The 72,089-nt window shown below is 39.8% G+C and overlaps 1 protein-coding gene across 1 annotated transcript; it reads right to left on the bottom strand.

Annotated features, from left to right (window-relative positions):
- Positions 1-31,576: 31,576 nt before the first annotated feature.
- Positions 31,577-65,852, bottom strand: PNLIPRP3 (pancreatic lipase related protein 3). Its single transcript, XM_040254443.1, has 12 exons — positions 65,797-65,852; positions 60,025-60,268; positions 54,857-54,976; positions 54,075-54,206; positions 52,416-52,524; positions 47,173-47,292; positions 46,967-47,089; positions 43,486-43,604; positions 40,298-40,430; positions 36,389-36,500; positions 32,810-32,977; positions 31,577-32,520 (listed from the first exon to the last, which is right to left on the bottom strand). Exons 1-12 carry the CDS (start codon positions 65,850-65,852, stop codon positions 32,457-32,459), a joined length of 1,500 nt encoding a protein of 499 aa, XP_040110377.1. The 3' UTR covers positions 31,577-32,456.
- Positions 65,853-72,089: the final 6,237 nt, after the last annotated feature.

Genomic DNA, 72,089 nt, shown 5'->3' with positions numbered 1-72,089 from the left:
CTAACATTCGCTTTGTTTTCTTTGATCTAAAAATGGCTTCATTTCACTTCACTCTTGTTTTTAAAACACATTCTTTTCTTTTACAACTGCTTTCCCATATGATTTTCTCTCACAGTAACCTTATCCCCATTTCATGACAAATTATTGAGAACAGGTATTAAGTGACTTATTCAAGACAATATAGATTGTATGTAGAGTAAGTCAGCACTTAAATCCAGATCCTCTGATGTGAAATTCCACAATCTTTCTACTAAGCTAGTTATTTATGAGCAAGAATATGCGTTCATGCTTATGCAGGTGTGCTGAGTCACTTCAGTTGTTTCTGACTCTTTTGTGACCCTATGGACTGTAGCCTGCCAGACTCCTCTGTCCATGGGATTCTCCAGGCATGAATACTGGCGTGGGTTGCCATTTCTTCCTCCAGGAAATCTTCCCCACCCGGGGGCTGAACCCTTGTCTCTTATGTCTCCTGCATTGGCAGGCAGGGTTTTGTTTTCTTTTAACCACTAGTGCTATCTGAGAACCAATGAAATTGCAGTAACTCAGAAAAGTAACTAGTGCATGGTTTTGCATTGACAAGAAAAGGAAGAAAAACCTCTTAACAAGAGAGACTTCAGATTACTGAGGAAAGTGCTCTGGATACAAACACAAATGACCTCTAGGTTAAAAGAAATTCAATATAAAGATACTGTTCTTGCCTAAAATCATGGGACACAATAAGATTCAGGCCACAAAAGAAAGGTTGTTGAGTGCAGAGGACTTTTGCATTGTAAAGAGCTTGACCAGGAAATTTCCATTTCTGACAGCACTCAAGTTAACTCAAATTGAGAAACAGCAATTAGGAACAGAAATAGAATGAGGAATAGAAGTATAGTTATTAAGCCCTAGTCAAGACAGACAAGACAGAAGGCTTATATTTTAAGAATTGGTATTATGTCTTTGAAAAAGGAGAAACTTTTCTGCAAGCAGAATGCCAGCAGGAATCATCTCAAGCCAGACCTACCTGGCTTAAATTTTAGAGCCCCTTTCAGGTACATGGGTCTTTTCAAGGTTCTATGCCTAATTTTACATTCATAATTTTGCATTACTCTTCTTAGAGAAGGCTCCCTAATTCTTTGAACTGTTTTTAAAACCTCTTTTTAAAAACCAAGGGATAGTTGACATGTTGTTCAATCGCTAAGTCATGTCTGATTCTTTGATACCCCATGACCTGAAGCATGCCAGGCTTCCCTGTCCTTCACTATCTCCTGGAGTTTGCTCAAACTCATGTCCATTGAGTCAGTGATGTCATTCAACCATCTCATCCTCTGTCATCTTAATGACTTGGCACACCACTTATCTTTTTTTTTAGGTGGGTGGGGGGAAGCTTCCCTGGTGGCGCTAGTGATAAAGAACATGCCTACCAATGCAGGAGATATAAAAGACACGAGTTCGACCCCTGTGTGAGGAAGATCCCTTGCAGGAGGAAATGGCAACCCACTGCAGTATTCCTGCCTGGAGAATTCCATGGACAGAAGAGCTTGGTGGGGTCACAAAAGAGTCAAAAATGACTGAAGTAACTTAGCACACCATTTATAGCTGACTTATAACATCTCATTAGTTTCAGGTATACAAGATAATGATTCAATATTTGTATATACTGAGAAATTATCACTACAATAAGTCCAGTTAACATCTATTTCCATACATAGCTACAGTTCTTTTTCTTATGATGAAAACTTTTAAGATCTACTCTCTAATCAACTTTTAAATATGCAATACATAGTCACCACGCTGTATATTACATCCCATGAATTATTTTATAACTGGAAATGTGTGTTTTTGGGTCTCCTGAACCCATATCACTTGCCCCATCCCTACCCCCACCGCGGGCAACCACTGATCTGGTCTCTACCTATGAGCTTGGGATTTTCTTTGCTGTTGCTTAGTTTTGGTTTTAGATTCCACTTGTGAGAACATACAGTATTTGTCTTTCTGTCTGATTTATTTCACTCAGCATAATTCCCTCAAGGTCCATCCATGTTACTGCAAATTCTTTTTAATGACTGAGTAGCATTCCACTGGGCTTCCGTGATGGCTCAGTGGTAAAGAATCCATCTGTGATGTAGGAGATGCAGGAAACTTGGGTTTGATCCGTGGGTAGGGAAGGTTCCCCGAAGAAGGAAATGGAAACCCACTCCAGTATTCTTGCCTGAAAAATTCCATGGACAGTGGAGCCTGGCGGGCTATAGTCCCTGGGATTGCAAAGAGCTGGGCATGACTGAGTGACTGAGCATGTCTTCCATTGTTCAAGTTTTGTGCGTCTGTGTGTTTGTGTAGTGTATCACACCTTCTTTATCCATTCATCTGCTGATGGATACTTAGGTGGCTTCCATATCTTGGTTATTGCAAATAATGCTGCTCTAAACATGGGAATGTATGTATCTTTTTGAGTTAGTATTTTTGTTTTCTTCTCATGTCAGTCTTGAAGGGTATTTTTTTGGATGTAGACATATGGCTGATGCTTTATCCCTTCAGCATTTTAAAGACATCCTGTTTTCTTCTGGATTTTAGATTTCTAATGAGAAGTGAGCATTACTTAAATCATGTATAATATGTTGTTTTCTCCAGTTGCTCTCAAGAGTTTATCTTCGGTTTCAGCATTTTGATTATACTCTGCCCAGGTGTGGTTTCTTTGCATTTATCCTCTCTGGAGTTTGCTAAGCTTACTGAATCTGTAAATTTATATCTTTCAGCAAATTTGGGAATTTTTCTTCAAATATTTGTAATGTACCATCTGTCCCTTTTCCTCTAGTACTCAAATTGTAATATGTATGTTAGACTTTTTGATACGGTTCACCAGGTTGTTAAGGTTCTGTTCGTTATTATTTTTCAATATTTTTCTCTGTTCTTAAAATTGAATAATTTCTACTGATCTATAGTCAATTTCTTCTATCATCATCAACCTATTAAGCCATTTATGGAATTTTTAATATATTTTATGCTTTCATGCTGGGATTTCTAATTGATTCTTTTGTATAGTTTTTACTTCTAAGATTTTCTCTGTGTTCATTCCTTATGACATAATTTCCTTTATGCCACTGAATGTATTAGCATAATCAGCAAAATGCAAATTAAGATCATAATAAGATACCACTATACCTATTAGACTGGCTTAAATTTAAAAGACTAACAATACCAAGTGTTGACAAGAATATGGAGAAACTGAAAAATACAATGCTAGTAGGTATGCAATAATATATAACCACTTAGGAAAAATACTTCTTGGTTTCTTAAAGTTAAATATACACTTACCAAGTGATGCAGCCATTTGATTCCCAGGTATTTACACAAAAAAATAAAAATATGTACACAGGAAGACTTATACATGAAAGTTCATAGCGTCTTTCTTCCAATAGCCAAACCTGGATACCTAATATCCATCAATAGATAGCTGGATTAACAAACGTGGCATGTCTATACAATGAAATAATGCTCATCAATATAAAGGAGTGACTTGCTGACACACACAAGAACGTGGATGAATCTCAAAGTCATCACATTGAGTGAAAGAAGCCAGAAACAAAAGAATATGTATTGTCTGATGCCATTTATTTAAAATTCTAGAAAATACAAGTGAATCTTTTTTGCATATACAAAAAACTAATAGTTGCTTAGAGCCAGGGTGGAGGGAAGAGTGGACTGTAAAGGAGAAAGAAGGAATTTTTTGAGGGTATATGTTCATTATGGTGGAGGTTTTAACAGCTTATAAAACTGTCAGAACTCATCAAATCATCTACTTTAATTGAGTGCAGTTTATTTTAAATAATAAAATTTATGACAAAGTTGGCTAAAAATAGACCTATGAGAAAATGTTACCAAAAGCCTCATTTCATGTGAAAAAAGCAATTGATAATAGAATACATTTATTACATGGAAGAACAAAAATAATACCAATATAATATATTAATTAACATTAAATCATATAAATGACTCAGGCTTACTGACTCTAAAGATCTCCAAACACACAATTTCACTGTTTGAAGTTTTCTAGACTTTAACATTTAGCATTTTAAAAATTAAGGGCTTATATAGAAAAAAGTACACCACCTGATGAATTTTTATGCATGTATACATCCATGTAACCATTATTCAAATCAAGATATAGAATATTTCAGCACCCAGAAGACTTCCTTAGGACTCTTTTGAGTCAGAAATTGCTCCCAAAGGTCCTATTCTGACCTATATCACCTTTGTTTATTAGTTTTGCCTGTTTTTATGCTTCATATAAGTGGATTCATATGGTATATATTCTTTTGTGTTTGACAGTTTTCATTCAATATTATGTCTATGAGAATAATTCATGTTATTGAATATATCAGTAGTCCTTTCTTTCTAAAAATTGTGTGTTATTTCATTGCATGAATATACCACAATTTATTTAGCCACCTTGTTACTGGCAGACATTGAGATGTCTCTGGTTTTTGGCTACTGCAGTATACTATGAGTTTTTGGGAACACATCTCTGGCAAGAATAATCTGTAATTTCAGGTGAACACATGTCAAAAGTAGAATTACAGCATCATAAGTAAAAAAGGTTTATAAGTTTAACTTCATTTTGATTAGATAAAATATGTAGGCATTAAAAAAAAAAGTAGTCCTAAAGTTTGCTTTTGTTATCCTTCAGTTCAGTTCAGTTCAGTCGCTCAGTCGTGTCTGACTCTTTGTGACCCCATGAATCACAGCACACCAGGCCTCCCTGTCCATCACCAACTCCCAGAGTTCACTCAGACTCATGTCCATCAACTCAGTGATGCCATCCAGCCATCTCATCCTCTGTCATCCCCTTCTCCTCCTGCCCCTAGTTCCTCCCAGCATCAAAGTCTTTTCCAGTGAGTCAACTCTTTGCATGAGGTGGCCAAAGTACTGGAGTTTCAGCTTCAGCATTATTCCTTCCAAAGAAATCCCAGGGCTGATCTCCTTCAGAATGGACTGGTTGGATCTCCTTGCAGTCCAAGGGATTCTCAAGAGTCTTCTCCAACACCACAGTTCAAAAGCATCAATTCTTCGGCACTCAGCTTTCTTCACAGTCCAACTCTCACATCCATACATGACTACTGGAAAAACCATACCTTGACTAGATGGACCTTTGTTGGCAAAGTAATGTCTCTGCTTTTGAATATGCTATCTAGGTTGGTCATAACTTTTCTTCCAAGGAGTAAGTGTCTTTTAATTTCATGGCTGCAGTCATCATCTCCAGTGATTTTGGAGCCCAGAAAAATAAAGTCTGACACTGTTTCCATTGTTTCCCCACCTATTTGCCATGAAGTGATGGGACCAGATGCCATGATCTTCGTTTTCTGAATGTTGAGCTTTAAGCCAACTTTTTCACTCTCCACTTTCACTTTCATCAAGAGGCTTTTTAGTTTCTCTTCACTTTCTGCCATGAGGGTGGTGTCATCTGCATATCTGAGGTTATTGATATTTCTCCCAGCAATCTTGATTCCAGCTTGTGCTTCTTCCAGCCCAGCGTTTCTCATGATGTACTCTGCATATAAGTTAGATAAGCAGGGTGACAATACATAGCCTTGACGTACTCCTTTTCCTATTTGGAACCAGTCTGTTGTTCCATGTCCAGTTCTAACTGTTGCTTCCTGACCTGCATATAGATTTCTTAAGAGACAGGTCAGGTGGTCTGGTATTCCCATCTCTTTCAGAATTTTCCACAGTTTATTGTGGTCCACATAGTCAATAAAGCAGAAATAGATGTTTTTCTGGAACTCTCTTGCTTTTTCCATGATCCAGCAGATGTTGGCAATTTGATCTCTGGTTCCTCTGCCTTTTCTAAAACCAGCTGGAACATCTGGAAGTTCTGTTATGCTTAGAGGAGCAGATATTCATATCTTTCCCCGAGGAGGATTCCAAATGGCTGCTCATGGAAAATTATGTGGAAAGCATTCCAAAATGAGTTTCAGGTTTATCTAGAACATGATTTAAGGACCTTCCTCTGTCAAATGGTACAAGATGAGTCAAAATAAAATTTGTTTACACATTTCAGCTATTGTGAATAATTCTGCAGTGGACATGAGGATGCTAATACCTATTTGAGCTCCTGACTTCAATTCTTTTGGATAATTAAGTAGAAATGGAATTGCTGGATTGCATGGTAGTCCTATTTTGAATTTTTTGAGGAACCTCCATATAGGTTTCCACAGCAGCTGTACCATTTTGTATTCCCACCGACATTGTACAAGGGTTCCAGATTCTCCACATTCTCACTAAAGTTTGTTGTCTTTTGTTCTTTTGGTAATTGCCAATCTGACAGGTGAGGCTATACCTCATTGTCATTTTGATTTGCATTTCCTTGATGATTAGAGACACTGAGCACTTTTTAAATAATTTTTTAGAATTTTTATTTATTTTTCAGTTGAAGGATAATTGCTTTACAGAATTTTGTTGTTTTCTGTCAAATGTCAACATGAATCAGCCATAGGTGTTGGCCATTTTAATGTCTTCTTTGGAGAAAAGAATATTCAAGTCTTTCATTCAATTTAAAATTGGGCTATTAATTTTTATGATATTGAGTTGTGTCCATTGTCAGATGATTGGATAAAGACAAGGCACATGTGTGCAATGGCATGTTATTCAGCCTCTAAAAGGAAGGAAATTTTGTAATATGTGGCAACATGGATAAACCTTGAGGACATGAACTAAAAGAAATAAGGTTGTCGAAGGAAAAATACTGCATGATTCCAGTTATATGAGGTACTGAAAATAGTTAAGTTCACAGAAACAGAGTAAAATGGTGATTGCCAGTTGCTGGGAAAGGGAAATGGGGAGTTACGAATCAAAAGGCATAAAATTTCAGTTAAGGAAAATGAATAAGCTCTAGAGATCTGCTGTATAATGCTGTACGTATAGTCAACAATATTGTATTGTACACTGAAGAACTTGTTATCAGGGTAGATCTCACATTGTGCACACACACACACACACACACACATTGTAGCAGGTATGTCGTTCCCCTCTCTCCTCTGTCCTAGCAACTCACATCCAAACATCCAAACAAATGTATCAACAATTAACTGCAATATCATCAGCAAAAATGCTCTTTTATAAGCAGAGAAGTATCTTATCCCTGACATTTCTCAGGTCAGTCATACTTTCAAACCTTATTTCCCACTCAATGTTGGTGGCCATGAGCATTAATTCAGAGGGAGGAGAAATACTGGTTTTTTAATTTTTCTTGGTTTAGGCTTTAAACTCAAGCATAAGGGTCCTATCTTGGTCAGAAGACTTCCCTTTTCATGCATGAACTTTTCCATCCCTGGCTTGAGCGGGAGATATCCTGGATTCAAATGCACTTACAAATAAAACAATGTATGGCTTTCTTTCAAGATTCTAAGGCTATTTTATGAATATAGACTTTAAATTAAAAAATATGCAGCATAGCCAAACTTTTACCTGTTGAGTAATTTGAAAGTATAGGGTTTTAGCCCTTTACAAGGGCTTTCATTAGACAACTCTTGAAACACAGTATTTGTGTTTCTCTGCCATTGCCCCCTAACAGCCGCATTTACAAACAAGTGCAAAAAAAATGTTGAATCTAGCTTTCAAAGACTGGAAAAATGACTGAAATAATTTGATTTAAAAGTTGTGGTAAAACACTAATAACAAAGTTTACGATCTTAACCATTCTGATGTATATAGTTCAGTGGCATTAGACATATTCACATTGCTATGCTATCATCACAACCATCCCTCTCTTTCACTTAAACTGATTTTCTGTGCCATTAAAGAATAACTCTACCCTTCCCTCTCCCCATGGTTCCTGGCAACCACCGTTCTATTTTCTGTGCTATGAGCTTGAGTACTCCAGGTACATCATGTAACCGGACTCACACAGTATGGTTCCTTTGGTAACTGATCTATTTCACTTAGAGCCATATCCTCAGGTATCATCCATGGTGTAACTTGTGTATTCTTTCTTGCCTTTTTAGCACTGAGTAGTATTTGTATGTACCACATTTTGCTTATCCACTCATCCATGAATGGTCACTTCATTGCTTCTGCCTTTTGACTATTGTGAATACTGCTGCAATGAACATAGGTGTACAAATTTCTGTTCGAAGCCTTGCTTTCAATTTCTTTGGGCTTATATTCAGAAATGGAATTCCTGGATCATATGGTTATTCTGCTTAATAATTCAGTTTTTAAAAACTCAAAAACGTGTAATAATATTGTATGATTCCTATTATGTGAAGGTCACAAACAGAAAACTACCATCCGGTGACAAAGTCAGAGAAGTGGCTGCCTCTGTGTGGGGGAGGCTGAGAGCAGGGCCAGAAGGGAGCTCTCTCGGATGATGGAAACATTCCACATCTTGATCTGAGTAGAGGTTACACAGAGTACATAAGAGTGCATCAGCTCCTACATTCAAGCCATATCGTACACTTTGCTTTATGTAAATTATACCTAAAAAACTCTCAAGAATATTTAACAGTGACATTTTTTAAGTGTATATGACCCAGAATACTCAAAGCCACGATATATTTAAATTTAACTTAAAAGTAGATAGGTATGAAGTATGTTTTATGTCTTTTAAGAAAAGCATTTGCAATATCTAATAGGACAAATTTTTCCCATTCACCAGGCAGTTTCAGGAGGTTCCATATACTGTGCTAGAATATAAATGTCCTTTTATGGGTAAATGTTTCTCTTTGCTTGTAATTCCAAAGAAAGAGAACACAAAATGTTTCCAATGTTAACCACTGAAAAACTTTTATCATTAAACATTGAGGGAAGGTCATAAGTGTATACATTAAGTTTATCTTTACATCTGAGTGTGTGTGTACTTAGTTGCTCAGTTATGTCTACTCTTTGTGACCCCATGGACTGCAGCCTGCCAGGCTCCTCTGTCCATGGGGATCCTCCAGGCAAGAATACTGGAGTGGGTTGCCATGCCCTTCTCCTTACATCTGAGTAAGCAATGCTTAAATGAGTCACTATTTCAATGTGGTTCTTTTTAATTCCACAATTCTGGAATATGCTTGTGACTGAAAAGGACTTTGTTACCATGGAGCCTGTTAGGGAAGGCTGCCAAGTAAACCCTAAAAATTACCTACCCATGTATTTTTTTCTGTGAACAGCTTGACTGCTGCTGCTGCTGCTGCTGCTGCTGCTAAGTCGCTTCAGTGACCCCATAGACGGCAGCCCAGCAGGCTCCCCTGTCCCTGGGATTTTCCAGGCAAGAACACTGGAGTGGGTTGCCATTTTCTCCTCCAATGCATGAAAGTGAAAAGTGAAAGTGAAGTTGCTCAGTCCTGTTCAACCCTTAGTGACCCCATGGACTGCAGCCCACCAGGCTCTTCCGCCCATGGGATTTTCCAGGCAAGAGGACTAGAGTGGGGTGCCATTGCCTTCTCCTGAGCAGCTTAACTAAACCACAGTAAATTCACAAACAGGAGAGTGAAGATAATTCTTCACTGCAAACTCAACCAAGTCATTCAGTCATTCTACAAAATGAGTGTATTTTAAGTTAGAATAAAGCATGCCTGACCAATTTACCTCTCAACAATAATGCAGAAGAAAAAGTGAGCTAAGTGAAGGAGCTGTGGTTTAACGCATAATGGAAGAACAAGTTATAGACCATCGGATGAAACTATGAGGGAGAGAATAAGCTGAGATTCAACTTGGAAAATTCTGTCCAGAAAAAAAAAAAAACAGAAAAGATATTCTCTTGAGGAGAGTTGGAGGTTTATGCGTACAGCATCTGTCTAATCTATCTACCTGCTCAGATGTGCTCTGTGAGGCCAGGAGCCGAGCCTCATGATAAAGAGCCGGTGCCTCTGAGTCCTGAATATGTGTCCCTAAAAAAGATGACTCCGTGGCCAGATAAGAGAGCGGGTGCAGAAAAAAAGAAAACAAGAGGAATAAAAGGGCAGAGGCTTTTGTGTATAATGAATGATCAAGAAGTTTTGGTGAGTGACCTGCTTATAGTGACACACACAGAGAAAAGAACCAGTTCTGATAAAGTCAGATTAGTTATGGATAGAGGAAGAGTGAATTAATCTTGTTCAATGGGCATCATCACACCAGCTGTCTGTAAAATCTTGCATGGGGATTTTAATGAGCTCTCATTATCTCAGAACTGGGTTAAAACATCAGAGAACAGAAACTTCTAAGAATCACAGTCCTAATTCTTCAAGGCATTTGGTCATGTGAATATCAAGCTAACCTTTCAGTCACAGCCAGAGACTAAGTCTGGGCTTGTTACAAAAGTGAGTTCTCCATGGCTTCTTCTGGCTGCTATTTAGAAAGTATAACTTCGAGTCCCTGATGACTATTGCTATTTATAGTTGTGTTATAAGCTTATTTACTAATTAAACATTTGAGTTGCATGTTCACCTGTCTCCTGCTTCATAAGTCCATGGGAATAAAGTAGAGAGAAGGAGAGGAGGAGAAGGAGAAAGATTTACTTTAGTTCTTAAATATGCTTAAAAATTCATATTGAATTGTCACAAAAGAATACTTGTAAAATACGTGTGTGGCATAAAGAATCATGATAAAAGACAATTTGTTGCCCCAAACCACAATAGCATCATGTTTCCCTCAGAATAAAACCAAAACCTTCCCTGTGATGCGCTTCTACCTGGCACTTTCCAATGTGTCTCCTACTCACCCTCCCTGGCCCCCCCCCCCCCTAACCCCCCCACCCTCCATTCCTCAGCTGGGCTCCAGCCACCCGACTTCTCCCTGGTTCCTGGAGGGCTGACTGCTCCCATAGCAGGCCTCTGACCTCTCTCTGCCTGCAGCTCGCCTCCCCACACAGCCACAGGGCTTGAGTCACGCTACCTTCAGGACTTCATCCAAATGCCACCTCCATAGCAGGCCTTCCATTGTCAGTTCAGTTCAGTCGCTCAGTCGTGTCCGACTCTTTGCAACCCCACGGACTGCAGCACGCCAGGCCTCCCTGTCCATCACCAGCTCCCGGAGCTTACCCAAACTCATGTCCATTGAGTCAGTGATGCCATCCAACCAACTCATCCTCTGTTGTCCCCGTCTCCTCCCGCCTTCAATCTTTCCCAGCATCAGGATCTTTTCAAATGAGTCAGCTGTTTGCATCAGGTGGCCAAAGGATTGGAGTTTCAGCTTCAACATCAGTCCTTCCAATGAATATTCAGGACTGATTTTCTTTAGGATGGACTGGTTGGATCTGCTTGCAGTCCAAGGGTCTCTCAAGAGTCTTCTCCAACACCATACTTCAAAAGCATCAGTTCTTCAGTGCTCACCTTTCTTTATAGCCTAAGTCTCACATCCATACCTGACCACTGGAGAAAATGCCATCTCCACAGCAAGCCTTCCCTGGCCACCCTACATAACATTTCAACTCATCCTAGTCAACACCTCCTTCCTCATCTCTTTCTGTGCTTCATTTAAAAGATCTTTAGCTTTTATCACTAAATAACTTATATTATTTATTAATCATATTTTTTTGTCTATTTCTAAGCACCAGATGTGTGCATGCTCAGTCATGTCCAACTCTTTGCGATCCCACAGACGATAGCCCGCCAGGCTCCTCTGTCCATGGGATTTTCCAGGCAAGAACACTGGAGTGGGTTGCCATTTCCTTCTCCAGGGGATCTTCCTGATTCAGAGATTGAACCCAGGTCTCCTGCATCTCTTGCTTTGGCAGACAGGTTCTTTACCACTTTAGCGCCAGAAGTCAGCTCCAAAGAGCACGTCTGTCTTGTTCATGGCCGTCTCCCCTGATACACTGAGGGCTCTGGGTAAATATTTGGTGAGTGTGTATATGAGGAGACACCCCTGTATATGGCCCCCAACTGAAGGAACAGGACAAATCCTCTCCATGACCCTCCTCCATTCCATCCCTTTCTCCTCGATCAGCAGTGGCCGCGAATCTAATCTTGTTTATCACCACCCTGCAGTTTTAAAAACTACTTTGTGTGTTTGAAATACGTGTTTGCATGCTTAAAAATATATGGTTTCATTTTTCATGTATTTGGCTTTCTATTAATGCAATCATACTGTATGTTTGCATTCTTTTGCAATTTGGTTTTTCCATTAACATTACGTTTCTAGAGTTCATCCATGTTGTGAGTAGCTTTGGCTCAGTTTTTGCCAAAAACTGAATAAATAAAATTTTGTGACCACCACTAATTTATCCATTTTTTCCTGCTTATTGATATTTGGATTGTATCTGGGTTTGGTGTTACAAAAACTCTCTGTGAACGTTCTTACACACTACCTGTGTGGCTGTGTTTTCAGATTACATATCTAGGACTGGACTTGATAGGCTGTAGGCTCTTTTGTTCTTGCTCTTTAGTGGTTGTGTCAAATTGCTGATATTTCTAAAGAGGTTGTTCCAATCTACATTTCCGTCAGCACTGCACATCTATTCTGGTTGCTCCACATCCTTACAATAACTTGATGTTATCAGACTTTTATAGTTTAGCCAATCTGTTGGCAACAAAACCACCTTGTGATTTCAGTCAGTGTTTCCTTGAATATCAATGACATTCAGCATCTTTTCTTTGGCTATTTAGGTTTCTTCCTCCGTAAAGTGCCTCTTCACCATTTTTATTTTGTTTTTTTTTTTTTTTCTTTCATATGTGTAAGGATTCTCTACATATTCTGGATATAAATAGGTTATCAGTTATACATGTGTCACTATATCTTCTGATTGTGGGATCATGGACTTTTTACTTTATGTTTTCTTTTCATGAACAGAAGTTCTTAATTTTAGTGTAATTAAATATGTATTTCCTTTGTCAGTTATCCTTCTTAAAAAAGTTTTAAAGATAGTCGATTTATAGTATCTAATTGTTTTGCAGCTATTCCTTTATTTTTATTTATTTATTTATTTTTAATGTAAGTCAATCCACCTGGAATAGATTTTTTTTTAACTACACAGTATGAGGTAGAGGTTCCAACTGCATATGTATAACAAAATTTTCAAGCACTATTTGTTAAAAAAATCCAACCTATTCCCACTGTTCTGCAGATTCCAGTTCAAAATTGTACCATTTCCATATTTTTGTGGGTCTTCATCTTTTGTCCCATTGATCGTCTGCTTTTTTGCTCAACATTTATTATTTTAATTTTTATTTTATTGTGATAAGAACACTCTATATGAGACCTACCCTCTTAACATATTTTAAGTGTACAATACAGATAGCTATCTATAGGTACAATATCATACAACAGATCTCTCAAACTTATTCATCTTGTATAACTGAAACTTTTTGCCATTTCACATGTTCATGGGGTTCTCAAGGTAAGCATGCTGAAGTGGTTTGCCATTCCTTTCTCCAGTGGACCACGTTTTGTCAGAACTCCTCACCATGACTCATCTGTCTTGGGTGGCCCTACATGGTAAGACCCTGATGCTGGGAAAGACTGAGGGCAGAAAGGGGTGACAGTAGATGAGATGGTTGAATGGCATCACTGATATGAGTTTGAACAAACTGGGAGATAGTGAAGGACAGAGAAGCCTGGCGTGCTGCAGTCTATGGGCTCGCAAAGAGTTGGACACAACTGAGCAACAAAAGTAACTGAAACTTTACAGCTGTTGATTAACAACATCGCATTTAAAAAACAATTTAGAGAGTAAGAATAGAAAGCTACTTCCTTAACATAACAATAATACCTCTCAGGAACAAATGCTTAATGATGAAAGACTAGAAACATTTTCATTTACACCAGATGTTCATTATTTATCATAATTTAAGTTGCTGTGAAGGTGCCAAATAATGCAACATTTCAATAACAAGTAATATACCAGCTGGCAAGGAGGAGGTGATATTCTCTTATTTCCAGAAGCTATCACTATATTTATGAAAAAAACTACCAAAAACAATAAGAGAATTCTGTAATATGGTCAGTTGTAAAAGTTATATGAAAATTCAACAGATTCATTTCTATGGAAATAATTCATATCACAAAAGAAGAGATTCTGCTCACCAAAACAATGACAGTAAATACCTAGGAATTCCAAGAGTAACTAATGTGTGCTAAGTCACTTCAGTCACGTCTGACTCTTTGCGACCCTATGGACTGTAGCCTGCCAGGCTCCTCTATCCGTGGGATTCTCCAGGCAAGAACGCTAGAGTGGGTCACCACGCCCTCCTCCAGGGGATCTTCCCGACCCAGGGATCGAACCTGAATCTCTTACATCTCCTGCAATGGCAGGAGGGTTCTTTGCCACTCACGCCCTTATGGAGGGTGAGGGATTTTTTACATTATCACTTAATCCTCAAAACATGATTATGTATTATTACTACTCATTTTGTAACTGAAAAAACTGAGCTGCAGAAGGGTTCAATAACTTGCCAAGGTCATCCATAGAACACAGCAGAGTTAAGATTTCAACCAAAGTTCATGATCATTAAGCAAGTCTTGACCATTTTTACTGGGTTATTTTTTTTTCTTCCATAGGTTTTTTTTTTTTTTCCCTTTTTTCCCTCTACCTTTTACAAAGTAAACCAAAGGACTCCACTAACAGATCATAGAAACACCCAATTCAGGGAAGATATGTTACAAAGAAGAGCTTCCCTAGTGGCTCAGACAGCAAAGAATCTGCCTGCAATGCAGGAGACCTGGGTTCAATCCCTGGGTCAGGAAGACCCCCTGGAGAAGGGAATGGCTATCAACTCCAGTATTCTTGCCTGGAGAATTCTATGGACGGAGGAGCCTGGTGGGCTACAGTCCATGGGGTTCTAGAGTTGCACATGACTGAGCAACCAACATGAACACATGTTGTGAAGAGGACGGCTGAATGTCATGAAAGATGTCCGTTCTTAACAGATTATATTTGAATTAATTTAAACCCAATAAAATCCTGACAGAATTTTTTAATATGAAATTGTATTGATTTATGATTATTCATATCAGGATTTTTTTCTTAATTTGCCAAATGACTCTAAGTTCTGGAAACCTAAATATGGAAATTCTTGGGCGGGAAAAAAGGTAACTTGCCTTGTGTACTCAATTACTCAGTTGTGTCTGACTCTCCGTGACCCCCTGGACTGTAGTCCACCAAGCTCCTCTGTCCGTGGGATTTTCCAGGCAAGAATACTGGAGTAGGTTGCCATTTCCTACTCCAAGGGATCTTCCCAACCCAGGGATTGAACCCGTGTCTCTTGTGTCTTCTGCATCGGCAGGCGAATTCTTTACCGCCGCACCATCTGTACTATAAAGCCACAGTTACTAGAAAAATGAGGTACTGGAGTAGAAACAGACCAGGGTTCTCAAACTGGTGCAGCTTTGCCCCTCAAAGATTGGGCAGTATCTGGAGGCATTTTTGATGATTGTACAACTCAGGGATGGGGACAGCATTGGTATATAAAAGTCAGGGATGCTGCTAAAAATCTAACAGAACAACTCTCACTCCTACCCTTGGTAATAATTTGGTCCCAAATAAAGAATAATCTGGCCCACAAATGGCAATAGTGCAAGGCAGGGAAACTAAAATAGGCAAATGAATAGAAGGGAGTAGAGAAAGGAGCATTCAGTTCAGTTCAGTTCAGTAGCTCAGTCGTGTCCGACTCTTTGCGACCCCATGAATCACAGCACGCCAGGCCTCCCTGTCCATCACCAACTCCCGGAGTTCACTCAGACTCACGTCCATCGAGTCCGTGATGCCATCCAGCCATCTCATCTTCGGTCGTCCCCTTATCCTCCTGCCCCCAATCCCTCCCAGCATCAGAGTCTTTTCCAATGAGTCAACTCTTTGCATGAGGTGGCCAAAGTACTGGAGCTTCAGCTTTAGCAGCATTCCTTCCAAAGAACACCCAGGGCTGATCTCCTTCAGAATGGACTGGTTGGATCTCCCTGAAGTCCAAGGGACTCTCAAGAATCTTCTCCAACACCACAGTTCAAAAGCATCAATTCTTCGGTGCTCAGCCTTCTTCACAGTCCAACTCTCACATCCATACATGACCACAGAAAACCATAGCCTTGCCTAGATGGACCTTAGCCGGCAAAGTAATGTCTCTGCTTTTGAATATGCTATCTAGGTTGGTCATAACTTTTCTTCCAAGGAGTAAGCGTCTTTTAATTTCATGGCTGCAGTCACCATCTGCAGTGATTCTGGAGCCCCCAAAAATAAAGTCTGACACTGTTTCCACTGTTTCCCCATCTATTTCCCATGAAGTGATGCCCTAACTAACTATCAAAGTATAATCTAATAAAAGGTGTCATTAAACCAGCAGAACATCATGAATTTTAGATAATTAATGGACCATTTGAAAAAAAAATAAAGTCAATCCTAACTTCATTTCTTACACCAAACCTGACAGTTCATAAGAGTAAAAAAAAAAAAAAAATCTCCACAGTATAAAAACAAGATACAGATCACAACCTGGGGGAAATAAGTGCAATATGTAGGTCAGACAAAAAAATTAAACCTCCTATATGCAAAGAGTTTTTATAAACCAATAAGGAAAAGACAAACCATTCAGATAAAACAGGCAAAGCACATAAAAAGGATATTCAGAAATTTAAAATGTGTGTAAATATAATAATGAAAAGTGAAAATTATATGTAAAAACAAAATATATAAAATGTAAAAATGAAGTATGCAAGAGAGATGCAAATTAAAATGAGATATCAGTTTGATGAGGTAAAAAACAAAGCCCATCATGACTAAAGACATAGACTTTTGAGTCAAATCGCCTGGAACAAATCTTATAGAGCCCTCTCTTACTGGCAGTAATAAGTACTACTAGCAATGTAAGCCTTCTAGCCTCCAATCTCAGGAAAACTACAAAGGGCTCCCACTGAAGGTGTGGTTACATAATGAATAGTTTAAATTTATGTTGCCCCCATGCTGGATAAACAGCAGACTTTTATATAGACTGACCTTATTTGGTTGTATAAATCTGTGGGAATTCAATCTTCCTGGTGCAAATTTACTGGAGGCAATATCAGGAAATTTTATTAGTTGTAATGATTTATTCAGGCCTCTAGAATGCCATTTATTTCCCAGTAGAAAAGTAGTTTAGAATATTTCAGTATTTCATTTTCCAGTGATTTCCCCCTAAAGTCCATTAAAAGTTCAAGTGGGGGGAAAAAAAAACCTCCTACAGGGCTGCAAACATCATTAATGGTTTGGGTCATACTTATCAGTATTTCTGAAGAAATGATATTTGCTTATAACCCTTTTATCTTAAAAGAAGCATATGAGAAAAAAAGTCCCTTTCCATTTGCTGTTGCTAAATTAAATCCATGATTTGTAGGCACTTGTTACAACTGTTGTTACTTATCATGCCTGTTGGAACTGTGATTCCCAGGCAGTCTGAGATCAAGGGACACCCAAATTCCAGGGCAGATTTACCCCGTGCTGCCTGGGTCTTCAGACACTATTTCTGTGGGGCTGAATTGCCCAATGGACCAGTAACACAGAGAGCACTAAAATGCCAAAGGTGGGCTGCGTGGACTTGCCACCAAAACTTGTCCTCCAAACATACATCACATCTTGAGATAGCCCAGCCATGAGCAAGCACCCTTGCCTAGCTCAGGTCCACACCCATTATAGCTGCTGGAGGAGGGAACACAGTTCTCATGAATCTGCTCTCTTTCTGAGCACAGCGAAGTCACTAAGGCTTGTGGGTTGGATGAAAGAATGACTTGGAAACAAGCATTTAAAAAAGAAAAGATGTTTACTTACAGAGAAGTTGCAAGGAAGTCATTCTTCAGAAGAATCAATTCATTAAATAAAACACCCAATAAGAAGTTAAGAATTAAAAAAAGCACAAAAGATGATCAAATTTCCCAGACTGATATAGTCTTTTAATAGGAAACATCTTCACAAAAATTGGACACATCTTTAGCTAACAGCTCTGCAAAAGTTAATGGCAAAGTTATTTTATTAGGGGGTTAAATTTTAGAAAGCACAAAATCTTCCACTGGTCCCCCAACTTTCTTGGAATGAATTCTGAATTTCTCACTACATCTTGTAAGGCTGGTCACTCTGCTCCCTGATGTCATGCCCTCTCACGTTCTTCCTTGTGCTCTGGGCTCTGACAACGCTGAACCTTGTACTGTTCTTCAAACACAACAAGCAAGTTCTTACTTGAGGCAAACATTTGTTGAATAAGTAAGTGAATGTGAGTTTGAAAGTATAAGAAACAAAGGCTTGCAGAAAAACCAACAGTTGTTCTTGTGTCTTCCCACATGGATTCTAGAAAGGGGACAGAAACTGGATTCTGAGAATGAGGCTCAGCAGAGGAGTGGGATTCCCCAAAGGCCCTGGGGATACAGGTCTGACACCTGTATCACCTCTGCCCTCTCTTCTCTCTTTCACTCTGCTCAAGCAAAAGCATTGCCTCCTGCCTCCACCGTACCTGGTAACACTGGGGAGCCTCCCTCATCAATGTTTCATGCAGCTATGCTGGCATTATGTGGGTATCTGTACAGTAATTCCCTCCTAGGCATGAAATCTTGCCCTTTGGTGTTGCGTTCCAGCCCAGCCCCGCTGTGATATTTTTTTTTTTTCTCAACCTCTTTTAAGTATTCTATGTCTATTTAGCATGTTATTAAGGAGACAATAAGGAGATCAAACCAGTCAATCCTTAAGGAAATCAATTCTGAATATTCATTGAAAGGACTGATGTTGAAACCAAAGCTCCAACACTTTGGCCACCTGATGCAAAGAGCTGACTCATTGGAAAACTGACTCATTTCCTGATGCTGGGAAAGACTGAAGGCAGCAGGAGAAGGGAAAGACAGAGGATGAGATGGTTAGATGGCATCATCAACCCAATGGACATGAGTCTGAGCAAACTTTGAGAGATACTGAAGGACAGGGAAGCCTGGTTTGCTGCAGTCCATGGGGTCACAGAGAATCAGAGTCAGACAGACAGTGATGGAACAGTAACATAAAAGGAGACTCAGTTCAGTTCAGTTCAGTCGCTCAGTTGTGTCCGACTCTTTGCGACCCCATGAATTGCAGCACGCCAGGCCTCCCTGTCCATCACCAACTCCCAGAGTTCACTCAGACTCACGTCCATCAACTCAGTGATGCCATCCAGCCATCTCATCCTCTGTCGTCCCCTTCTCCTCTTGCCCCCAATCCCTCCCAGAATCAGAGTCTTTTCCAATGAGTCAACTCTTTGCATGAGGTGGCCAAAGTAGTGGAGTTTCAGCTTTAGCATCATTCCTTCCAAAGAACACCCAGGGCTGATCTCCTTCAGAATGGACTGGTTGGATCTCCTTGCAGTCCATGGGACTCTCAAGAGTGTTCTCCAACACAACAGTTCAAAAGCATCAATTCTTCGGCACTCAGCCTTCTTCACAGTCCAACTCTCACATCCATACATGACTACTGGAAAAACTTGACTAGACTAGACGGACCTTAGTTGGCAAAGTAATGTCTCTGCTTTTAGGTCTCTGCATATAGGACTTTTGGGGGACAGAGGGTAGGTGGAGGAAAATGACCTTCTTTCACACTATCTGAAACTTCATCAGCAATTATATAAAGCTAGGTTACATCCTAGAGCCCCCAAAATGGTAATGAGAAGACTTGTCAAATGCCACACTCAGTAAAAGAGATCCCAAAAAGAAAGAGGTAGAACTCCTCAGAACCAGTGAAGATAGTCTGGTCGTTGTGAGCTATGATTTAAAAAACAAAAAGGAGAAATAAAACCAAGCTAATAACTGGTACAGAAATTTTTCTTTTGTTCCCTACTTAAATTAGCCTTGTGATCAATCTTTGTTTCTGCACATTGAAATTATCTGAAGATCTTTTTAAAAAATGCTGATGCCTGGGACTCACCTCCAGAGATGCTGGTATCAACTGGGCTAGAGACTGATCCAGATGTTGGGATTTTTAAAGCTCCCCATGATATTCTGGGGTGGGCGTTTATAGTTAAAGTGAGGTGACAATTACAAGGACAATGGCACGAAGTTTAATTAAACTGGGTCCCGATACCAACAAGTTACAATGGGCAAGTATCTTTGAGATCCTGCATGAGTATAGGTACATAACTAAATCACTGTGCTATAGATACCAGTTGGTGTATATTACAGAGAGAATGAAGAATATCTGAGAATCCAGCATTTGAAACATCCTAAAGGAGGATGTTTAGGAGGTTCCTTCTTTATTCTGCAAAATGTGCCTATTTTGCGGACAGGAATAGGGATTCTGGGGATGGAGGTGAAAATTAACAAGTGTTGGGAAATATTGAAATCTTGGAGATCACGCAGTGTTCCACCAGAATTTGCTCTTTTTAGAAAATCTAAAATTTTATCATCAAAATTAAAACGTATGTGTTAAGTTATCGAAGAAGTGAGAAGTTTAGGCTATTCAGGAAAATGAACACAATGCCAAGGTACCTCACTTAAAATCCAGGATCAGGTATCACTGAGGCACTGAAAACAGGTGTTGAAAGTGTTTTGGTCTCCTTCATGTGAACACACTTCCCCTTGGTATTAATCACAGTTCTCTGCACACAGCATGCAAAACACAGCTTCCACGGCCATAATGTGATCATATTAAAAATGTCACCACTTTTTTCAACACCAAGTCAGGATTAGAAGGCGTTTTGTCAGCCAACTGTTCCTTGTGAATCCAGCCACGCATCAGCTAGCCTTCTGGTGACTCTCAGTTGTGTAGCCACAGTATTTTTGCTGCCAACACAGCTGATGCTATTCATACTGTCCCTAGTATACTTTTTCCAGTTTATCTTACAGCTCACAAACCAGTCGTCTACTGTTCCCCAGTAGCAAGTGGGAGGAGAAGAAGTCATCAGACATCTCCCCTCACACAGCTTTACAGGTCTGGTTTTCTACAGCTGTATGTGTTCAGTTCACATCAGTTCAGTTCAGTCGCTCAGTCATGTCTGACTCTTTGCGACCCCATGGACTGCAGCACGCCAGGCCTCCCTGTCCATCACCAACTCCCAGAATTTACGCAAACTCAGGTCCATTGAGTCAGTGATGCCATCCAACCATCTCATCCTCTGTCGTCCCCTTCTCCTCCCACCTTCAATCTTTCCCAGCATCAGGGTCTTTTCCAATGAGTCAGTTCTTTGCATCAGGTGGCCAAAGTATTGGAGTTTCAGCTTCATCATCAGTCCTTCCAATGAACACCCAGGACTGATCTCCTTTAGGATGGACTGGTTGGATCTCCTTACAGTCCAAGGGACTCTCAAGAGTCTTCTCCAACAAAAATGATAGCAATTCCATGGGTCATGTGCTATGGGTACCAATGGGGTTTAGGACATACTACCCCAAAATATGACCCTTTGGCATACTGAATATTTTAAATTGAAGGAATTTGAGAAAGGGCAAGTAAGGAAGGATTTTCTGCCCTTCCCTCGAAGCAGGTCATAAAACCCTCATGTGAGAGGTCACTTTCTGTACTCAGAAGAAGGGACACAGAGAGGAATGTGAACGAACAAGCCTTGGTCACTTCCCCCAGTTTACTACGCTTGGCTCCTACTCTTTGCCTTATCACATCTTTCCGTGACTTTCCACTCTCATCAAACCTCATCAAACAGCATAAGAGTTCTCAAGTGTAACTGTTTGTTCAAGTCTTCATTTCCTTAGGAAGGTTCCTGTGTCACTTTAACCTTATATTTTGTGCTTTTCTCTTATTAATGTTTTTTATTACAGGGGTCCCAGTCAACAATGCAAAGAGAAGAGGAAAAAGGTATCGTTTTCCTCCCTACAATGCTATGCAAGTCCAACAATTTCATCTGACAAAGGAATTTCATCAATAGCTCATTCTGTGCTCTCTCAAAAATGTCTGTCTCTGACCTTGACCCTGGATTCATAAGCTTTTCTGTAATACTGTGACTTAAGCCTGTTTTTACTACAAGAAAGGTGAGCTCAAAAGATGTTTTTGGGTTCTTAATTTCATCCTGTATTAATAAACCTCATGCTGGAAGGTATGGTGCTTTGCTTATTTTAAGAATAATAGCTGAGAATCTTTTAGAACTGATGAAAACCACAGAGTGGTGTGAGATATCACTACATACTCACCAGAATGGCTAAATTAGAAGAACTGGCGGTGAAGATGTGAGAGCAAAAAACCCAAAAAACAAAAAAGCTCTGGTGGTGCAGATGTGAGGGCAAGAAAACAAACAAACAAAAAACTCTCAACAGTGCTGATAGGAGTATGAATGGCTACACTCACCTGGAGAGCTTCCTGGCAGTTCCTAGCAAAGCTGAGTGTGTGCACACTTCATGAATCTTCAAGTCCATCCCTAGGTTTATACTCAAAATATAAATATTCATACATACAAAAATAGTTACAGCAGCATTATTTGTAATAACTTCAAATTAGAGACAATCTAAGTGTCCACCAACAGGCCACACTAAGAATGGATAGATGCTTATGACTGCATTTATGTCAAATTAGGAAAATGAAGCAAAACTCGCCTATGGTATTAGAAATCAGAAGAGGGGTCACCTTTGGGTGATTAATGATTGAGATATGCACAGAGGAGATTTCTGTAATGTCATTAGTGTGTGTGTGTGTGTGTGTGTGTTTAATGTACAAAGGTGTGTTTGTTTGCCTTGTAAAAATACACAGAGCTGCACATTCGTGGTTTGTGTACTTTCTTGTATGTTTGTTGTACTTCGATAAAAATGAAGTGAAATGAAATGAAGTAATGAAGTGAGGAAAATGGAAACAAATCACGCAAGTCCCTCTCCTGGTGGTGTCCGTGTTATATAGTGGCCTGGGTTATACTCACTTTAGCAACATGTGCCTCACCCACCAAGGCCCCATTTTTCCTCCTTCTAGCACCCCACTGGGCTTCCCTGATAGCTCAATTGGTAAAGAGCTCCTTCAATGCAGGAGACTCCAGTTCGATTCCTGGGTTGGGAAGATTCTCTGGAGAAGGGATAGGCTACCCACTCCAGTATTCTTGGGGTTCACTTGTAGCTCAGCTGGTAAAGAATCCACCTGCAATGCAGGAGACCTAGGTTCAATCCCTGAGTTGGGAAGATCCCCTGGAGAAGAGAAAGGCTACCCACTCAGCCCAGTCTATAGTCAATGGGGTGAACAACAGAAGGATAGGATATAAAGGGTGAGGATTAAAGATGCAGAGAATCCCTGCAAACATAAGTTAATCTAATGACAAAAGCTACAAAGAGATGGCAAGGTTTTGCTCTGTTCAATGCAAAAAAAAAAAAAAAAAAAAAAAATCAGAGTCTCAAAGATTCATTAATCATAAAATCTTTCCATAAAATAGAAATGTATCTTACTTTAAAATCAGTTGTCATAGAGCTACTTATTTTCTGTCTTTTTGCTGTGAGGAATAATCTAAATTTAATATGAAGAGTTGTTACATAATCTTACGACATCAAATGTCACCCTATGAAATACTATCCAAGGTGGCTATGTAACCCTGTGACATTCAAGTTACCATATCTCTTTACAGCTTTCTATTTTCTCCATAACACTCTATACACACAACAAATGTTATCTTTTTGGATGAACTAGTGAATTGATATATTATTAACAAAATTAAATCAACAGCTGGTGAAATTCTGTTTAAAAAATTAACTTGCTGCTTGACTAAAATGCTTTTGTTAGTTTTTATAAATAAAACTGACTGGTTAATTGTATTAAATTGGCTTGTGGTCAGAGCTTAAATGTTGTGTTTACACACTGTTGGGGGCTGTTCAACCAAGGAGAAAGCTCAGTTTCTGGAGAGAAATATATTTATTGATTACTACACCAACAACAATTACACTGAAACAGAGGCTAGTGACTACGACCTCTAAGTTCTTATATGACCTGAGGACAGATACCTGAACACCCCAAGGTGTGCTGTTTCTCCTCCCATACGCTAGACATTCTGTGAAGCTGAAAGTGAAAATGAAAGTGTTAGTTGCTCAGTGGTGTCCGACTATTTGCAACCCTGTGGACTGTAACCCACCAGGCTCCTCTGTCCATGGGATTCTCTAGGCAAGAATACTGGAGTTGGTTGGGTTCCCATTCCCTTCTCCAGAGGATCTTCCCGACCCAGGGATGAACCCAGGTCTCTCGAACCCAAAGAATCTCGCAGATTCTTTACCTTCTGAGCCACCAGGCTGGACCATCACTATTATAGTCAGTGCTCAGCTTCTTAGTTCCATGGACACACTCCTTGTCTTACCTGATATGTGTGCTGGGAAAACAAACAACAAACCAGCAAAGAGTCCAGGACCACAAGCCTCTCCTTCTTTACTGACATAATTCATGCATTTGGTAAACAAAATGTCCTCCATGTTTTATATAATCCAGTGCACACTGTTCCTCCAAGAGCAACAATTCAATGATCAGGGTGGGGGCTAAAAATTATATTCTACCTTTAATATATGTTGTTATTCTTAAATTTCAGGATTGGTTCAAAATAAAATTTGGAGTGAACTTAACCAGAGTGATATATATATATATATTTAATTTTTATTAGAGTATAGTGCTTTACAATGTTGTGTTAGTTTCTGCTATAGCAAAGTGAATCAGCTGTATGTATACATATATCCCCCTTTGGGATTTTCTTCCTATTTAGGTCACCACAGAGCACTGAGTAGAGCTCCCTATGCTATACAGTAGGTCTCACTAGTTATCTATTGTATACATAGCACTATATATATGTCAATCACAATCTCCAATTCATCCGCCCATACCCCGGCCAGTATCCGTATGTCCATTATCTATGTCTATGTCTCTATTTCTGCTTTGCAAATAAGGTTATCTGCATCATTTTTCTAGATTCCACATATAAGCAATATTATATGATATTTGCTTTTCTCTTTCTGACTACTTTACTCTGTATTCCAGGTCCATTGATGTCTCTGCAAATTGCACAGCTCCTTTCCTTTTTATAGCTGAGTAATATTCCATTGTATATATATGTACCACAATCTTCTTTATCCATTCTGCTGTTGATGGACATTTAGGTGGCTTCCACGTCCTGGCTATTGTAAATAGTGCTGCAATGAACACTGGGGTGAATATATCTTTTTGAATTATGGTTTTCTCTGGGCATATGCCCAGGAGTGGGATTGTTGAGGCATATGCTAATTCTATTTTTAGTTTTTAAGGAACCTCCATACTGTTCTCCATAGTGGCTGTATCAATTAACATTCCCACCAACAATGTAAGAGTGTTCCCTTTTCTCCACACCCTCTCTAGAATTTATTGTTTGCACATTATTTTTTGATGATGGCCATTCTGACTGGTGTGAAGTGATACTTCATTATAGTTTGGATTTGCATTTCTCAAATAATAAAACACATCTTTTCATGTGTTTATTGGCCATCTTATGTCTTCTTTGGAGAAATGACTATTTAGGCCTTCCACTCATTTTTTGACTGGCTTGCTTCTTTGATATTGAGCTGCATGAACTGTTTGTATTATTTTGGAGATCAATCGCTTGTCAGCTGCAGATATTTTCTGCCATTCTGAGGGCTGTCTATTCATCTTATTTATTGTTTCTTCTGTGCAAAAGCTTTTAAATTTAATTAGGTCCCATTCATTTATTTTGGTTTTTATTTTCATTACTCTAGAAGATGGGTCAAAAAAGATCTTGCTGCGATTTATGTGAAAAAGTGTTCTGCCTATGTTTTCCTCTCAGAGTATTATAGTGTCTGGCCTAACATTTAGGTCTTTAATCCATATTGAGATCTTGAGAACTAAAAATTTCACTGCATATAGCACAGAGGTTTGATTCATTAAAAATGCATCGTGTTGTTCAGTGGTTTGTTGACATTAAGCTATCACTGGACGACACCAAATGCTCATTCTTCCACCAGTGGGCAGCTTAATAAATAATATATTAAGTAAGCAAGGCTTTCTATAATAGCAAGGTAAATCAAACTTTAAGAAAACATGAATCTATTAGGGACAATTAGTGTACATTATGAAAGCATATAGATACATAATGAGAGCATTATATGGTTGGGAAAAATTATGAATACTGAAGAAAATCTAAATTTTATTTTTAAATGATTGATTCACCCACCTATCCACTCATTCATAAATACATGTGTGTGTTAGTCACTCAGTCGTGTCCAACTCTTTGCAACCTCATGGACTATAGCCAACCAGGCTCCTCTATCCATGGAATCCTCCAGGCAAGAATACTGGAGTGAGTTGCCATTCCCTTCTGCAGGGGACCTTCCCAAGCCAGGGATTGAACCTGGGTGTCCTGCATGGCAGGCAGGTTCTTTACCATCTAAACCACAGGGAAGCCTTTGTGTATGTAAAGCCTCACCTAATTAGCCAAAGGATTTCAGAATGAAAAAGCAATCCCAGAAGCCATAAATATTCTTCATTTTAAAGGTGGACACACATGGGGCTCAAAATGAAATTGTTTGCCTGAGTTCTCTTTTGTTAATTGATTCTGGAATCAGGACCAGACCTCCAATTCACAATTCCACGCTCTGTATTCATTATATTAAATCTAAGATATTTTGGAAATTCAAAAAAAATAGCCTTCTGTTTCTGAGATTTCAGAAAACATCATCCACATTGTTGGTACAAAACAGTCTGTGTCCCATATTCCATTTGTTTTCTGTAGTTTTCTTTCTCCAAATTGTGTGTTTTGAACTCCTTGGGCCTGTCTCTCTTTTTGTAATAACCAACAGAACTACAATTTTTACCCTTGAAAATCCACGAGCCTTTGGAAGTGCTGGTAAAAGAAACCTTTGCAAATAATACAGGAAAATGTTGTATTGTCTTCTGCATCTTCAGGGAAAAAGCTAATCGTTTTGTGTATAATGAAAATGCTAGTAAAACACCTGGAATTTAGATGGTGATATTATATCCTGTGAAAATAACCCTCGCCCTGAAAAAGGTCTAAATCTGACTGGTTGACTTAAAAACATTTGGCTATGGAGATAAAATTTAAATTCTGTTCTGCTTTCCAGAAGCTCTAAGTGTGCATATCTTTTCATTTTAAGCCAGAAGGGAATCACTAACACTTCCTTTTTTCTCACTCCTGCATGTTGTGTTATGATTGGAATAGAATTCTTATTTAAACAAAGAGCTTGAGGGTCTTGTCTCATTTTATAAATGAACAAGGTTCAAAGGTATTACCTGCTTGCCCACATGCTCTTTGAGGTAAAAGTCCAGAAAAAATGGTGTTTCCTTTACTTTAAAGTAGCATTCACGTCTCTCTGGTGGCTCAGATGGTAAAGAATCTGCCTTCAATGCAGGAGACCTGGGTTCAATCCCTGGGTCAGGAAGATCCCCTGAAGAAGGGAATGGCTACCTACTCCAGTATTCTTGCCTGAAGAATTCCATGGACAGAGGAGCCTGGCAGGCTACAGTCTAAGGGGTTGCAAAGAGTTGGACACGACTGAGCGACTAACATAAACACCCATCTCCATACATTCATGCATCTCTAGCCTTCAGTTATTTTAAATTTTAGGCTTGCTGTGCATGTGAAGTCGCTTCAGTCATGTCTGCCTCCTGTATCTCTATGGACCTTAGCCCGCCAGGCTCCTCTGTCCATGGATTCTTCAGGCAAGAATACTGGAGGGGGTTGTCATTTCTTACTCTAGGGGATCTTCCCGACCCAGGGATCGAAACTGCATCTCTTACGTCTCCTGCAAGCAGGTTCTTTACCACTAGCGCCATCTGAGAAGCCTAGGTTCGCTGTGGTTATTCCTAAATGATGGATTAAAGTTTGATAACTGTATCTGTGTTCATGTCTCATGGGCATTGTTCTGCAGTTGATTCCACTAAGACCACTGGATGGTGTCTTAGAGGAGCCTGAGATGAGAAGACTAGTCGTGCTCTGGTTGGCATCATCCTAAATCTGCTGTGCATGACGTTTGCTCTCTCTTCCTGGGACCTTCAAGGAAATTATTGCTCTTCTGGCCACAGCTGATAGTCAGTGGTTCTGTGATGGATAGATTCATATGTTAGTGTTTGAGTGAAATATCAGTTCTGTTTCTCCAGGACCAAAGACACTGGAAAAATAAAGTACAGTGAATTCCAAAATAGAATCACTTATACAAATAGATATGATAACCACAGAATTCAGAAAAGAAAACCTACTGCTCTGTCTTTATCATTATTGCTTTTATAGGAGATCAGTGAGTGAAGGGTGAAGGTGTGAGATTAGTCGAATGCCACTATCACCTCTATGTCTGCTTCTGTCACAGTTCTTATCATGATGTATTATGATCAAAGATTTATTTTCCTATGTCCTCTGCAATGCTCTCTTGTATATTTCAAATAACGTCATGACTTAGCCACAATGCTTGGCACATAAAAGGTAACTCAGTAAATGTTTTTTAAATGAATGAATTTTTAAAAGCTTATGAAAATAAAAGAAAGATATATGACTATATAAAGGTGAAATGTTTGCAAAACTCAAACTTTGAAAATAGACTGGGATTCCCTTGGTGGTCCAGTGGTTAAGAATCTGCCTGCCAGTGCAAGCGGACAAGGGTTTGATCCCTGGTCTGAGGAGATTCCACATGCCTCTGAGAAACTAAGCCCATGCGTCACAGCTCCTGAAGCCCACAGTCCTAGAACCCATGTTCCACAATAAGAGAAGCCGCCATGATGAGAAGCCTGCTCAGCATAACTAGAGAATAGCTCCCACTCATCGCAACTAAAGAAAGACCACATACAGTGATGAAGACCCAGCATAGCCAAAAAGAAATAAAAATAAATTTTAAAAATAGACAGTACATGTGAGAAAACATTTACCAAAAATCTTTGTCCCAGTCCACATAGGCATTCAGACATTCCCTCATAATGGAGTGAAATCTAGTAGAAACATTCCACTCTCCTGAGTATAAATCACTTAGAGCAGAACTCTAGAGAACCACGTGTAAAATCAAGAAGCCCATCTGGTATAATAACATAAGTTTGTATTTGGGGGAAAAAAAATCACACAACATAACACAAAACACACCTATTATTTTTATTACACAATCTGCAGAAAGCAAAGATTTACCAAACCTTTTTAGCCAGAGGGTATATGAAAAAAAATTGATTTTCCCAAGTAGAAGAGTAAAGATCACAGAAGGGACATGAGATTTTTATGTTTATCTAACAGCTTAGATTCTAAAAGGCTGGCAAACAGTAACTTGGTATAAATTATACTTCTGTTCCTGAAATGCTCTGCTTGTTCTGAAGACTTGCCGAGTCAACAAAACTTGAGGGCTCTTTTACACAGGGTGATTTCTATTATTCACTTTGTTCTGAGGAGCCTGGGGAAACAGACACACAACTTAACCAGCTATGTGAATTTTCCTTAACTTCTGCAGAAACATTTATGATGCACCTCCTCCAGCCCTAGGCACAGTGCAGAGGTCAGTGCCTCTTCCCTAACTGGATCTTTACACAATTTGCCCCTTTCTTCCAGTCCTCCCAGAGCACAAACCTTTGTAAACCTTCAAGTCACCTTCTCCTCTTACCCTGCCATTTAGCAACTAAAGTCAAAGACATTCAATGTTTTATTTTACCTACAACTCTAACTGGTATAGCCCTTTCAAATCTATGAAGTGCTAGTACAGGCATAATCCTTTGAATGAATAAAAGATGACTAGCAGGGACTTCCCTGGTGCTCCAATTGTTGAGACCTCACCTTTCAATGCAGGTTGTGCGTGTTTAATCTCTGGTTGGGGAGTTAAGATCCCACAAGCCTTGCAGCCAAAAAACTAAAACATAAAACAGAAGAATACTGTAACAAATTCAAGAAAGACTTTTTTTAAAAAGAAAGATCACCAGTTAACTTCAAAGTTGTAAGTAAGGTGCAGAAAGTGTCTATCCTGCAGATGAGCATGGAAGGGGTCAGTGCCCCCCTGAATCCCAACAAGTATCCAGACCTAAGTAACTAGTTTATAGGAAATACACAGGAGAGAGGAATGTACTAAAAGATATCAAGGGGATCCCATTAGTTGAATGTGAGAAATTTTACAGGACAAGTAATTTGGTTTATTTAAAAACTGGTGTGGAAGAAAGGGGAGGGGAAAACCACTAGAGACAGGGACATACTAATCATATGCAGTTTTTGGATCTTGTATGGATATAAATTTAAACCAATCAATGGCCCAAAAGACCTTTTTCAGACAATCTGGGATGTAAGATAATATTAAGGAATTATTGTTAATTCTTTTAATTAATCTTAAATCTATTTAAAAATTACTGTCAGTTTTTATAAAATAGATATTATAGTTATGTTCAACAAATTTATTGTTTACAGATTCATACTGATGTGTAGGTGGGAGAGATTGTATTACATGTAAGATCTGAAGTTTACTCCATTGGCCTAAAGAGGAAGCAGATGTGGTCCAAGAGCAAGATGCTCCCACGTGCAAGTTTAGAGGCGGTGTTTGTGGGTGATGTGATGACAAGTTTGGAGTGTGGATCGATGGCGATGGGCAGTGAAGGAAGTGATGACTAATGGGATGGGAAGTCACTTTTCAGCACTAAGGGCAGTTCGCTCAAGAAGCAGAAGAATTTCCTAACGGTCTTCACCACAAATACCCTTCTATAGTAACACAGAGCACTCAGAGGGAAAAAGAATTTTTTAAAAAGAGCTTTCCTAGGTGGCAATATACAGAGAAAAGCTACAGAATCTCTTCTACCTCTCACTCTGAAGACCAAGGAACACTTTGAAAATACTAATGTGCTCTCATTAGTTTTCATTATTAATCATTAGATGGACCAACCCAAGGGGTTACCATCTACTATACATCATGAGCTATAGACATAATTTGTCTTAGCAAGATTTAACAACATAGTAAATATTCTTCACACCGTTTTGAACAATGGCTATTCCACCTGCAAATGCTCTGAATGTACTTCAGTGTTGTCACCCTGAACTCTCAGATCTGCCTGGCCAGCTCCTGCGCTATTTTTCATACTCACAACATTCTTATAATGCAGAAAAGGGGACAGATATAAGAACAATAGGACAGAAATTCTATAGTTAATTAAAGTAGGGATCCCAGAAGTTAATTGACTCCAATTTGTCTTTTCAAGCTAAGAAAAAGCCAGCCCAGAGATCCCTTGAACAAGGAAGCAGGCCAGGACTCACAGCGTTTCATGCAGTATCCTGGCTCATAATTCTTCCTTCCAGCTGGTAAGACCCTCCTGAAAGGAAGAAAGGCTGAGCAGAGAGTAGTGCAGGCTTAGGGCAGCTCTCTCACGGGAAGTTTCTGGCCCCTGGAGCCATGCAGCTGACTCCACTGACAGCTTGCTCGGGAGTACTGGGGCTGTGACACAGTAGAGGTCAGGCCCTCCTGCTGGGGCTGCTCCTGGCCACCCTGTTCCTGGGCTGGCGTGGGCCTCGGGCTGATACGGCACCAGGGAGGTAGGATGCTCAGCCCGATCGTGCTAAAGACATCCTCATCTTTCCTCCTTCCACTACGCCTTGCTCTCCAGTCAACCTTCTATCTCCTCCTTGTTCAATGGGAAAGTAAACCCACTCTGTTCTTTGCTTTCTACCACAATTCAAGCTCATGTACAGCCATGGGTCTCTTCTTAAGATTCAGTTGGCAGCCAGGCACCAAGGAGAATCAAGAAATACCCTGCAGAGTATCTGTCATTATTTCTTTCCAATAGTATTTATAGCCCAGTGCTAAACACCAAACCCAGTGACAGAAAACAAAACAAATAAAAACGCTCATCTTTTATTTTCACTGGGTGAGGACAACTGAATCAGATGAAATTGAAACAAAATAAAAGAGAAAACACAACACATTTGGAAATTACAATATTGTTATTATAAATGCAAAGCATTCATCAAGTGCTTTGGAAATGAAATGCTGCCTTAGAATAAACACAAATTTGTAACGGGACCTTCAAGGCCCAGAGGGATAAGTAATTCTGTGATAGGAGGCTTCTAGAAGATGCTGAAGATCCTCAGGACCTATTACTTACTGATGCAAACATCACAGATAAGCTCCAAAATCTCTTCTACCTCTCACTCACTCTGAAGACCAAGGAACAATTTGAAAATACTAATGTGCTCTCATTAGTTTTCATTATTAATCAATAGATGTACCAACCCAAGGGGTTACCATCTACTATACATCATGAGCTATAGACATAATTTGTCTTAGCAAAATTTAACAACATAGCAAATATTCTTCAAACCATTTTGAATAATGGCTATTCCACCTGCAAATGCTCTGAATGTACTTCAAACACTCAATCAGACAGAGGCTCATTTTCACTGATAGGTCTATAGCACCATTCTTGGAGCACCTCTTCTTAATTCAAAGAAATTGCAACACAGCTCTATTTGGTCACTGAAAGCCAGAATCCTATAGGTCACAGTACTGTACTTCGTCCAGGGCTCAGTCTGGTTTTAAGGTTCAGATAAAAGCTTTGCAATAAGAAAAATATCCTATATAGAAAAAAGGTAACTGTACCTTTCTATCTCATTTACAAGGGCCAAGTTTGGTCTGGATGCCAGCTAGAAGGAGATTAATTTTCCCATTGCTCCCATTAGGTAAATCCATCAAGATTATATCTGATATATCTGAGATTAGCATGGTTTCAGGATCTGGGCAATATTAGGTCCTACGATGTTTTGGCTACAGAAAGCAGATCTGAAAAATTTTAAGGGGGAGAAAAGACAATGTTAATATGATTCCAGGGTAGGTGAGGTAGAAAATGTAGGTAGGTCTTCTAATTTAATGAGTAGTTATTATTTTATAAACACTTTCACAAATACAGTATTGGTTTCTTCTAAATAATTTTTCTTCTCTTTAACTGCAAACTTTTGAGGGGCACACATTTTTATACTATTTGCAAATTTCAAATTATATATAGATTTTAAATGTCATTTACAAAGTTTAAACTGTTTTTGAAAATGCAAAGGAAAAAAGTAAGACTTACTTATACCCATATTTTCCAGATATATCTATCACCATTTCTGCTCCCAGCTTACTCTGAGAACGTTCAAATGAATACTCCTTCCAAATGAACTCAATGCTTGTAATGTTTCCAACATTAATGTCTGCATCAATTAAATCTGTATAAGTCATGCCTGGCTTCAGTGTTCCACTGTCAATAGAAAAATAAAACTCATAAGCTTGCGCTGGGTATTCATAATACTGAAGTGGAAGACAACACCTGTGTGTATCATGGAAGAGAAAGTTTCATTTCCCTGCATTTGATTATAGGAGATTTATTCTTGCCGTTCACCTTGATCAGCATCTCAGAACAGCACAATTCTAAAGCCTGAAAAAAGAGGGAGGTAAATGAGAAGCCTGACTAGTTGATTTTTAGGGGCTAGTTCTCCACAGTGAAAGCTCTGGTCTTGGCTTTGTGGTATCAGAAACTAGAGTTTATTGACACCCCCAAAATCATCAGACTATCAATGATAGACTAAATTCACACAAAAATTAAAGAAAAACTAGAAGCCTGCTGATCAGCTCACAGCGGTACAATGCTTCCTTTTCATTAACCAAAATGTACTCCTAGCCTTCCCCTGGTACCTTCTTCATCTGTACAAAAAGAATCGGGTAACCAAACTAATGATAAAGAAAGGTGTTTTGGTGAGTGCGGAAACAGAGGGAATAAATCATAAGAGACTTGAGACATAAGACGTGTTTTATGCAAGCCAAAATTATTCTAGATGAGGTTTCTTTAGTCCTGCTATTTCCCTACTGCTTTGTTAATGTATGGTTTGTCTCCTCTAACTGGAGGAAGAGTTCTATGAGAGTAGGACCCATGTCTGTTTCCCCAGCAGTTATAACAATTCTTGGTATACAATAGGCATTTAAATGTTTGCCGAATGCAAGAATGGATGCTGCTATTCCTAGGGCTGTCTTGTTCCATTACATGTAGAATTAATTGATTTAATTACCAGAGAACAACTTTTTTCAGGTTATATTGGGCTTCCCTGGTGGTTCAGACGGTAAAGTGTCTGCCTGCAATGGGGGAGACCGGGGTTCGATACCTGGGTCAGGAAGATCCCCTGGGGAAGGAAATGGCACCCCACTCCAGTTACTCTTGCCTGGAAAATCCCATGGATGGAGGAGCCTGGTGGGCTACAGTCCATGGGGTCACAAAGAGTCGGACACGACTGAGCGACTTCACTTCACTTCACTTCAAAGGGTCATTTCCCTGTTGCTCCATGAACTGCCTTCACTCACTGCACACTCAGCACAGCTCTTCATGATGGTGTCACTGGAAACCCAAATGACTAAAATATAATGTACAGTGAGGGCTTCCCTGGTGCCTCCGTGGTAAATAATCTGCCTGTCAATTCAGGAGATGTGGGTTTGATCCCTGGGTTGGGAAGATCCCCTGGAGAAGGAAATGGCAACCCACTCCAGTATGTTTGCCTGGGAAATCCCATGGACAGAGGAGCCTGGTGGGCTACAGTCCATGGGTTCGCAAAACAGTCAGACACAACTGAGCGCATTAGCATGCAAGCATGCAATCTATGGTGAAGCCAGACTCTTAAAGCTTGACTGAAAAGTGGGACTAGACTAGCACACAAATTGATTCAGCAGACTTTATTCCAAGGTGAAACATTTACTGCGGACCTGAAATGCTTAATTATTCTGAAAAAAGAGGATTGGATAATTATTCAAGGACATGACAAGTAGCTTCTTTAGACATTAGCAAAAGTAGAGAGATGACAAAACATTCTCACAAGTTTTAGAAGGGGTGAGAACCATGCATTTCTCCCCACCTGACCCAGGTCAGCTGCCTTTGTGCAGGACACAAATTCTACAGTCTCAGGCAATGAGTGCACTGTGGACCTTACAGCCACAGACACAAGATCGTGTTGAACTATCCTCAGAGGAATAGCTTAATGGAGATGTGAAGAACAAGTGGACATGAGATCTGCTAAGACAGAGAAGGGTATCTGGAACATGGAACAGCATGGATAAAAGTCAGGAAGGGAGGAAAGGGTGAGATCTATTTTAATGCTGGGCAGTGTAATCAGGGTAATGTAGCTAAGCTGAAGATGAACAAAGCCAAACAGTGGGAGGCACAGCTAGAAATCGTGGGTTGGAGCCTGTGTGTGAACCGGGATCCAGACAATCACTGACTGAACTCACCTTTACAGGCAGCTGCACCAAGGCAAAATAATGAGCACAAAGGCTGCCAGAGTGATTAATCCGACGTATCCCTCAACCGATAACCACAAAACCTCTGCTTTTTGTGCCTCTGCCTTGTATTTGAAGATGATGTAAATCACAGAGCCAAAACATCTAACTAATTCATCAGTTCACAAAATGGTAGCATCTAATTAGTGTGTACAATGTTAATTCTGAAATGAGTTGCAGAATTAAGTGATGGAAGTGGAAGACGTAATTCAAAAATGCTAAGGCTGATCAAAGAAAAAATTAAGGAAAACTCAAGATAAAAGGAGACTGTAGCCTTTTATGAGAGTGCATGGTCAATGTCTCTACTGAATTATTCCTACCTTTGACTATCTTAACACATATCCTATACCTGTGAGTACTACTTAGGGAGCTTATTAGAAATTCAGCCATTCATATAAATACTTTATTTCATATGGAATCTATAAAAATAAAGTGATATGCTCAAATTTGTATAACAATAATGGCATATATTGTTTTTGCAACCCCATAGACAGTACAGTCCATGGAATTCTGCAGGCCAGAATACTGGATTAGGTAGCCTTTCCCTTCTCCAGGGGATCTTGCCAACTGAGGGATCGAACCCAGGTCTCCTGCATTGCAGGTGGATTCTTTATCAGCTGAGCCACCAGGCAAGCCCAAGAATACTGGAGTGGGTAGCCTATCCCTTCTCCAGTGGATCTTCCTGACCCAGGAATCAAACCAGGGTCTCCTGCATTGTAGGCGGATTCTTTACCAACTGAGCTATTACTGTTAAGTCACTTCAGTTGTGTCCGACTCTGTGCAACCCCATAGACAGCAGCCCACCAAACTCCCCTGTCTCTGGGATTCTCCAGGCAAGAACACTGGAGTGGGTTGCCGTTTCCTTCTCCAGTGCATGAAAGTGAAAAGTGAAAGTGAAGTCGCTCAGTCGTGTCCGACTCTTAGCGACCCCATGGACCGCAGCCTACCAGGTTCCTCCATCCATGGGATTTTCCAGGCAAGAGTACTGGAGTGGGGTACCATTGCCTTCTCCGAACTGAGCTATTAGGGAATCCCTGAAAATAAAGTGATATGCCCAAAATTTGTATAACAATAACAGGCTGAATTAAAAGCATATCTTGTTTCCTGTCAGTTTTTTTCCCACTTGCTTTATCTAGATCTGTATTTTCATCTTAACATTTCCTAAAATTTTCTGTCTGTAGCTGGAACTGTGGATGAAACAGATACTGATTTCTATTTTATATTTGGGAAAAAAGAAAAGTTACTGTCAGATGATAGCTGGTGGTACTGTAGGAAAAGAAAAGCCTGAGGCTTACTAGCATGATGAGCTGGGTACAGCACTGTTACCGGCCAGGTTATCACCCTTGCCTACCTGACAAACTCAAACTCGCCTGTCTTCCCAGTCATTCCACCTACACGGAGAAATACACTTCCTTGAGTGATGCTGTTCCCACCAAGTTTGACAGACAGTTTGTGCCTCCAACCTGGAAACAGAGAAAATAGGAAAGAGAGAGAGAGAAGGGTTTAAAACACGTGGAAAGCATGACATCTTTGCTACTGTTGTTCAGTTGCTAAGTCGTGTTGGACCCTTTGAGACTCCATGGACTGTAGCACAGCAGGCTTCCCTGTCCTTCACTATCTCCTGGCTACTTTAATGTAAATGTAGCTTTCAGGATTAAAGTGGAAGAGAGCTTTTCATGTTCATGAGAAAATATTAATACAACTTTATATAGCTTGAGTGAATTTGGTGAGGTTATGTTTTTAAAGACATATAAACTATCACAGGTTGATTTTGCAGAGTAAATAGTTAATATTTTTAAAGAAAATTCTTTAATTTTCCATATATTTTTTGGACTTTAGAAAAACATGTGTGTCTTCTTCCATCCATTACATTTGTATTCTGTGGTGTGTATGCTTTTCATCAGTTCAGTTCAGTTCAGTCGCTGAAACTCCAATACTTTGGCCAAAGTACTGGAGTTTCAGGATATGTTTTGGAAAGACTTAGAGCAGACAAAGGGTGATTTCACACCCTTTGAAAATAAAAGAGAGTGTTCCTAATCTGCTAGCTAGGAATTTATTAGGTACTCTTGATCTATCTTCTTCCAGTCTGGATATGTGGATACAGCCTGTAAAAATAAACCAAAGATTTATCTGTTCTGTCTTTCTACATCACTTTATGGCAGAAATTCGAGTATAAAAAGCAAAAGTAATTCTCTTAGTTAATTTTCTTGGTCATTCTCTTGATTTACCTAGAATAGCAAGTAAGGCAACTCACTAGGCTTCCCAGGTGGAGCTAGGGTAAATAACCCATCTGCCAATGCAGGAGACACAAGAGACATAGGTTTGATCCCTGGGTCAGGAAGATCCCCTGGAGGAGGGCATGGCAACCCACTCCAGTATTCTTGCCTGGAGAATCCCATGGACAAAGGAGCCTGGCAGGCTATAATCCATCAGTTCAGTTCAGTTCAGTCCCTCAGTCGTGTCTGACTCTTTGTGAACCCATGAACCTCAGCACGCCAGGCCTCCCTGTCCATCACTAACTCACGGAGTCCACCCAAACCCATGTCCATTGAGTTGGTGATGCCATCCGACCATCTCATCCTCTGTCGTCCCCTTCTCCTCCTGCCCTCAATCTTTCCCAGCATCAGGGTCTTTTCAAATGAGTCAGCTCTTCGCATCAGGTGGCCAAAGTATTGTAGTTTCAGCTTCAACATCAGTCCTACCAATGAACATCCAAGAGTGATCTCCTTTACGATGGACTGGTTGGATCTCCTTGCAGTCCAAGGGACTCCTTGCTTTCCATAGCCAAATTCTAATTTGCTATAGTTTGACAATTAATCCAGAAAAATAACTAGAAAACATATTGAGCAAGAAAGTCTGTGTTTTTTTAATGACTCAGAGGCAGAATGAATTGTCCCTTCCTCTCCCACCAGGCTTTGTGCTAGGAGTTCCCAGTCAGTACAGGTCTGAGTCAACACAAAGCCTGCTAACAGGATAAATCCCTTGCAAACTGTCAAGTGTAACTTTTAAAGAACTCTAGAACTAAACAGATCTTTCATTCTGAATTCTAAAATTGTTTTATACTTAATAACACAGAAAAAATGCAGTTCTTCATAGAGTTGTTTGAAAAGCCTCTGAAAGGGGAAAAAAATTTACCAGAGAGAATTTTCAGTTCACAAATTAATCATCATCAGAAAGCTCCGTTTCTCTCCTTGCCCATTCCACTGAATTGCTGCCACCGTCACCTCTCCACTGAAAGCTAAACTCACCAGTGATGGGACTTTGCCCACGAACCCCTTTGGGCCCTGTCTCATTGGACCTATCTTTGGGGGCAGTGAATGCATTCTCCCTTTTCCATCATCTTTCTTTTCTTGACTCCCACATGGTTTTATCTTTTCTCTTTATTCATTCCTCAGTGTCCTTCACAGGGACCACTTTCTCTGCTCTCTTTCTTCTCATCTGATACATTCTTCTTGGGTAATTACGTCATCCACTTCATAGTTTAGGTTACCGTCTAAATATTTGAATCCTTGACTGTGGACCACAGTGATCTCCAGAGGCTGAGACCCAATCTAACCACACACGCCCAAATCCTAACAGCATCTCAGACCTAATATGTTACAAAGTGAGCCTATCCACTTACTTCAAACCAGCCTCTGCCTGGTTAGCAAGTTCAGCATATGGTATGTCATCTGCCTAGTTGGAATCATCCTTGACTTCTCCACTTTCTGCATCCCTCAAACCCATTTACTGAGTTAGACAAGGCTGACTCCCACATCCATACAAGACTACTGGAAAAACTAGATGAACCATCTAGTCAAAGGTATGGTTTTTCCAGTAGTCATGTATGGATATGAGAGTTGGACTATAAAGAAAGCTGAGCACTGAAGAATTGATGATTTTGAAGTGTGGTGTTAGAGAAGACTCTTGAGAGTCCCTTGGAATGCAAGGAGCTCCAACCAGTCAATCCTAAAGGAAATCTTTCCTGAATATTCATTGGAAGGACTGATGCTGAAGCTGAAACTCCAATACTTTGGCCACCTGATGTGAAGAACTGACTCCATTGGAAAAGACCCTGATGCTGGGAAAGATTGAAGGTGGGAGGAGAAGGGGATGACAGAGGATGAGATGGTTGGATGGCATCACTGACTCGATGGACATGAGTTTGAGTAAGCTCCAGGAGTTGGTGATGGACAGGGCAGCCTGGCATGCTGCAGTCCATGGGGTCGCAAAGAGTCGGACACGACTGAGTGACTGAACTGACAAACCCATTCACCCAGTTCCTTTTTTTTTTTTTAATTAAAACTCTTTTTATTTCTTTGGCCATGCCAGCTCTTAGTAGCGGCACTCAGGATCTTCCATCTTTAGTTACAGCATGTGGGCTCTAGTTCCCTGACCAGGGATTGAACCCACATTCCCTGTATTGGGAGCATGGAGTCTTAGCCATTGGCCTACCAGGGAAACTCCCCACCCAGGTCCTTTTTGCTTCTACCTGGCCAAAGATAAAACCCAGACTTCCCATATGGAGCATAGTTTCATTATTTGACCTGATTTGCCTCTCTTATCTTACCCGCCTCATGTTGCCTTCCTCCTGGCCTCTACAATTTCAGTAGAGGGATCTTTTTCAGATTCCAGCTCTCCGTTATCTCCAGGCATTTTCATATGCAGTTCCTTTTGCTTGCTGCTGCTGCTGCTGCTAAATCACTTCAGTCGTGTCTGACTCTGTGCGACCCCATAGACAGCAGCCCACTAGGCTCCTCTGTCCCTGGGATTCTCCAGGCAAGAATACTGGAGTGCGTTGCCATTTCCTTCTCCAATGCAGGAAAGTGAAAATTTAAAGGGAAGTCGCTCAGTCATGCCCAACTCTTAGCGACCCCATGGACTGCAGCCTACCAGGCTCCTCCATCCATGGGATTTTCCAGGCAAGAGTACTGGAGTGGGGTGCCATTGCCTTCTCCTTTTGCTTGGAACACTCTATTTCCTTCCCTCTGTTACGCACTTTTCAAGAATCAGCATTGAAGGCATCTTTCCTTGGAAGGCTCCCTGATCTGAGAGCAAAAATTCCTTCCTTGCATCTCACAACAGAAAGTTTATTACTCAGGGCTGAAACTGAGAATTTTCCTTTTCTTTCCCCCAGCCTAAACTCACTGTGTTGTTCTTCACTGCATCCTCAGAGTCTGGCCCGATGCCCAGTGATTTAGTAGACACTCAGTAAAAACTGTTGAATATTTAAAGGTAAGTGCCTTAAGACATTACAATAAAAATTAGCTACGATACTTACGGGCAAATGGCGAAAGAGTCCCTGTGTTTAAAAAATAATATAATCTATTAGGCTTCATTTTTTTGAGGTGAAATCTATCAGCAAAATGACCCATTGTTGGGCAACCTCCCTTGGGACAATGAAAGCAATTTCCCTGGTGACAGAAAATAAGAGGTAATTAGAACTGTAATTAGAAATGCTGACCTTCAATAAACTCAGAATGTATTATTAAACTATAATAAATCTTTCAAATCTAAATAAAGTATATGCATTTAAGGATGACTAAGTCGCCTAATAGACTATCCTGCCTGTTTTCAAAAACAAAACATAATAAAACAAAAACAACTGAGGGATAAGGAAAAGGGGCTGGCTGTTAAAAAAATGAGTAAATAACATGAATAGACAGACAGTCCACAGAAGAGGAAAGTCAATAGTCAATAGCTATGTAAAAAGATGCTCAATCTTACTAGCTGTCAGGAGTGCAAATTAAAACAACATACAATTTCATACTCAGCAGATTTGCAAAAATTAAGGCAATTGGAAATACTAAGTATTAGTAAGATATGTAGTGGGGAATTCTCATTTGCTTCTTATGGGAATATAAATTAACAGACGTTGCAGACAGACATTTGGTAATGTCTAATAAAGATGGAAATGCACATATGCTTTGAAAATTTCACTTCTATTATATGTCATAAAGAAACTTCTACACAAGTACATAAGGAGATAGGCAAAGGTGTTTATTGCAGAATTGCTTTTAATAACGAAAACTGCAAACAACCAAAATGCACATTAGTAGGGGAATGAATCAGAGAAGGCAATGGCACCCCACTCCAGCACTCTTGCCTGGAAAAGCCCATGGACGGAGGAGCCTCGTGGGCTGCAGTCCATGGAGTCACTAAGAGTTGGACACGACTGAGCGACTTCACTTTCACTTTTCACTTTCATGCATTGAGAAGGAAATGGCAACCCACTCCAGAGTTCTTGCCTGGAAAATCCCATGGACCGGCGAGCCTTGTGGGCTGCCATCTATGGGATCGCACAGAGGCGGACACGACTGAAGCGACTTAGCAGCAGCAGCAGCAGGGGAATGAATAAAAAAATGTGGCCGATTCCTACAGAATTCCTACTAAATACAATAAGTCTATATATGTCAATGTAGATCTTATAAAATTTAATTTAAAAACAAATTCAGAAAGACACGTATAGTAAGATACTACATATATATATATATATATATATATATATATACACACACACACACACACACACACACACACATATATATATAAATTTCCCTCAAAGTTTGCCTTAGGGAAGGGCATGAAGGGAATATAAGGTACTTAAATTTTATCTGTGTATTTTAAAATCTAAAGCAAAACTAACAATATTAACTTTAAAAAACCTGGATGGCAATGTTGGGGTATTTGCTATTTTAGGTTTTTGAACTTTCGGACTTACAAACTACGGATATTTAGGCTAGGACTACAGAGCATGCGTGCATGCTTAGTCACTACAGTCATGTCTGACTCTTTGGGATCCAAAGGACCACAGCCCTCCAGGCTCCTCTGTCCATGAGATTCTCCAACCAAGAATATTGGAGTGGGTTGCCATTTCCTCTTCCAGAGAATCTTCCCAACCCCGGAATCAAATCTGCCTCTCCTGCACTGCAGGCAGATTCTTTACTGCTGAGCCACCGGGGAAGCCTAGGATTATAGTAAAACACCCCATTTAAAACACCATTTTTAGTGAACAAAAATACTAACAAAATAATAAGGCCGCATATTGACTGAGCGAGTGCTTACCATATGCAAGGCACTGTTTGATGCACTTTATGTGCATTCAGGTCAATTAATCCTCACAAAATATTATTATTATAATGTTTTTAATCTCCTTACTTAGCAGATGAGGAAACTAAAGCCCAGAGAAGTAAGCAATTTGGCTGAGTTTGTCTATTAAGTGAAGGCACAAGAATGTGAATCAGATGGCCTAGCACTAAAACTCCTCTTATTTTATTTATTTTTTAAAATGCCATCTCATTTTTTATGACTGTTGGATAAAAGTACAATAAAACAAGTCAAGGAAATTGACTTAATGTTCTCTAGTTTGTTGCCATAATTAGCATCTATGTGGCATAGGAGCCTAGAGTTCTCCCGTTTTTAGCTGATTAAACCCCGCTAACTCTGAATATACTATGATTCTGAGAACCTGCTTTCACCTGCCTTTGATGTAGTGAATGTCAGGATCCCTTTAGCCATTAACAGCAGCATCTGGGGCTTGAGGAAGGATGAGTTCGTGGAGAAGGAGGTTTAGGGGAAATGTCAGTGCTTGTCTGGCAAGGTTTCTGAGAATAGCAGTTCATCAGCCACATTATGAACAAGGAAGACGTGCTCAGGACCTGAGAAGACAGCCCAATGGCTCACTCACCTTGATCTGTAACAGGAGGGAAATACTCCTGTCCCAACACTGTTCTTATTCACAAAATGCTATTGCTTATAACACACTTTGGTTTGAAACCCCACATTTTTCTACCCTGATAAAACAGGGGATAGGTCTCTAAAGCAGAAGCAGGAAAATCTTTCTACTTTACTCTACAAAATAGATTTTCTTTTACCTTTTCATAGTGATAAGCAAATGAAAAATATAGTCAGCTCAGATCTGGCACCACGTGCTTCATGATTCAAGTGAAATCAGATTTGGTATTTTGTAATGTATATTGATTTGCATGGAATTCCTGTGAGCTATCTATGCTTCAGTTCTGCTCTGTATGAATAATCAAATTTTAATAAAATAATTTTCATGTTCCAGGTAAATAGTAATATGTTTGATTGTAGCTATTAATTGGTTCAGCCTTCTCAGGGCATCTTAGAGGATAACATTTAAAATATATACACACAAAAATTTTTGTGCTGGACTTATGCCTGGTACACAACATCTAATAACTGCATAACAAATGACCAAAAAAGCAAAATTGGATATAATTCGAACGAACTGAAACAATCAGAATACAAATAGTTGGTTTAGTTATTTAAGCCCTTCAGCAACCCCAGCTACTGTTCAGTACTCAGCACAGAAAGAATCTATTATTTACCCAAATGGCAGATGCATTTTTTTTTTCCTACATACTTAATGTTCTAATTCTTAGTTGACTGATCATGCTTCAAAAAATGACTTGCTAATTAAATTACATGGCAAAATGCTTTACTTACTGCTTTAAAAGATTCGTAGGATGTACAGGGATAAGCAATAAATGCATCAGGATTGAGAATGCTTTCAGCATAAAAGCGATGACTTCGGGCATGGTTGCAATCAAAGAAGGAAAACACTTCTGTGAAAACAATTTTTGATTAACTGGTAGCAATGAACTGATAACTGATAGTATGAAACATTTCCTAGAAAAAGTAATGTTAAATGATAGTTTCTTGACTTGGATCTGGGTCACCAGACCTTGTGTGTAGTTTTAGATATTGTACATTTATTAATATTACATATCATCTTCTTGTACCAAAGAATTCTTTGTGTGAGTCTAACGGGACATTTAATGTAGATGACCGTGTTCTGATACTAATATCCCCAACACTTCCCAGATATCTGACATGAGCACTTAGAGTTTTAAGTATCACTGTGTACACAGTATCTCTGCCTTAGACCAATTAATTCTCTTATCTCCCTGTTTCTGCAGGAATGACTGAACTCCCTCCTGTTCAATCATAAAACAGCCAGCAAGGTTAACCAGTGCACACCTTCAGCTGAGTTTCAAGATGTGACAGGTGGAATGTATTGTAAAGAATGCTAGAGACAAATTGGTTTTGGCATTGTCAGGCACAGCATTCCTGCCACTAGCAGTTAGGATTACGGCAATAATTCATAAAAGTTCTAAGCACACTGCGTATTCTGAAATACATTCCAGTCATTTATGCTCTCTTTTCCTTACATAACAACATTTTTACTATATGGCATGGGCTATTCTTCTCATGACCTGCATGACTTGGCTCACCTTTGAGTCACTAGATGCGGCAAATCACTTATCTATAAATGTGGACTCCAAAGAGTCACTCCTTCCTAGGTCCTCATCCCTTTGCAATATTTTACTACTCTTTCCATCAAGAGGTGGCACTGATGATGACATGACAGTAAATTTTTGGATGATTCTAAATAAAGGCTTTTAAAAACTTTTCTGGGTTACAGGCTAGTCTGGTGACTTCTTTGACTAAGAGAATATAGAGGAACTGACACTGGGCAAGTTTCACGACCTTGGTCTTCAGCGACCTTCCATCATCTATTCTTGCTCTATTGGAACCCAGTCTCCATGTTAAGAAATTCAGGTGAACTGGCTGGGGAGAGAGGCTCTGAAGGATAACAGACTACTTAGAGAGGAGAGCTAGTACCAAAACACTACACGTGGAAGGCTATCTTGGATCTTCCCACCCAGCTTGGCCCAGCCCAGCCCAGCTCCCAGTTGGATGCAATCACGTGCATTCACCCAATGGACTCAGCAAAGCAGAACTCTGCCTGAATCTTGAGCCTCATAATCATGGGCAATAAATCATTGTTCTCTTAAGCCACTATGGTTTGTTATACAATAGATAACTGAGATCATTTCAGAAATGCAACATAGCAGTGATAAAGAATTGACATCTTTTTTTGAGGAGGACTTCCCTTATATCAGGTTTCTTTACATACAAATTTGTATTCATAACTAATTGTGGTTTAGACAAGATGGTTCTTTAGAACATAGGGAACTATGAATTTTAAAAGTAAATGATTTCTTAGTAACAAATATAAAGTAAAATAAAATATTTTGAAGCTGAAAAGTCATCTGAAGACATGAATGATAAATATGCTTGTAATCTAATAAAGTTGTAGAAATTATAGTATCTCAAAATGATACCTTATGATAAATGTAGGCTTATTTTAATTCATTATTTTACATAATTTCAAGTACTCAGTATATAACAATTAATATAGTTATATAAATGAGTCTTTATCCTAATAGAAATGATTTCAAATCATAATATAACAAATAATGAGAAAGAAGTTTTATAATAGGTCTTTTTTGAAAGAATTCTGCTTACCAGCACTAGATAGAACTGGCTTTAATTCTGATTTTGAGTATTTATAGTTTTACCAGTTTTAAGTAGTCACTGCAAATGGATATTTCTAAGTACATTTACTTTCAAAACAGGTAGTAAAACTTTGTAACTTAGTGCTAGTGAAGAGGAAATTCAAGCTGCTCTCAATGCCATGATCTGTGTTTCTTTTCTCTACAACTGCCAGATGGAAGATAGAATAATTACATCATCTAGACATTCTGACCACATGGGATCAGGCAGTGGGATATTTAGAATCATCCAAAAATTTACTATCATGTCATCATACATTATATTACTGTGCTTTATCATATATTATGGATGATACAAATCATTATTTACATGATAATTATATAGAGATAGGGAGGAATGGAACTCCCAAATAATAACTTTCTGGTATCTTATAAAGTGCCTTATTATTACTATTGGAAACTTCTATAAGGGGCTAAATACTCTTTGTTTAATTTGTGATTAAATTAACTTGTGATCAAATTAACTTGCGATCCACAGTGATTCTGTTAAAAAGCAAATCAAACCATGTACTTCTTCTGCTCAAAATCCTCCCATGGCTCCCATCCCCCTCAAGTAAAAGCTGAAGTCGTTCTACAGTCCATAAGACCCTACATTGTCTCCCTCTGCCCTGTTCCTTCTCTAACCTCAGGCCCTACTACTCTCTTCTCTGTTTCACTCTGGCCACAATAGGCTCCTCACTGCCATGAACCTCACGGGCTCCTGCCCCAGGCCCTTTGCACTTGCCATTCCCACCCCTCAGCCTGGAATGCTTTTTGCCCAGGTACCTGCATGGCTAACTCCTTCAGGTCATCTTTTCAGTAAGGACTTCCTGTCCACCCTACCAAAAATCTCCTTCCCCTAGGTCACTTGCACTGTCACCAACACATCAGATTCCCATTACATTCTTTGTTTGTTCTCCTTAGCACTTATTCTATTACTGTTTTTCTAGCAAAGTAGGGTATTGCTGCTGCTGCTGCTGCTGCTAAGTCACTTCAGTTGTGTCTGACTCTGTGCGACCTCATAGACGGCAGCCCACCAGGCTTCCCCGTCCCTGAGATTCTCCGGGCAAGAACACTGGAGTGGGTTGCCATTTCCTTCTCCAATGCATGAAAGTGAAAAGTGAAAGTGAAGTTGCTCAGTCATGTCCGACCCTCAGCGATCCCATGGCTTGCAGACTTCCAGGCTCCTCCGTCCATCGGATTTTCCTGGCAAGAGTACTGGAGTGGGGTGCCATTGCCTTCTCCGAAAGTAGGGTATTAGCTCCTACTAATTTTTGTCTTTTGTATGCATTCCTACATCTGCTATTCCTGGAATAATGCCTGGCACATAGTAAGCACTCAATACCTATCTGTTGGATGACTACATCCTCCTTGTTCATACTAGTGAGACATTCTGTTAGACCCTGGGGTTATAGACTTAACTAAAACATGGATCCTGGCCTCACAGACCTCACGACTGCTGGGAACTTCATACATGCTTCTGTGTTTTGAGCTAAAATAATATTTTTACATTATATTATATTCAAAAGCATATTCTATCCAAGAAGGGTGCTCATTGAGTTTATAACTGCAGTTTAGAAAGCATTTACCTTCCTTGTAAATATTGAGATCAAATTTCAATAAAGGTGTAATTAAATCTTCACATCCTGGCATGTGCTTGCCTCCATTTGGGTAAAAGTCAAGGTGACCACAAGCATTAATAGTTCCAGCACCTGAAATTTAAAAAAGCAAGATACATGCTTCTAAAATTCTCCTCCATCTTTCAGTGCACTTTCAATTTGTGTTAAAAACTTACCAAACTCAAAGAAGAGGCGAACTGCATTTGTATGGATAACATCAACAAAGTTGGCGTCTGAGGGATCCAGCCTGACTTCATCTGGAGTGTCATGGAAACAAGGCCCTGCTGGGTCCAACCCTAGGAAAAAGCATAATGTATATTAAACTAAGACATATAAAAGTACACTGACAGTGTCGCTATTTTGGAAGGATAGATGGTGAAGGCAAAGTATTCTTTCTTATATGATTTATGTAGGTCAAACACCACTCAGCCTGAAGGAGAGATACATAAACTGTAGGATGTGTTTATATTTATAAATGCAGGATCTGTATATACTGCAATGTCAGATTCCTACACACAAGCAAGGCTGTGTCTGGACAATACCAAACCAGCTAACAAAGTCAGAAAAGTCAGAGCAGCTTCTCTAGGGCCTGTACATGGAATACCATACAGACAACTAAGGTTATGGATTGCAGACCACCTTAAAGGCAACATTTATATGTAAAAAAAATAAAAATAAAAGCTAAGAACTCTTTAAAATGTAAAGATGAATCACAAAGCAACACAGTTAAAATAACAGAATCATAGTCCTCAGTTAACTCTCACTTAGTTCCATTCATTGTATTACAAACAAAAGCCTGAAGCCCAGGAAAGTGAAGGGACTTGACAAGGTCGTCATATGTTAGATGCAAAATGGACCCTTATATATTAGATGCAAAATGGTGGTCAGACTTCAGTCCATTGTCTCCCATTCAAACGTCTACTAAAACAAAGTTTAAGATATTTAAGTTCTCTAAAATATTACGATCATTCACATAACTCCTCATTTACATATCTGACAATTATTTATCAAGCACTTATTATGTGCCAGGAACAGGGTTTTGCAACTGGATCCTAGGAATAAGGTCTAGCCTGTTCCCTTGGAGGGGAAGGCACTGCAATTCAATGTTCTCAGTGCTGAGACAGGTGAGCGCAGGTGTTATGCAAGTACAGAGAAGAAACAGGCAACCCAGTCTTGGGAAACTGGGACGTGCTTCTGCTAGAGATGAGATATGCAAGCAGGGATCTGAGGGAGTAAGAGAGTCAGCCAGGGTGAAGATAAGGTAGGCAGCATCCTGGGAAGAATACAGAGAGTATGGGGCCATCAGGCCAGAGTTAACCACATTTGGGAAACTGCAATTAGCTTTCAAGGGCCAGCGCCAGTGCATAGAATTTAGAATTTTGTGCAAGATGAAGACACCATTGCAGGCAGGAGCCAGATGTAATCAGCTGAGCTATGATGAGTTTGGACATGACCTGGTTGTTGATGGGCAGCTTTTACAAGATTGCCAAAGGGGAGGTTTACAGTCAGATTTGTATTTTAGCAAAGTCTGTTTGCTGTGAAGTGGAGACTGGGTCTCAGAGCAGAGAGGACTCAGAGCTGAGCTGTATCTGAGCCCTGGGAAAATGCAGTGGGAGCGAGCAACAAATGTGCCACAGCTGTGGGGTGTGTATTACCTCGGCATGATAGACTGTTATAGGATTCCATTTTTGTTTTTATTTTTCTGAGTCATATAATCATGGAGAAAGAAATGATAGAATGAGAGAAGGCAAGGAGAGGAGAGAAGAGGGGGCCTAGATAGAACCTTGAAGAACACCAACACGTAAGGAAAGGTGAAAGAGAAGGAACCTGACAGGAAGCCTGAAAAGAAGCTGTCAGACAAGAACAAAGACAACCAAGGACAACCTATGCAAGAAGACGGGGAACCACAGGAACCAAGAGAGGGTGTTCCAACAGCAAGGAGGGGTTAGCGAGTCAAATTCCGCAGAGGGGCCAAGGAAAGTAAAGATGGGAAAGGCCTGGAAGAGTCCCACTAAGAAGCCCTTGGTGGTCTTAGTGGTTTTGCTAGGAGGACTGGGGAAGAAACCAGACTGCAATGGGTTGAGAAGAGCACAGCCCTCAAGGACACATGGCCACTTCCTTTTAGAGGAGTTGGAATCTGAGTAAGGCAAACTAGGGTATTGGTGAGAAGAGGCTGTGGTCTAAGCAGGAACCGGGACATGTCAGTTCTAATAGAGTTGGGGAAAAGAGCTTGACAAGATGGGAGGAAAGCAGACAAATGACAGTGAGGTCCCCAAAGCTGGCCAGGAACTCAGAGCACAGGTGAAAAGATAAAACTAGACAGAGGGGTCAATGAAGTAAACCAACAGGCATCTGCGCAAAACATCCAAGCTTAAAAGAAAGATGCACAGGTATTTGTCTCACAATTAATCTTCAACTCCAGGGAGAATTGTTTATGCTCATGTACAATTGCTAATTAGATACAATCTTCTGATAATGTGGGAGTTCAGTGGAGATGGATCCAAATATAGCAGGCACACCTCAAATGATGTTGATGTGAGGACAAGGCAACCAGATATGTTTTTGTTAAAAAAATACAACTAGTGTTTTTAAGAGGCAGGGAAGGGAGAACCTTGGATTTGTGGTTCTAAGAGATCTCAGGAGGAAGATCAACAGGAGGGAGAACTAGAAGGTTCAACCTCTTAATTGATCTGAGTTGCGGAGGCATGACCCTTAGTGCATTAGTGAGAGCTGCGGCCTTTGGGAGCTGAGTTTGTTGGTATGTATGTATTTGGATGCATGAGTGTATCAGCAAAGAGAATAACCTCTTCTCCGATAGGAAAGCACTAACGCTGTTTATAGATAAAAGGAAACAAAGCCTTGACAGAGTAACCCCCATGCTATAGTCATTTATGATAACTGCCTACCAGTTATAGAGAATTACCAGAGACACAGAAACTTCAGTTCAGTCGCTCAGTCGTGTCCGACTCTTTGCGACCCCATGAATCGCAGCACGCCAGACCTCCCTGTTTATCACCATATCCCGGAGTTCACTCAAACTCACATCCATCAAGTTGGTGAAACTTTATGCATGTCCTAAAATCTACCATATTTTGTTTTTAACTGGTTTATATTATAAAGCCAACTTTTTTTTTTTTTTTGCGATCTCGGTTCTTTTGTTATCCAAGGAACATGATTATTCAAAGTCTGAGCACTTAGAAGGAATATAGATTGCAACATCCAAATTATGTAGATTCTTCAGATGTTTAGAGAGCCTTTACAAACTTATTATTTTCTATTTATTCAATAGGATAATTCACTTGGCAGGAAACCCTGAAGTTAAAAATTATCTGAGTTGTGAAATAAGAATTCAGGAAAACAAAATTTCTATAAACTTATTGCAACCTAGTGTGAATTTTTGACACATTTATGGCAATGTTCTTCCTTTTAATTTACAGCTGAAATGCCACCCTAGGCTGTTGGGGCCCATGAGATTCCATGTGTGTCTATTTCTTCCATACTCTAAAGAAGATTTTTGCTACACAATAACTTCAGAGCCGACTCATTGGGAAAGACCCTGATGCTGGGAAAGATTATTATTATGAGGGCAGGAGGAGGAAAAGGGGTGGCAGAAGATGAGATGGTTGGATGGTGTCACTGACTCAGTGGACGTGAGTCTGAGGAAACTCTGGGAGATGGTGGAGGACAGGAAAGCCTGGTGTGTTGCAGTCCATGGGGTCACAACCAGTCAGACACAACTTAGTGACCAAATAAAGAACAACAACTTCAGAGTAAATATACAAATTTTAATATTCTATGTAGAAATGGTGGTGGTGAGCTAGGGTTGGAGTTGGAATCAGAGATCTGGGGAAAAGAGGAAACTTTCAGCAGGAAAAGCCCATTATACCAAGAGACTGCAGAGGCAATATTATTAATACTTTAAACCCAAATTAGAATTTGAAAAAAATGTTTTAAATCTGAAATTAAAGCACGTGTGTGTGTGTGTGTGTGTGTGTGTACACCAGAGCTGCAATGTATTCTTTCGATGAACACAAAGTGTGTACCTACTATGTGCCAGGCCTGGGCAGTCTTTCTAAGTAGTTCAGAGTCTACTGAAATAACAGGCACGTGAATAATCAGTTCGATTTTGTGATACAACAGTTGTATCTTCATATATAATAAAGGCATATTTCAGAAAGTGTGGGAAGCAGAAAATTAACTCTGTCTTGAGGAAGAAATGTCTGAGAAAATTCTCAAAGGAGGACCAGCGGGTGTTTAGGGTGAGGGGGGAACAGGACTTGAAAGGCACAGAATCGTGAAAATATGTGAGGAAACGTGAAACATTCATGCAACAAGTTCAGATGCTTTAGACCATGGGGAGTTTCAAGCAGTGGAGTGGCACAGCCTGGTTTGGAAAGATAATGAGACTGGCAATAGCTGTGTAAGACTGGAGTGCCAGCTTGTTCCGAGTGGTGTCCAGCTCTTTGCAACCCCATGGACTGTAATCCACCAGGCTCCTCTGTCCATGGGATTCTCCCAGGCAGAATACTGGAGTGGGTTGGCATTTCCTACTCCAGGAGATTCTCCTGAACCAGGAATCGAACCCACATTGCGTATGTCTCATTCGAAGGCAGAACCAGGCAGGGCACCAGCCATGAAAGGCAGAAACCCAGGAGATGGAGAGGGCCTGAGCTGGGACAGTGACTGGGCCATGAAGAGGCACAAAGCAGAAGCAGGAGAAGACTGAAGGATGGAGGAGAAAAGCAGCTTGATGACTGACTGTTGCTGGGGGATACAGAGAAGGGAGGGCCCAGCCCATTACCAATAATGGAACTGATATTTTGAGTTCTAGTCAATGGACTCAAGTAGTTTGGAAGTCAAGAGTACAGGGAAGGGATGTGATTAAATCTCGTTCCCAACACCTTGTTCATAGGACTTACTTTGCAACTTGTTTTCAGGCTTAACATTATACTCAGGGACAATATTCAACTTCAGGATATGTGCTGCTGAAGCAGGTACACTCAGGGACAATAGTCAAAATTTTAGCAACTGGAATAGCATGGGCTTAAACAGAACAGTTCAGCAATCCAGCTATGCTGGGTGAGCAGGACCAGCGTGGAGCTTCTGTCTCAGTCTGTGTAGAAGCCATTATGGAATCGCAAAGCATGGAATGTATCATCATTCAGTCAACCATCCCCAACAGGCGGATGACCCCAGGCCCCACTCCTTTGTCGTCACAGATAATGCTATGGTGAACACTCTTGAAAACGGATTCACACACTCACCCTTTGGAAGCATTTCATGTTTTAGTTTAGGGAGGGTCACATTTTCTCTTGTCTTCCATTTGCTTCTGTGACTTCCTTCCTGTTCAGGTATTTGATACTTTGTACACAAACAAATAGGTGAACAAATCCAAGGCCCATCTGCAGGGCAGGCTTACCAGTTATCCTTCCAAGGCCTGGCGTTCTTGACCCAGCTTCCCCAGCCAGGTGAGCTCCCAAGCTGTGGCCAATCAAGTGTACTTTAGAAGCAGAATATCCAAATTTTTTCTGAGAGGATATTTTAAGAGGAAAACAGAACAAGCATTAAAAAAAAAAAAAAAAAAAGGCAAGCAGGTAGAATGGCTGAAACTGGCTTAAAATGAAAAAGGAGCTGACATGTTTCTCCCTCTCCCACCCAGGATGGGGAGACTGGTAAAATGACAAAGCAACCCCATGTCCACCTACATCCTTATCCAGCCGAGGGAGAGAGCATCAGGTGGGCTGGAGGAATGCCTTCTGTCAGAGCTTTCTCCCCGAGCTAAAAGGCCTTGCAGTTCTTGGGAACAGGAAGGAGACCAGCCCAGAGACCCTTCTGTGGCTTCCAATCCATGTTCATCCTTCCTGAGTCCCAAACCATCCTGCACACCCCCACACCGGCTAAAGCCAGCTAACGCCCAGGGGGGCAAACAGTTCACTGAACATTTAAGTCAGCCAACACTTTCCCCTTCAGTTTAGCAAAATCTCCTCCTGCTTATTTCCTGAGCCTTTAGGAGCCCCACAGTTCAGGCTCCAGGATCAAGGAAGAAATTCGCGAAGCTTAGTTAGACCTGGTTTTTCTCTGAGGAGATAGTCCGTTTCCATCCTCTGTGGACAAAGACACACTCGAAGTTCTTCCTTGTAGTCTAGCCTCCCCTGATGAGCGGGAAGAGTGGATGGAGAGGAGGGAGGGCAGCGGTGATAGGGCTCCCTGACTCTTCTCCCGCCTGTGTCCTAACTGGGCTCAGTGTTGGGCCCGCTTTCCTGACTGACCCTCAAAGTGAGCTGCAGCGCCTGCCAGTCCCCTTCTTGTTGCCTTTTCCCACAGTCCTGTCCCCACACTCCGTCAGAGCAGAAACGCTGTCTCGCTCACCGTGTACCTCCAGTGCCTAGAACGGAGCCCGGCCCACAGCAAGTGCGGAGTGAAATATTTGTTGACTGTAAGGAGTGAAATCTTAAGAATCTGAAAGGGTCATAAATCTTTAGATTTTTTACTTCACTGCAGTGCATGGTGGGGAACTACTTTCTATTATGGTGGAGCATTTGGAGATTTATAAATGTCTCAGAGTATAGCCCTCATAAATAGCAAAGCCTATTTTATTCTCTTTGAAAATGTGTAGGTTCAAGAGTTGTACCTGGACTGGCCTAGGGACCTAATTCACTGCCATAGAACCCAGTTTCTGCAGGGAAAAAGCACTTCACATTTTGCACAGATAGCGCCCATAACGCAGAAACAGTTTCTTCTCTATCGTTAAGGATAGCTTTACATTGTGCTGAAAAGGAACCGAGATAGTCCTCCAGGCTGACCAAGGCCGCGACCTGGAGGGGCGGGGATAGATTTGGTGAGGAGCCGGTGAAGACACACTGCCACCCCGTGGCGAATTGTAGAACTACAGGCACTTCTTACACCAAGAAGGAACCTAACTTTCCCTTTTTGGCTACCATCCACCAACACTTATTATTTCACATGTTCGGTACTTGCGTAAACTAATAAAAAAAAGTACAGAGAATTGCCCCCAAATTCTTAGTGTTATGATACAAAGCTGGTTCAATGTAATTTTAAAGAAATCAACTGTTCTTACCACGAGAACATCAATAAAATAAGCCACCTCAGCACCAACAACGCGGAGATTGTTTACCGCGTGGATGTATTGCAGTGAACCGTTAATCCAGTCTAAATTAATGCAGTTCACATCTTCTGCTTTTAGCAGTACCTAAAAAGATTTATTGTAAATATTAAAAATAAGAATTAAAGGGAACTAGAGTGCCCAAACAACTGATTCTACCACAAGAAATAACATCTGCAACTATTGAGGACCTACCATGTGCTTGGCCCTGTCCTAACACTTGTCCATATATTAACTTATTTAATATTCATTTAAAGATAAGCAAATCTAGGCAAAGACAGGTTAATTAACTTGCCCATGACCACAGAGCTAGTCAATAGAACCATAATATTCCAGACAGCCTGACTCTACCACACTATATGGCTTGTAAATAATTAATTGCTTACTACGTTAGCAGTCTATTAATCTTGAGTAGAAGAGAGGAAAATTAATTTCCTGGAGTGAACTTGGAAATGTTTTCCTTAAATTAAATGAGAAATTTATCATACCATTCAATCTTTTGTCAAAGATGAGAATTTTACTAAGAATAATTATAAGAATCTTCTATCATAATCTGTGCAATTCATAATAAGTGAAAATAAATGGGAAATGAGTAATTCATCTGTGGTCTTGGAATATGGCCAATGTGAATAACTGAATGGAGAATCCATGAATACACGTTAGTACCTTGCAAAGTACATTCACATTAAACATAAAACTTTAATACTAGTATAAAGAAAAGATTATTCACATCATACATTGCACATGACTTGCTGCCATTTGCCATCTGATTTCCATCCAGGTATGTTGATACGTGTGATCTTGTCTGTTGCGAAGTGTGAGGCTTGGATAGTTAAATAATTAACTGCACTGACTTCCTGTTTCAGGTGAAAAGAAACTAAGGTAAAATAATTGAAAATTATTTAACATTTAGTAGAATTATTCTAAATTCACTCAATTTTCCTCTAAGTTTGACTTTAACAACCATCTTTAATACATTTTTATCAAAGAAATAGTTATGCTACATATTGCAAAAGTACCAAGGAATTATTAATGCATTACAAAATGCAACATACAAATTTAATCATAAGGAAAAGAAATCAAAATGTTTGGTTTTAAGGTAATGTTTGTAAGACAATGCTGGCTCAGTTTTAATTACAATGTCAGTAAGCCTTACTTTCGAACAGTATTTTTCAGCTGTCAATATAACTCATGAGAATTACCTTATTCGAGGCTTAGATGCATATTCCAAAGGTGGCAAGATAGACTGTCCACCACATTTTATGAACGAGGAGTAGAGGTTAGATCCTTGTCACATGAAATAAAACAGCATATTTAAGATATGTTATGTGATGGTGTTAAATATTGTTTTGTATTTCTTGTACTTTGTTAGGTGGTTTTTATAACAATACTCTTGAAGACTTTAGAATACCATTAATTTAAGTGATTTTGTTATTAGAGAAAAATTAGAAGTCAAAAGTATAAGCAATTAAGCAGAGAAAAAATAAAAGATCAAATCAGCAAATAGTTTAAGTTTGACGATGGTAATCTTAAACTGAAAGCAGCAAATTTAGATACTCATGAAACTGAAATGAATGACTGATTACTAGCAACTTGTGTTTAACAGTATATACAATTAATCATACAACTTACTAAAGTTTCTCCAAGACTGTGAGCAAAGAAATTAAGAGAATCCCAAGCCGGCTTACAAATGGCAATAATTATGATACAGATAAAACTCGTATCTATCTAGATTATAGGTTCTCTGTGAAAAAGTGAAAGTGTTAGTCACTCAGTTGTTTCCGACTATGCAACCCCATGGACTTCTGAAGCTCGCCAGGCTCCTCTGTCCATGGGATCCTCCAGGCAAGAATATTGGAGTGGAGAGCCATTTCCTTCTTCAGGGGATCTTCCTGACCCAGGGATCAAACCCAGGTCTCTTGCATTGCAGGCAGATTTTTTTACCCTCTGAGCCATAAGGGAAGCCCTGTAGGTACCCTGTAGAATAGCTCATTTGGCCCTCTCAATGCTGTGAGGAAGGTACGAACTTTATAGGTTAGGAAGGGGTGTAATGAGAAAGGAAGTCACTTGTCCAAAAGTACTGTAGCTCATGAATCCTGGAGCAAGATTCAAACCCACACGGTCTCTCTCTAAAGCCGTGCACTTCACCACTGGGCAAGTTGTGATCCGATCATAGTGCTTTCTCCTGGTGGGATGCATACCAGCTGAAGGATTTGTGATATAGATCATAAAATCTATTGTATTGGGGCTTTTTAGGAAGCACTTCTCTGCTAAATAATCAAATCCAAGTGCAAAGATGTTTGTTTATCTATGTATTTAAAAGAACTCAATGCCCATTCCAACTCTGGCTGGAGCCCCTTAAATACCTACTGTATTCCTGTTTCCACACACACACACACACACACACACAAACAAAACTCTATTTAGGAAAGGTCATTTAGTAGAAAAAGTGCATATAGTTTTCCACTGTCATGAGAATAGTTTGAAAAAGTGGAACCTCGAACAAGCCTCAGAATGGCGATCTGACAAGTATTATTGGATCCAAGCATTTTTTGTTGTCACAAAAGCCATTAAGGATTTATTAATGTAGGAAAAGGCAACAAAACAACTTTGTTCACTGTGCATTCAATCTAGCACACCACTCTAAAATGACACGCTAACTCAGAAAATGGGAAACTCCCAAACAACATCATGGAATCAAAAGAAGACAACTTGGATGCCACAAGGACAGAAACTAAAAAGGGTGTCAGGACAGAACAGGTTATCTAGAGATAAGAGTAGAATATTGATGTTTAGCTGGGTGCTGAGGTGTTTTCTCTTAACATTCTTTTCTTTGAGCAGTCATGGAGCCTAACCGACATGGAATCAACCCATCCTATAAGTGAGGCAAAAATAGTCACCAGTTAGGCATGTTCTAGCCTTGACAAAAGCTGCAGGCACAGGAACCACTGTAATTACGCAACTATGCATCACAACTAGCAATGGCAATGAGTCACTTAAGGTTAAGAAGTCACGGATCCTATGCTTTCATAATTTAAAAAATTAAAAAAAGAAAGAAAGAAAGAAAAAGAAGTCACAGATTCATGGGAAAAAGTTGGTTTTATTCTTCTAGGAAAGTAGCTGAGACTTATGCCTCAGAAGACTATTTACATCAACAAATTGATCCTTGACAATTCACCAATTGCTAAGCCTTGATTACTAATTCCTTATTTGGTAACTCCCCAATTGCTAAGCCTCAATTGCTAAGCTATTGCACGATTTCCTTCTTCCTCATAAACAAAGGTAATCAAATTTATACGGTATAGCACATGGGTCAAACCTGTGACGATCCTTGCTTTTAGTTCCACACCATGACTCAGTGTACAACCTGGCTGTTATTAAAAGCCACATTAACAGCAAACCCTCAGGGGTCTATTGCAACATTCGAGTACAGATCTGTGTTGTCACACATGATTCTTTCCAAATGGGAGGGAGTCGGAAAGATGTGGGAAGCGCTGTTTTTATGGCCCCTTTCTTAGGAAAGTATTCGGTTTTTTGATGTTCTCTTCACTGCCCTTTGGGCTCAGCCTTGCCTGAAGACTGGTCTTCATCACCTTCTGTCTTACTGCCTGTGCTCTACAAAGTTCTAGTGCATGTCTCTGTCCAGAAGCATAAAGGATCAGCAAGTCCTATGAGGGCTGAGGGTCAACATCAGGGGATACAGTTACTCCTGAGCAGAAAAATTCACCCTGAAAGTCCTAAATGGATAGAGGTGCCCCAAAACATTTGTATTATGTTTCCAAAAAATGTGGTAACATACACATAACATAAAATTACTGTTTCATCCATCATTAAGAGTAAAATTCACTTGCACTATCATTCACATTGTTGTGCAAACAACACCACCTTTACAGAACTTTTTCATCATCTCAGACTGAAACTCTGTACCCATTAAACAATAACTCCCATCACCCCCTCCCTCAATCCCAGTAACTACTGATATTATTCTACTTTCCATCTCTATAAATTTGACTATTCTTGGTATGTTATATAACTGGAATCATATAATATTTGTCCTTTTGTGTCTGGCATATTCAATTTAGCAAAACATTTGCAAGATATTGTATGATCTATTAGAATTTCATTTCCTTTCTACAGCTGGGTAATACTTTTTGCTTTTTGAGTTATATAAATCAAACTTTTGAAGACATTTTCTTTATAAGTTTCTCTGTACTCAAAGTAAAGTCTTCTCTTTTCTTCTTTGTTCTCCCTAGAGCTGTAATCTATACAGCTGATGGTATATTTCAGTAAAGAGCTATGTGTACATATGTATGTGTGAGTCTGGTAAGTAGATAGCTATGCTTGCAGGGTGTGAAGGCCTAGGGGGAGGTTGTCTTGGCTGGTGAGACGTGCCCTGCATGTGACGGGTCTGGTGGAAAGCAAGCCTCAAGGTTATAGATGCAGGTAGACTGGAGATGATTTTTGCTCCTTCCCTGGCTCCTTTCCCACCTGCCCCTCATATAGATGTTCCACCTGGGTCTCGTATCATACTTTGTTCTCTCCCCTGAGATCTCATGCACGCTGAGTTTCAATGTTCACCTCTGGGTAAAAGATTTTGAATGTATTTCTGCAGCTCCAGACCGCCTGCCAAGTTCTACAACTAACATCTCCAATAGTCTATACCACCTTCACTTGTCAAAAATTGAACTTTTTCTTTTGCCCTAAATTTTTCAGACAAGAGGGTCATTTTTCTTCCTATCATGCATATGTGAAATCTCAGGACAGCTGACGACGTTTAGCATGTCAGTTTTCTCTTAACGTACTCACTCTCATTACTCTGGCTCAGGTTAGTTCTGTGTCTGATCCAAATCGCCCTATAGCTTTTATTCGGTGCTGTCAAATAGAACTCTCTGTGATGATGGAAATGTCCTATATTTGTGCCATCCAGCACAGTAGCCACTGGTCATGTGTGGCTCTTGAGCACTTGAAATGTGCTTGGCGCAGTTGAAAAACTGAATTTTTAACTTTATTTCAAGAGCCACATGTGGCTAGTGGTTAGATAGATAGCACAGGACTAAACACTCTGGCAATGCCTCCCTCTCCCCACTCCCCAACCCCTGCTCTCCCAGCTCCAGCCCAGAAAGTACCCTGCAGCTGGAATAAATGTCCGAAAGCCTCCTAAAAACTCACAATGGGTCCTCATGGCTCCCAGGGTAATAGCCCATCTCCCCAGGAAGGAATTATACAAGTTGTTTCTAAAACTGTGTTTCTAACTCACTCAGCATTTGAAGTCTTCCTCTCTGCCTTGTCTAATCCAACAGTGGTGTCATTGATCAAACACCTCCTATTGTCTTTCTCCTCTGTGTGTGTGTGTGTGTTCATTCCATTTCCCTGTCTTTGCTTTTGAAAACCCTGCCCTTCCTTCAGGACACACCACAAACCCTCCTCAAAGTCTTTCCTGGTTCCCATCCCCACTCCAAAGGGGAAGGTAATCCCTTCCTCTCTCTGTTCCCAAAGTCTTTCATCTGTTATCTTACATCACAGACCAAAATCGTGCTGCAATAAAGCTATTTGGTTACATATCTCATTTCTACTAATATAATAAATTTAAGACACTGTCTTGTTTATTTAATTTAGTACATAATAGGTATTGCTGCTTCTTCAGTCTTACAATGTGGAAGGCTCTCAATTAATACTTTGAACGAAATATCAAATTTATCCCATATGAAACATGTAATCAGAGCAATCTTTGTTTTTAAATACCAGGGCAAATAATAAGGGAAATATCTGTCTCACAACACTAAAAATAAATGTTTTCCTTTAACTCAAGAGTTTCTATCAGAATAGGTTATCTATGGCTTCTGTACTTGGAGAGACATCTTCTATTTTAGAATAATATGTGTGTGAAGGCAGCGAGTTAACTTACCTGATGGACTTTGGGATTCTGTCTAGTGTAGAGCAGAAAGCGAGTGTTTATCTTTTCTGGAGACCATGGTAACCCTGCAAACTGTCTTGAGAAGGTCCCAGTCCATGGCAGACCATCTTTAAAGCATCCCACCCTTTCATAGCAAACTTCTTCCCCTGCAGCTAAAAGATAGAGTGTTAGTATTGCAGGAACCAGGCCCAGAGAACGGCTGAGTTTCACACTAAGAGGGTTTATTGAAATTACTCTTTAAACAAGTGTGACTCAGGGAGAGTCTTTTCAAAAAAATGCTCTCCCTTCCCCTTCCTCTCCTACCCCTTCTCCGTATCACAGCCATAACCATGTGGACTTCAGTACCGCAGATCAGAGTGTAGGAGATTTGACATGATACATCCCTGACTTTGGATAATTATTTTACCTTTTTTTGAGTCTCAGTTTCCTTCTTTGTAAAATGGAGATGATTCCACTTACCTTACAGCCTGGTTATGAAGCCTAAATGAACTATTGCACAGGATAGTCCTCATTAAAAGGGGCCAGAGGCACAAGATTGGATACTGCGTCTTCCCTGAGGGTCTTCTTTTTCTTATAAGATTTATAACTCCTGATGAAAGGTATCTTTGTGTCTCCAGAGCCTAGTACTATGCCTGGCACATAGCAGGAGTCTGAACAATGTTTCAGAGTGTATGCCTATGTGCTAAGTTGCTTCAGTTGTGTCTGACTGTTTGAGACCATGTAGACTGTAGTTAGTCAGGCTCCTCTGTCCATGGGATTCTCCAGGCAAGAATACTGGAGTGGGATGCCATGCCCTTCTCCAGAGGATCTTCCCCACCCAGGAATCAAATCTGTGGCTCTTATCTGCACTGGCAGGTGGATTACTTACCACTAGCACCACTTAGGAATCCCTGCAAGAGAGTATAAAGGAGAGCAAAGTTTCATTCAGTTTTAACTGTTTCTTCTTTCTGGAGCTCACTTTACTCATCTTTAAAATGAGAGGTTTGGGGGAAACTAGGTCTTGATCATTTCTTTCATTCATTGACTCTAATTCATTTTTCACTATGACCTTATACTTTCATTTATAGATGAACACAAAAACTAAAAGCTGGTTCTTTGAAAAGATAAAATTGACCAGCCTTCAGCTAGACTCATCAAGAAAGAAAGAGAGGACTCAAAAACATAAATCAGAACTGAAAGAGAAGCCAGTATTGACACTGTTGAAATACAGAGGATCATAAGAAACTACTATGAACAATTATATGCTAACAAATTGGACGACCTAGAAGAAATGGATACATTTCTAGGAACATACAACCTACAAAGACTGAATCATGATAAAGTAGAATATCTGAACAGATCAGTTACTAAGGAGATTGAATCAGTGGTCAAAAAGCTCCCAGGAAACAAAAGGACAAGAGGACTCCACTGGTGAATTCTATCACACATTCCAAGAAGAAGTAACACCAGTTCTCAAACTTATCCAAAAAATAGCAGAGAAGAGAACTCTTCCAATCCATTTTACAAGGCCAGTAATACCCTGAATACCAAAATCAGACAAGAATGCCACAAGAAAAGAAACTTAGGGGCTATTATTTCTGATTGACATCAATGCAAAAATTGTCAACAAAATTTTAGCAAACGGAATTCAATACTACATGAAAAAGACCATACATGTCCTGCGTCTCTTACATCTCCTGCTTTGGCAGGTGGGTTCTTTACCACTGGTGCCACCTGGAAAGCCCATACCTCAACACAATAAAGGCCATATATGTCAGGCCCACAGCTTAATCATCAGGGAAATACAAATCAAAACCTCAATGAAATGTCACTTCAGACTGTTAGAATGGCTGTTATAAAAAAAAATAACCAGTGTTGGCATCATGTGGAGAAAAGGCAGCCTTCATGCACTGTTGGTGGGAATATAAATGAGTATAGCCATTATACTACATATATAATTTCACCAGGTTTCCCTGGTGGCTCAGCGGTAAAGAATCTGCCTGCAATTCAGGAGACACAGGTTTGATCCCTGGGTTGGGAAGATCCCCTGGAGAAGGAAATGGTAACCCACTCCAATATTCTTGCCTGGGAAATCTCATGGACAGAGGAGTCTGGTGGGCTACAGTCCATAGGGTCATAAGAGTCAGACACAACAAAGCGACTAAATCACCACCACAGCCATTATGGAAAGTAGTATGGAGACTCCTCAAATAAATAAATAAAACTACCATATGATCCAGCAAGTCCACTTCTGGGTATTTATCTGAAGAAAATAAGAACACGAATCTCGGAAGACACATGCACACCCATGTTCATTTTAGTATTATTTATAACACCAAAAGGAGAGAAGCCATCTAAGTTTCCATCAGCTGATGAACAGAAATTGTAGAATATACATTTATACATTTGAACATTATTCAGCCATTAAAAAACGAAATCTTGCAATTTGCAACAACATGAATGGACCTTATGTGCTAAATGAAACAAATCAGATAATGATGATATATCAAGCTCATAGATACAGAGAACAGACTGGGGGTTGCCAGAGGCAGGGGGCTGTGGGCCTGGGATAAACGGGTCAACTGTTTTTTTTGTTTCATATAAATAAATGCTTTAAAAACTTTATTTCATACTGTTTTTCAGAGGGATAGTTTAACTTATTCAATTATTATCTTAATTTATAATTATGATTTATTCAATTACTGTTATTCAATTCACAAAATTGATAATTTATTCAATTTATGATTATTTATTAATATTGGTTAGAGCTATTTGACAACTTGAATTTGAGGATTTTCTTTTATCTCTTACCAAAATATACTAAATAAATCTCGATTTTCAAGTCCACTATTTTTTAATTTGATAGTTTTAGGAAATTTTGCTTTGCTTCATTCCCTAAGAATAAGACTCCATAGTAAATATAGATGAGATATATTAATATATTTTATTATATATTATTAAATGTATTGTGTTTATTGTATGTTTATTAATTAATTTATATTTAATTTAATATAATATATGTATTAAATATAAATATAGATGAGAGGAAATTAAAACATATTTTTATTTGAAGAAGTGTGATCTTTCACCTGCCCATGCATACACCCAACCCTCTCCCCAGAGGCAACAACTTAAACATGTCTGCAGTTCTTATGGTTACCTCCATATCTCTAAATAATGTGCTTACACTACTGGGTTTTGATTTATCAACGTCAGTCACACATGATCTGTTAACTTGCTGCAATAATAAATGAGGATTTAATTAATCTACCTATTTCCTGGATGATCCAGGGCAAGAAGCAGAAACCACTCTAGTTACTTTAACTGTAAGAGTTTAATACAATACATTGTTACTAATCAGGTTTTGGAGGCCTGAAGAGGAAAGGAGGAACTACAGGGAGTGACTCCTAGCAGAAGGGCTGGTAAGAGAAACAGAAGAGGTGGTGGGGTTGGCACTGGTATTCAGGCCTCTGAGGAGCGGGTGCTAGCTGGCTGAGGCTGGCGTCTTTGAGCAGGCAGCCTGTATCTGGCTCTGGGAGTATTAGGAAAATGTAAACTACTGCTCTGCTCCTGGATGGTTGCTTGTGCGGAGTGAATGTCCGAGAGTCGTGTCCAGCTCTTCGTGACCCATGAACTGCACAGTCCATGGAATTCTCCAGGCCAGAATACTGGAGTGGGTACCCCTTTCCCTTCTCCAGGGGATCTCCCCAACCCTGGGATCGAACCCAGGTCTCCTGCATTGCAGGTGGATTCTTTACCAGCTGAGCCACAAGGAAAGTCTTCAAACTACTGATGCTCATGGATGGTTGTTTGTGTGGAGTGAAAAGCTGATGCTGGGCAGACAGACCGGAACGAGAAGCAAACAGGAAGGAGCCCCCCTGTCTCCTGGAGCCTTAGAGTCGCCCTAGAGTCCCTATTTAAGACTCTTTTGTTGACCATGATGGCTACTCCATTTCTTCTAAGGGATTCCTGCCCACAGTAGTAGATATAATGGTCATCTGAGTTAAATTCACCCATTCCAGTCCATTTTAGTTCGTTGATTCCTAGAATGTCGACATTCACTCTTGCCATTTCCTGTTTGACCACTTCCAATTTGCCTTGATTCATGGAGCTGACATTCCAGGTTCCTATGCAATATTGCTCTTTACAGCATCAGACCTTGCTTCTATCACTAGTCACATCCACAACTGGGTATTGTTTTTGCTTTGGCTCCATCCCTTCATTATTTCTGGAGTTATTTCTCCACTGATCTCCAGTAGCATATTGGGCACCTACTGACCCAGGGAGTTCCCCTTTCAGTAGTATGTGAACCGTGAACTTCCAGATGTTCAAGCTGGTTTTAGAAAAGGCAGAGGAACCAGAGATCAAATTGCCAACATCTGCTGGATCATGGAAAAAGCAAGAGAGCTCCAGAAAAACATCTACTCCTGCTTTATTGACTATGCCAAAGCCTTTGACTGTGTGGATCACAATAAACTGTGGAAAATTCTGAGAGAGATGGGAATACCAGACCACCTGACCTGCCTCTTGAGAAACCTATATGCAGGTCAGGAAGCAACAGTTAGAACTGGACATGGAACAACAGACTGGTTCCAAATAGGGAAAGGAGTACATCAAGGCTGTATATCGTCACCCTGCTTATCTAACTTATATGCAGAATACATCATGAGAAACACTAGGCTAGAAGAAGCACAAGCTGGAATCAAGATTGCTGGGAGAAATATCAATAACCTCAGATATGCAGATGACACCACCCTTATGGCAGAAAGTGAAGAGGAACTAAAGAGCCTCTTGATGAAAGTGAAAGAGGATAGTGAAAAAGTTGGCTTAAAGCTCAACATTCAGAAAATGAAGATCATGGCATCTGGTCCCATCACTTCATGGCAGATAGATGGGGAAACAGTGGAAACAGTGTCAGACTTCATTTTTCTGGGCTCCAAAATCACTGCAGATGGTGATTGCAGCCATGAAATTAAAAGATGCTTACTCCTTGGAAGGAAAGTTATAACCAACCTAGATAGCATATTGAAAAGCAGAGATATTACTTTGCCAACAAAGGTCCGTCTAGTCAAGGCTATGGTTTTTCCAGTGGTCATGTATGGATGTAAGAGTTGGACTGTGAAGAAAGCTGAGCGCCGAAGAATTGATGCTTTTGAACTGTGGTGTTGGAGAAGACTCTTGAGAGTCCCTTGCACTTCAAGGAGATCCAACCAGTCCATTCTAAAGGAGATCAGTCCTGGGTGTTCATTGGAAGGACTGATCCTGAAACTGAAACTCCAGTACTTTGGCCACCTCATGCGAAGAGTTGACTCATTGGAAAAGACCCTGATGCTGGGAGGAATTGGGGGCAGGAGGAGAAGAGGACGACAGAGGATGAGATGGCTGGATGGCATCACTGACTCGACGGACATGAGTTTGAGTGAACTCCAGGAGTTGGTGATGGACAGGGAGGCCTGGCGTGCTGTGATTCATGGAGTCGCGGAGAGTTGGACACGACTGAGCGACTGAACAGAACTGAACTGAGAGTCCCTGTTGACAGTGCCTCTCTGGGAGGGACTGAAGAGGTGGACGGTGTTTGTCATTTCTCAGTGCTGGCAAAGCAGGGGTGACTTGCAGCCGAGGAACAACAGCTCAGTAGCCTGCTCTCCACTTTGTCTCCACTCCTCCTCTAATATAGTCACTAACACTGTTTTCAGCCCATTTCTTAACTTCCATGGTAAGCTTAGATAGTCATCTTCTAGGTCTTGATCCAGACCTCATATTCCTTATAACTTGACTCCATACCTTTGCAAGCCAAAGTTTGAAGAGATACTGCCTCTGCGTCGCTGCCTCTCTTCCATCTCTGATGTCTGTCTGCTGCAATTTTACATTCATACTGTCAAGACTTATAATATTCAGTCTTTGTTCTATGACGATAATTAAATCACCCCTGTCTTATCTGTACACTGACTCTAAAAACATTGAAAATCAATAAGCCAAATTTATATTATTATGACTAGATAAATATTTCTTCCCTTCAGAGCCAGCTAGCATGCTATTTCCTTCTCTGCACTTCCACTCTTCACATACTCATTCCCTTCAAAGGAGAATATTCAAATGAACTCTTACTTCTCACAATACACGAATTACTCCAGGTCAGCGTCACTTTACCTGGCTCCACATTCAGATTATGCCTTTTGTGTGCCATTTCTGTTTTCCAGGATTCTCTGGCTGACTTTATTTCCTCTTGTTGGAAGTGTGAACATGTGCCTTCTTCAATATATCCCTAGAACAGTGCTGTGTCTCAATCAATATTTCTCCTGCCTGGAATCCGTTCTGTTTTTCTTCTTAAAGCACTATACATTCCGTTCCAATTTGAACCAATGATTTCATATTGGATAACAGCTTTCTAATACAACCATCTATTCCTAGAAAGTCCAGCTGCCTTAGTTTTTGCATTCCATGCCCCACGCCCCACACCCACCACTGCAACACTCTAAGTTCTCAGCTATGTTATTCAGTAAAGGAAAGAGAGTTTGGGTTTAAAAGTGAAGATTGTAAATATTGCATGTTTTCTATGTTTGTAACTTCCTAGGGGTATTGGTCATCAAGCCCTTTTCCCATAGGACAACAGAAAGTGCATAAAAGTAAAAGAAATTAGATGTGGTTAAGAAATTATATGTGATTTAACTGGAAACCACGCCAGTATTCTTGCCTGGAGAATTTCATGGACAGAGGAGCCTGGTGGGCTATAGTCCATGGGGTCGCAAAGAGTCAGATATGACAGCGACTAACACACAATAACTTATCAACATCGTAAGCTATTAAAACTATTTAGAAAAAAATGGAAAGATTAATAGCTATTTAAAAATATACATTTGGTATAAAATTAATAATTGAAATTGGGCCAGTAATTTAAATAGCCTAAATAACAAAGGATATAGTTCTAAAATTATAGAATTAAAGGTATTATCTAGCCATTTAAATGTTTACAGAGAATTTGTAATGAAACTTTTAAAGAAAGTGAGAATGATATAATGTTGGTGGGAAAAGACAGATAAGCGAACTACTTGGAATATAGTTTCATTTAAAATGTATGAGGGAAAAGATAAAATTCAAAGGAACTCCACCAAAATATTAACAATAGTGTTCACATGGTTTTTGTTTTTTCCCAACATATTATTCATTTATGATCTCAAATTTTCAATAATGAATACAAATTACCTTTGTAATAAGAAAAAAGTCACAAAAGTCAAAAGAAGAGTACTTTTCCACCAAATTATGTCCACATTGGTTTCTCTGTCTTATATTAATAATAATTAAAACAGCAAAAATAGATTAAGTCCTATGTGCCATGTGTGATGAAAGGAAGACTTAGAAAAGGTGATCACCTTGTTCAATGTTTCATGAGCAAAAATGAACCATAATGCAGGTCAATCTATCACTAAACAGAACTGGGAGGTATGTCGCCAATGAGCTTTTTCTAGGTTACACTGTGGTAACAAATGATTTCCAAATCTCATTGGCTTATAAAAATTAAGTTCATTTCTTGTTCACGTTATATTCTGGCTGCAATGGTTTTAGGTTGGATGTGGCTCTGAGCTATCACTCTCCTTTTTTACAGCATCCAAGCTTAAGGAACAGACCCTCTTCAGCACTCTTGGGGTGAGGAAATGGATGTAACAGCCAAACCAGGCAGATTTCAAGCAGGCCTTCAGACTTGGCACTGCTGTTCGGTGTCCTGTGGACAAAGGTGGCTCTGTGGAACCCTTCGGGGCGGTGGAGGAGTAAATAAGGGGGAACTAAAATCTACTGCGGAAGGGTATGCACATTTAAATTGCCATATGCACCAACTTTTGCCATTTTAGTTTGCATTTCTTTAACTACCTATACACTTGAATATCTTCTTGTGTATTTCTGGCATTTGCAGATTGTCTAATGGGTGAGATTTTCATGTTTTATGCACATTTTTCTAAAAGGTTATTTTTCCTTATTTATATTTAAAAACTCTTTGAACAGTTAAAAATATTTACACCCTTTCTCAGATATTTAGCAAAGACATTCTAGTTGTTATATATTTTTGTTTAATAGATTTTACTTTTTGTCAAATAGAAGTTTGCATTTTATTCAACAACATAATCAATCTTTTCCTTTATGGCTTTGGAGTTTCTTCTTGTTTAGAAAAACCATCCTCACTCTAAGATCATTAATGATTTCACTGTTTTCATAATTTTTTTGTTTCACTCTTTTACTTTTAAATGTTCATTTATCTGGGATTTACTTTGCTATAAAGTATAGAGTTTCAGTTCTCTTAGCATAAATTTATACAAATGTAATCATTTAAATGTCTTTCACATCATGGTTATTTCCCTTTGTTTATTTAAAACTGCCATGCTTCCTATGCCATGGCTTCCTATTTTTTTCTCACTTTTATGAAGCAACCACCACATAAATTTATCAATTATATTTTTTTCTTCCTGTTTTTCTAATGCATTAACCTCTATTTTTATTAAATTTTTATTTCAAAGTTAATTGTTCTTTTATAGTTTCTTCTATTCTCAAGTCACATTTTGCTATATTTTTCAATTGAAATGTTTTCTTTCCTCTTTGACCTAAAAGTTATTTTAAGGAGCACCTGAAATATAGCACATTGTATGAAACTAGCTTTATGGTTAAGAAATCATAAATTGGCATGCGCGCTCAGTTGCTAAGTCATGTCTGACTCTTTGCAACCCCATGGACTGTAGTCCACCAGGCTCTTCTGTCCACGGGATTTCTGAGGTAAGAATACTGGAGTGGGTTGCCATTTCTCCTCTAGGGGATCTTCCCCACCCAAGGGATGGAACTCCCGTCTCCTTTGTCTCCTGCATTATAGGCAGATTCTTTACCTGCTGAGCCGCCTCAGTTCAGTCAGTTCCGTCGCTCATTAGGACCCGACTCTTTGTGAACCCATGGACGGCACTACAACGGCTTCCCTGTCCATCACCAACTCCTGGAGCTTGCTCAAACTCATGTCCATGGAGTTGGTGATGCCATCCAACCATCTCATCCTGTCAGCCTCTTCTCCTCCTGCCTTCAATCTTCCCTAGCATCAGGGTCTTTTGCAATGAGTCAGGTCTGCGCATGAGGTGGCCAAAGTATTGGAATTTCAGCTTCAGCATCAGTCCTTCCAATGAATATTCAGAACTGATTTCGTTTAGGATTGGCTGGTTTGATCTCCTTGCATTCCAAGGGACTCTCATGAGTCTTTTCCACCACCATAGTTCAGCTTTCTTTATGGTCCAAATCTCACATCCATACATGACTACTGGAAAAACCATAACTTTGACTAGATGGACCTTTGTCAGGAAAGCAATCTATATGCTTTTTAATATGCTGTCTAGGTTGGTCATAGCTTTCATTCCAAGGAGCAAGCGTCTTTTAATTTCATGGCTGCAGTCACCATCTGCAGTGATTTTGGAGCCCAAGAAAATAACGTCTGTCACTGTTTTCATTGTTTCCGCATCTATTTGCCATGAAGAGATGAGACCAGATTCCCTAATTTTCAATTTCTAAATAAGTCTTTTGTTTATGGTATCGTGTACAGCTTTTTTCAATGACATAAAAAAGCTGGAAAATAGGCTCGTTAATTTATTCAAGAAGTATTTATCTGAGTGCCTATTATGTGCCAGGGGTGGTTCTCAGCACTAAGGACTCAGCAGTGGAAAAAGTAGTTCAGGCACCCATGGAGTATGTAATCTAGTTGCGGGGGGGGGGGGGGGGGGTAGAAGACAGGCAATGAATAAGAATAAATAAAATATGGTGTACGTTTAAGTGTGGCAAGTGCTGGGACAAACACAAAACATGACAGGGGTGAAGGCGCACGTGTGTTTATGTCAGGAGGGGTTGCAATGCGAATAGGGTGGCCAGGGAAGGCCTAGCTAAGGAAAGTGGCACTTGAATCCATACCTAGAGGGGGAGGAGCAGATTTTGTGGATTTCCTGGGAGGCATTCCAGGCAGAGGGAAGCAGTACAAGCACACCTGGTGTGATGAAGAATTACGAGGGGGCTGCCCCGAACGGAACTGAAGCACCAGGGTAGGGGTGTGGGGAGAGGCAGATCCACGACACCTTAGTCTGCAAGTTCAAAACCTAAAAGTCTTTGAGGAAAAAAGTGGGGTTTTTATTTTTTCCTTTGTGTTTTAGTTTTCAGCAAACTCATTTGGCAGGGAAAAAAAGGGTCTAAAGCCATATATATATATATATATATTCTTTAGTCCACTTAATGTGAATACATAGGTTTTACTATAGAAATACATGCAGGTAACTGGGTTAAGTGTGGTACTGTAAATGTATGGAGGGACTCTTCTTTTTATTTCTATTTTCTTTTTGAAACAGGAAACAAGCCTATCAGCCAAGAGTATTAGTGGACAGGAAGGCACTGGAGGTTTGAGTAGAGGGGAGAAGAAAGGAGAAGAATGAAGTAACCCAGGAGCCTGGGAAAATGAAACAACCAGAGAAGCCGAATATGATGGCTTGGCAGATTCATGCTCCACTTTAGTTTAATAACCATGATTTCACAGTGAGACAGTCAGCATGGTATGTGTTTTTCTCCAGGCACATTCAGCTGTACAAGTGCAGTCACTACATTGCAAAGTGTCAGATTTAATCAGGGTCATGGTTGAACCAAGTGAATCAAGAGCAGCAGAGAAGTCCAGTGTGCACACCAAGGAATGAGCATGACTGATAGCATTTAAACTGGGTAAGGAGGGGACTGAGGAGAGAGTTAGCTGCCAGATAAAAAGCTTTTTTTAAAATAGTTATATAAAATTTATGTTATATATATTTCTATTATACATACACATCTTAGCTGCCATAATTTAAAAACTGAGTCCATATCACATTTGTTTTGTAAACTATATCACATCTATTCAATTTTTAATAGAGTTTATTTGTATTCAGTCTTCTGGTACTTGCCATTTTATACATTGTGCTTAATTCAGTGAGCTTCTAAACAGAAGTCACTCCCTATTGAAAAGCAAATATTTGAAAAACACATATTTCTGATGGATAGGGAACTTGCCAATCACAACTGGGTCTCCAGAGCTTAACACAGTACTTGGCACATAGTAGGCAATTGTATTTGTTGATTTAAAAGAAAAATGTATTCGGATCCTTGTTCAGAGAGGATTTTGAGGGATGGGCTGGGAGTAAAGATAGCAAGAAGGCCTCTGAACTCTAGATGGAGGAGATACCACTGAGAAGAGATGTGACAATACAAGAAAATGGACCAGGGCATACTTGACTCACTTCTTAATTCTGCTCTGGAACTCATTAATCTGCTTTCAGCATTCAACTGGAACTGTCCTGGGGTAGGAAAATCATGGAAAATAGAGCACAGTTCCTGGCATATACTAAAACTAACAAGGGTTCCATCCCTTTATTTTTTATCCCATAAGGAGAGCTGGAGAGCAGGGACTAAAACACACTGAAATCCTTTGATTCTATTTTGGCTAAAATGCATCAACTAACTTTTATTGTGCTTACACATAAAATGTTGAAGCAGGGTGTTAAGAACAAAAGAAACCAATAACTACTACATAGGTAATGTTAATACATAAGGAGTCTACAATATAAAGTTCAGAAGTCAATTAATATTGAGCTAATGTGTAAGATCATGACACAAAGGGAAAAAATCAATGTGGAGTTTCCAATCAGCATTAATCATTCACTCATTCAAACATTTATTGAGCATCTACTGTGAATCAGGTACTGAAAATGGAAATATGTATGCTACATACTCATCTTAGAAGTGAAGAAACTGAGACTTCAATGGATAAATTATTTGTCCAAGGCCATAAAACTACTAAATGATAAAGCTGGAGGCCTAGTACAAGACTGTCCAGTGACTTTTATTTTATTGGAAATAGATGCTTTTCATATGTTCATCAGATTCATTATTATGAAACTGGTGCATTTTCCTTTAGATAATTTTATGAAGAATAAAATATAAACAGAGCCAAGATTTCAAAGTCCATGTCAATTACATTTAAGATGTCAATATACTCTGTTTCAAAGAAAATTATAAATTATGAGTCTTACCTGGTGATTTGCCAAAGA

Source organism: Oryx dammah, unplaced genomic scaffold, assembly GCF_014754425.2.
Source record: "Oryx dammah isolate SB20612 unplaced genomic scaffold, SCBI_Odam_1.1 HiC_scaffold_14, whole genome shotgun sequence".
Taxonomy (NCBI): Eukaryota; Metazoa; Chordata; class Mammalia; order Artiodactyla; family Bovidae; genus Oryx; species Oryx dammah.
This window is presented reverse-complemented; position numbering and strand designations above follow the sequence as displayed.

Bases quoted from the DNA above. Each gene is read 5' to 3' on its own strand.
- PNLIPRP3 (XM_040254443.1), bottom strand. From the start codon at position 65,852: ATGGAAGAGAGGCAGCGACGCAGAGGCAGTATCTCTTCAAACTTTGGC. The intron at 47,293-52,415 runs GTAAGCCTGCCC...GCTTTTTCCTAG, and splicing joins AGGCCTTGGAAGGATAACTG to GGTTGGACCCAGCAGGGCCT. The intron at 36,501-40,297 runs GTAAGTATCGTA...CTCTGTTTCCAG, and splicing joins GACTCTTTCGCCATTTGCCC to GTTGGAGGCACAAACTGTCT.